General features: G+C 43.1%; 1 protein-coding gene across 1 annotated transcript; it reads left to right on the top strand.

Annotated features, from left to right (window-relative positions):
* Positions 1-23,210: 23,210 nt before the first annotated feature.
* Positions 23,211-62,090, top strand: SH3BGRL2 (SH3 domain binding glutamate rich protein like 2). The gene is made up of 3 exons (XM_079716414.1): positions 23,211-23,395; positions 60,132-60,317; positions 62,035-62,090. Exons 1-3 carry the CDS (start codon positions 23,351-23,353, stop codon positions 62,080-62,082), a joined length of 279 nt encoding a protein of 92 aa, XP_079572540.1. The 5' UTR covers positions 23,211-23,350; the 3' UTR covers positions 62,083-62,090.
* The last annotated feature ends 9,999 nt before the right edge of the window (positions 62,091-72,089 follow it).

Here is a 72,089-nt window from a genome sequence, read left to right as displayed (position 1 = left end):
TAAGAGTTCGCATGCCGCAACTAAAGATCCCGCAGGGTGCAACAAAGATTCCATGTACCACAACGAGGACCCGGTGCAGACAAATAGTAAATAAATAAATATTTTTTAAAAGGTTATAGAAAAAAACGAATATTTCTTGCGTAAATGCATTTGTGGACAGAATCATTTCAGCAAGCATAGATAGTGCTATGGTCTAATGTTTGTTTTCCCTGCCCCAAATCCACAGGTTGAAACCCTAATCCTCACTGATGATGGTATTAGAAGGTAGGGCCTCTGGGAGGTAATTAGGTCATGAGGATAAAACTCTCATACACAGGATTAATTCTTCTATAAAAAAGACGCCACAGAACTCCCTAGCCCCTTCCACCATGTGAGGACACAGTGAGAAGTCTGTGACCCAGACGTGGGTCCTCACCTGACCCTGCTGGCACCTGATCTCAGACTCCCAGCCTCCAGAACTGTGAGAAATCAATTTCTGTTGTTTATAAGCTACCCAGTCTATGATATTTTGTTATAGCAGTCCAAACAGACTAAGACAAGTGGATTTCTATTCTCAAACCATCCTGAATTTTAATTTTGATTTACACTGATCAGAAGTAATAATAAATGGGATTCTACTCTATCCTTTGTATTTTACCAAAAAAATGTCACATTCATCTGGAGCCAGTACTCTTGGCACCAGAATAAGTGCTTTTCTGCTTTTTGTTCTGCCTTTTTTTGTACGGGGGACTCTCACTGCTGTGGCCTCGTCCCGTTGCGGAGCGCAGGCTCCGGACGCGCAGGCTCATCAGCCATGGCTCACGGGCCCAGCCTCTCCACGGCATGTGGGATCTTCCCGGACTGGGGCACGAACCCGCGTCCCCTGCATCGGCAGGCGGACTCTCAACCACTGCTCCACCAGGGAAGCCCTTGTTCTGCCTTTTAAAAGTCATACAAGGGACTTCCCCGGTGGTCCAGTAGGTAAGATTCTACTGCTCCCAATGCAGGGGGCCCAGGTTCAATCCCTGGTCAGGGAACTAGATCCCACATGCATGCCACAACTAAGAGTCTGCACACTGTAACTAAAAGATCTGCATGCCGCAGTGAAGATCCTGTGTGCTGCAACTAAGACCTGGCGCAGCCAGAATAAATAAATAAATATTAAAAAAATAAATTTAAAAAATACATATATATACAAGGTCGGGCAGTTTATTTAACCTCCCTAACCCTGTAGTTTTTCATCTGCAATATTGAGAAGGCACTTATTGAACTGACAAGAACCATGCACAAATGGGGTACTGATAGTCAGTTTCTGGCTGTTTCACTCCTGGTCTCTATGGCTGTGCCACCAGGAATTAGTTTCTTTACCCATGTTTAGTCAATGCTGAGTGAACAGTGGGTACTTGACAAACAAATGATGATGAAGAAACTTCTTATTGATAATAATGTCCTTGAGGACTTCCCTGGTGGCGCAGTGGTTGAGAGTCCGCCTGCTGATGCAGGGGACACGGGTTTGTGCCCTGGTCCGGGAAGATCCCACATGCCGTGGAGCGGCTGGGCCCGTGAGCCATGGCCGCTGAGCCTACGCGTCCGGAGCCTGTGCTCCGCAACGGGAGAGGCCACAACAGTGAGAGGCCCGCGTACCGCAAAAAAAAAAAAAAAAAAAAAAATGTCCTTGAACATTTGTCAAGTGTTCTGTTGTTCACAAGGCAGGTCCAAATATTTAATGTGGTTTGATACTTTTAGCAACGCTGTGAAGTAGGTATTGCTATGCACTCCTGTAATAGGGAAGAACAAATCTGACTCCTTATTAGACCTGTTTCTCTTTCTTTAAGCTTTGTGCTTTGCAGCCTGTGCTTAGTCATGCTGGCTCTGCACGGTGTGTAAAAGAACTTGCCTAGAGCCTGATATGTACAGAATAGCCTATTCTCAAGTCTCTGACCTTTAAGAGTATAACATTTTTCCGTTCCTATAAAGATAAAAAGTTGCAGAATGGAGAAAAACATTTCTTTTGTTGGAGGTTTATAGCAACATGGTGACCTGACCGTGGTGGACAGCTGCAACAACAAAGGATTCCGGCACCAAGAAGTCTGCAACAAGTAACCCCGCCCCTCCCTTACCTTGCCTTTAAAAGTGCTTTGCTGAAACCCTTTGGGAAGCTTGGGCGGTGATGCAGAGCTTGTTTTAGGTCCCATATTCATACTCTTGAGTTCTGATTTCTTCCTTGATGATAAAGCCACCTCTTTTAACCAGAAATTGGAAATTGAAATGTTGTAAATGTTGTTTTCCTCATTTTGCTTCGTAATAAACACTACAGAATGTATCTGGTTCTTCTAACTCTCTTATGAAGGCTCTTACAGAAAACACTAAAATAAAGAGTATTTGTCGTCAGTAGCCCCGGGGCTTCCTTCTCAGACCCTCCGTCCTGTCTTCCTACTTCCTTGTTCCCTTGTGCTGCTTGGTTTCTTTTCTTGCCTGAGGAACAGGTTGTTGCCGGCGGGGACAGTGGAGTCACGTTGCCTGGTTCACGGCTCTGCTACTTACTGGCTCCATGACCTCAGCAAATTCCTCAACCTCAGACTTCTCGCCTTTAAGACGTGCAAATGTGGAGTCACTCACTTCCTAACGTGACTGCAATGAAACGGGCTCACATAAAGAACCTGGCATAGCGCCTGTCCATTAGAAACTGTGCTGTACATGTCAGGTGCTGTGGTCTCTCAGGAAAGGCCCCTGATCAGCTCATCTGGACTAAAGTGCGTCAGACTATTTTTGTTACAGGCGCTTTTACATTTGGTTTAATGCTATGGTCCTCAAACTCTGGGACTCACCGAAACTGCCTGGGAAGCTGTCCACCAGGCTGGGTTCTGAGTCAGTAAGCGTGGGTAGGGCCAGGGCTGCCCCGCTCCAAGCAAGCCCGAGGGGACCGGTGTTCAAAAACCACAAGTATAACAGGAAGAGCAAAGGCTTTGGAGGCAGAGGCCAGAGTCGGTTTCAAGTCATGTGACCTGGGACCTGACACTTAACTCTCCACACCACATCCAAAAACTAGGCATAAAAATACCTCTGTCATGGGGTTATTATTCGAAAAATGTAGAAAGCGTATAAAGGCCCTGGCACCATGGGGTCTCAGTGCATGAGGGCAGTGTATACAGAAGGAACCTCAGAGAAGTTCTAATTAAGTCTCTTTGCATTAGAGAAGGAAAAACAGACTTACATGGTTAAATTAATAGATGCTCAAAAGACACTCACTGAAAGGTGACCAGATCTTGAACATCAGGGCTGGGACTTGAGTTTGTCTTTCCTGTGAGAGTCAAACTCAGAACCTTAACAAAACTCCAGGCTCCAGCACTTCACGATAAAGCTCACTCTCATATGTGATGTTATTAGCGTGTAACCCTCTCAGGATCTTTAGAAGGAGGAGTGATCACCACACAGCACTAGATTGGTAATGGTGGAATTTTACGCAATCAAGGAGGGAAGTATTACCTACTGTACTGTGTGATTTGAGGGCAGGACGTATTAACTTCCTTCCTCTTCACACTCCTCTTCCTGCCCTCCTCCTCCCTCATCCTTTGGCAGATGCTCTGTGTTCAGTATGGAACTGCAGCCAGAGGGCAGCCAGAGGGCTTCCTCCTAATCTCTCAGCATGACGTTCTGAGCTAAATACTATGCTACCCTAGAAATCTGGTACTGTACCTGCCATCGCACTATTGTGAACAATTTCTTGAATTGAAGAAGTGGAGGCTAACTGCCTTGTCAGCACAACCTGAAGTGGCTGGCGATTGTCATGAGTAACTCTTCCTTAAAAATGAAATGTTTCTGTTCATTTCCATCCTCCAAGTTGCACAGAAAATTTGGAAATACTCTACACATTTTGAATTTTAAAGCTGAGAGGGATCTAAAGAATTGTGCTTGGGCTTCCCTGGTGGCGCAGTGGTTGAGAGTCCGCCTGCCGATGCAGGGGACACGGGTTCGTGCCCCGGTCAGGGAGGATCCCACATGCCGTGGAGCGGCTGGGCCCGTGAGCCATGGCCGCTGAGCCTGCGCATCCAGAGCCTGTGCTCCGCAACGGGAGAGGCCACAGCAGTGAGAGGCCCGCGTACCGCGAAAAAAAAAAAAAAAAAAAGAATTGTGCTTACAATCTTTTTGGACCACAGTGCATAGTAAGAAATACATTTACATATGACCTGGGTCTCACACACACACACACACACACACACACACACAAATACATATTCTATTCTATTTCACATTATTATTTGTATTTATTCTATTTCACATTTTCATACCTGTTAGACCTATTAAATTGGTTTCTTGATCCATTAATGGGTCATGACCTGAAGTTTTAAAAATACTGCTATAGAGATGACAGTTCGACCTCTCCATGTTATACGGAGAAAAAAAAAGAAAGCCCAGAAAAATGAAGTAACTTATCCAAGGTCGCATAGCAAAGAGATAGAGAGAACAGCAAATTCAAAGGCAAAGAGGGCTGAGAGAGGATGCAGGGGAGGTCAGTAAGGATGAGGGAGTGGGGGTGGGGGGGTAGAGGTGGGTAAGCCAGTGCGCCAACATGAAGCTCTGTGTGTGCTCACACGCACGTGTGCTCACACAAACTCCACAGGCTGTGGGAGTCCAAGAAGCATTTCAAATAGGCAGCTAACAAACAAAGTCTACGCTTTCAACTTCTGGTGGCCAGGGCACTGCGGATGCAGTGGGGCTGGAGAGCAGGGGAGAGGCAACCTCTCCTCTTAACGTCATACCTTCTCTCCTCCCTTGTCACAGCATCTTTCCAACCCTCGCCACATTCCCATCGGAAGCAAGCATCCCATCCCCGGGCTTCCTGTCTTCCTAGAACATCCTTGCACTTCCTGATAGCAGCCCTGGTGATGAGAAAACCCATTTGGATGATCCCTCTAATATCAGGATTCACAGTTCTATGCTCCCTTGACTCTGATGACCCCCATTCTAACTGCATCACCTGAAACAAGGTCATGCCTTAGACCATACCAGCACTAGACCCTGTTCCCAGGTCTTATCCTATGGAATTGCCCAGATTCATCTCATTTCTCCACTCACCCATCTCCAATTCCAGCAAGAATTCATTAAATACTACTAATGTGCAAGGAAATTCATGAGGAGTGGAAGATACCAAGGTATGTAATACACAATCCTGTGCTCAAGAGGATCCTCATCTTGGGACAGACCGACAAATAAAGAATTAAAATCCAGGGTGGGGCTTCCCTGATGGCGCAGTGGTTGGGAGTCCGCCTGCCGATGCAGGGGACACAGGTTCGTGTCCCAGTCCGGGAGGATCCCACATGCCGCGGAGCGGCTGGGCCCGTGAGCTATGGCCGCTGAGCCTGCGCGTCCAGAGCCTGTGCTCCACAACGGGAGAGGCCACAACAATGAGAGGCCCGCGTTCCGCAAAAAAAAAAAAAAAATCCAGGGTGATATATGCCATGCTGCTGGTGGTGGCATAATAATAGTTAACATCTGTTTGGTGCTTCTTATGACCAGGCACTATTCTACGTACTATGTGGGTACGAACTCAGTCCTCTTAAACAGGTAAAGGCAACTTAGCTAAGTGTCAGAGCCAGGAATCACAGCCAGATACCTTGGCTCCAGAAGGCATGCTAATAACCATCAATGATAAAGAGAGACATATGCTGCTGTGGGAGTCTCTTAGGGGGGACCTCATGGAGAACATTCTGGAAACGATGACCCCTGACACGAGTCTTGAAACGTGATTAGATTTAGCCAGTTGGAGACTGTGGATGGGAAGGAGGTGATCCAGGTAGAAAGAGCAAAGAGTTGGAGGTGCAAATGGATAGACAACATTATGGGTAAAGCAAACAGTTTAGCCTGGCTGGAATATAGGATGCATGCATGAGTAAGGCAAGAGATAAGGTGGGCGAGATACGAATTTTATTTGTTTTTGTTCCCCGGCACACCATGTTTGGGGCTCCAAAATGCTGTGAAATGCTATGGCCTCCTTGAAATCTTTCTTCATCCCTGACAGCCAGAGTTTTATCGGCCTCTATTGTTTTCCAACTCTTGTTCCTACAGCATTTGCACTGGGCCTCACGCTATCGTGCTCTCTGCCTTGTCTCACCCTCTGCTGGGTGGTAAGCATCCCCCCCTCTGACCTGAACCTACCGCAGAGCTTTGCACATAGTAGATACTTAGCTTCCTCACCCAACTAGTTCCAGGAAGGATTCAGGGGAGCTTCTGAGTACCTAATTGGCACACTGTATAGAAAAAGCTCTGATTGAAACTGAGATAAGCCCTGAGTCAGGTCTGTTGACGGAAATGAAGTATGCGTTTCCTGGGTCATGGAGGTCGGTGGCCACAGGACATGGAAAGGGCAGTTTTTAGGAAGGGCTGGGACTGTAACCCAGAAGAGATAGCAGGCAGGTCCACCGAGCAGAGGAGGACTAAAACCACTTTCTGATTTGGTGGGGCTCTGGCAGCAGAAACACAAAGAGCCACAGAAGTGACCCAAGGTGGCCTGGACATTTATTCCCTGGGAGGGTGTTCCAGTCCAAGAAAGCCGCTCCTGGTCCCCTGTCAGGGCTCAGCCTAAAGATTGCTTGTACAAGGGACTGACTCGGGCTCTGGCAGAGGCAGCCTGGAGGCCTCGTTATGAATGTCCACAGGGGATGGTGGCCTCGGCACCGGCACTCAGACATTCTTGGGTTGCTTGGGTGCCACCCCACTGCTCGGGAGGCCATGAGGCCCGTGGATGCTTTAACTTCGGGACCGCCACAGAGGGGATCACGTCCTCCTGGGGTAAGGGCAAAGGGCTCAAATGAGGCTTGGGTTTCAGACAATGAGCAAGAAGGCCTAGACTAACTAGGTCATGAGTTCACACCTGGACTGTCTGCCCTGGCTGGTGTGCTTAGAAAAAATAAAGGTTAGACTCCAGCTGAGTGGACCGTATCGCCATGGTGACCTCCATGAGGCCACTTCTGGGCAGGATAACTCTGCAGCTGGTGGAGTTTATTGGTTAATAAAAGTGCAGGCTTTGGCCTGGGGCCCAGATGCAAATAAGCCTCTGCAGCTTACTGGACAAATCACTTCATCTCTCTGAGCTTCCATGTCCTCATCTGTAAAAGGGGAATAATATCTCTCTTAAAAGAGTTGCTATGAGGATTAAGTGTCATCACACCTGCAAAATGCCCAGTGCAGTAACTGATACTTATTAAACACTGCACAAGTTGTGGTTATTTATTTTTACTTCAAGAACCATTGTCTCAATTTTAAAAAAACAACAAACTTAGGGGTTGGGTGATTGTATCATGTGGCAGGTAACTTTACTTTGTCTGCAAAGTAAAGTCTGTTGTTTTGTTTTTGTCTTGAGGGGAAGAATTAAGACCCCGGTGGTAGCACAGTTTAGCTTCAGTGATAATAGCCTTCCTCTTGCGTGGATTCAATTGCTGATACTTCCAAGTATGGTAGTTATCTTGCTAAATAAGAAACAGGAGTGTTACATTCATGTTTCTTCATACACTTACAGGGATGTGCACATGCAAAACATTTCTTAGGATTGATATGGATGTAAATATCATAAGATATCGTTAAGTCAATGTCATAATCATTTCAAAAAGTTTGGCAAGCGCTAGCATTATATTTATACATCTATTAAGAGAGATATCAATTTTAATTTTGATTGTATATATATGTATGTTCTCTTACACAGAGAACTGAATGCTCTATGCTCTGTGTCCTGCTCTTTGGGAGAATTGTGAATGATATAGGAAAAATAGTATCTTTGTTAAAACATATCTGAAAATAAATTAATGAAGATCAAGATATTAAAAAAAAAAAAAGAGCCACTGTCTCCCCCTGTTTGTGAGCTACAGCACACAACAAACTGTACCTGTCAAAGGATTTCTGGATTTATATTTTTCTTCACATTTTATATTTCTTTTTACAAAATCTGTTTTAAGCCACCCCTGATTTCTTCACGGTTTTATTTTATAAGAAGGTGGGCTGAAGCCACCTTCTTTGGCCGTGCTGGTGAGCAGGAGGCCCAAAGAGCTGTTAAGGACGTTTCCTTGGCACAATGTCACCGTGCAGCTCAGGACAGATGGCAAGGCACATACAGCCACAGAGAGACGCAGGAGCCCGCTGGAACTGTGATGCTGCACCCAGCCTTGCCCTTGAAAGCCCAGGTGAGACGGATGCTGAAGGGCGACCGTAGCAAAAGGCAGGCGAAGGAGAGACACGGAGGGTGCTGAGGAGTGGGAGGCAGGAATAAGAACCAGCATTTCCTGGGATTCTCAGCTCTGTGGCAGTTCCACCCAAGGTTCTTCGTACACATTTTTCTCACTCCATCCTCGTGATGACTATGTGAGACTAGACCATTATCCTGTTAGGAGGATGTGGGCAGAAGATACACCTCAGGGATGTCAAGTGACTTGCCTGAGATCACACAGGGGCTTGGCATCCACGCCTTCCTGGTTCCAGAGCTCATTCTTTTCCTGGGAAGAATGACAAAGCTTCAAGGAGGTGGTCCTAAATCTTCACCAGCCACTGCCCTCAGGGACCAGATCTCGTCTTCCTGATGGTCACATTAGGGGGTTGGACAGGTGATCTCCACGATCCCTTCCACCTCTCACATGCTGCCTTTGTCACTTTGGGAAGCTCTGTTCAGTGATCCAGGGAAGCAAAAAGAAAATGCATGGAGTATCTATTTACTAAGGGCCAGATATTGTCTCTTACTCTATTCAATTCAAATATGAATTTTCACCCAACTTTTGATTATGAAAAATATCAAAACCTTGATTCAACAATTATTAAAATTTTGACATATTTGGTTCTTCCATACCTATCTATCTCTCTACCAAGCTATCTATCTATCTATCATCTATATGAATTTTTGAAATGAAGTAATGGACATCTCAAGATTTCACCCCTAAATATTTCATCCTGCAACTCCTTAAGAATAACAATATTTTCTTACATAAGCATAAACCATTATCACACCTAAGAAAATTAACAATAGTTCCATATATATATCCAAGTTTAATAGCCAGTCCAGATTAAAATTTCCTTGTCCCCAACTGCGTTTGTAGCTTTTGCCTGTGTTTTTGAACCCAGATCCAATCAAGTTTCACTCACTGTATTTGATTAAGCAAGTTAAACAAGAACAGCCCCTCAAACTTTGCTATGTTTGTTTTGTTTTATGACATTGACTTTTCTTAGAAGAGTCCAGGCCAAAGTCTGGTAGAATAACCCATATTCTGGATTTCTCTGTTTCCTTGTGGTGTTACATAACTTTCCCCCCTGATTTTTCCTGTAAACTGGAAGCTGGGTCTAAAGACTGGATTGGAATTATGTTAAACACCTTTGGATACTTCATAGGTGATTTGTACTTCACATCACTTCAATCAGGAGACTCAATGCCAGGTTGAATATGACGCTAAATATGATCTCTTGGCTAAAGCGATAGCCCACAGGTTCTCCCATTGTAAGGATAGGATTCTCTTGAAAATCTGTTTGGCAGGGTGTGGATCATCTGTTCTGTACTTGATAATATATACATCCATTGATATTTAATTGTATATATTGTTTAATTGATAGCTGCAAATTGGTGATTTTCTAAGTTTTCTTTTCTCCTTCATTTCTTTGCAGGCATACCTCTATAAACAAGAGCTTTTCCTTACCTATTGGAGATGAATTACATTTCCTTTTAAAAAGGAAGGGTAAATGCCTCCTTCTCTTTGCTAACTTTCAGAATAAGGAGTTGCTACAGTCACTTTTGATGGTGGCAAATTGGTTTTTTTCTGTCTTTCTTTGAACAGTGGTACAGACTTGTGGCTTTTTATTAATTCAATTTTTATGATCAATTGCACTCATTTTTGGTGCTCAAATTGCCCCAAATCTGGCCAGAGGGAGCTTCTTCAAGCTGGCTGGCTCCTGTGTCCTTTGAGATGTCCCCATCATTCTTTGAGCACTTCCCTGCTTTTTGGCACAAGAAAAGGTCCTGGGCTCACCATGTACTTTCCCGCCCCAGATCCAGAATTAGCCATTTCTCCAAGGAACGCTGGGATCTTTTATTGAAAAACAGTATTTGAAATCCAAGATCTCTGTACTCAGGGAGCTATTGTACTCACTGCCATTGTAATATCATTGCCTGTAAGCTCTTTCAGTGGCTAAAGCTAAGAAATGTATTTAAATCATGAGTTCATACTGATACTCTCAATTCAAATGTAATATTACATGGCTTTTCTTAACTTATAAAATTTTACATTGTACCTCTTTTCTCTTACATAGAAAAATATCCGTTTCTAATAACATTTACATATTTACTAATTTGCTACAGTTTACAATAGACATAAAGTAGATTTAAAATGCAAATAGCAGAAAATTACTTGGTGAATTTTAGATGTTTTTTTTTGAATGGGTATTTCTTTTTGTCCTTAGAATATATTCAATTAAAGATGGGCAATAAGAATATTGTGTTCCAATGTCACTCCAAAGAACTATTTTTCTGTATATATTATGTCATCCATATGATATATAGTTAGAGTAACGTGTTTTGGTTTGATTTCAAATTTGGTTTTCTTTTATTTTCTTTGTGAGTAAATTTTAGTTTTGGACAGGTAAAACATGTTTGCGCATTTATGTAGCTCAACTTACAAAATTACATAAAAATATAGTTAAAGAATTCAACTAGACTCATGCACATCCCCTTCCAGCTGCCCTCTTCTTCTCCATCTCTAGGTAACCAACGATTTTATCAATCTGTTGGTTTGCTACTTTCTAATTGTACATGTGATTTCCTCTCCCTTTTGACACTAAAGAAAGCACTCTATGTTGACTGCTCTGTGCCTTGTTTTCTTCCTCCCTAATGATACTTATCCTGAGAATCCATTTGGTTCCTAAATACCTTCCCCATTCTTTTTCTTACTGCATCCTTTATTCAGCAGTCCTACATTTTTGTTGCTATTTAGTCTCAAAACAAGCGGTTTTGCTCGTATTATTTTATTGGGGCTCTTTTTGCCTTTGTTCATGGCCTTCTGGTCCTCGGAGGCATTTGAGGTCCTGACGTCTGCTAAGGTTTTCCAGTGCGGCGGAGGCCGGGAACCCAGGTGCGGTTGATTCCCAAAAGAGTCATTACATCAACCCACTTCCCTTTGGTGGAGATGAGGATAATGAGGAACCGAACTCAGCTGTTTTCCCTCAGATCCAGCCCCAGGCACCCTGGGCTTTTTCCTGTTTGGATGGAGAGCTGACGTGTAATGAACAAGGGGAGGGTGCAGCTTTAACACAGCTTGGTTTTAACTTCTGGTTTATTCCCTTCCCTTCTCTAGTAGGTACAAATGGGAATCGTTTCCCTCTTGTGCTAACTTAAAGGCAATTAAAAAAAGAAAAACGAAACACAAGATTTTACTAATATTCCAAAGACATACCATTTGGTTGAAGAAAGATTTTACTGCACACTGAAGCTGGAGCTTCCATTTTCAAATTTAATGTTTCAGATTTCTCAGAAGAGCTTTAACTATTTAGTACGTGAGTTTTCTTTAGGCTGACTTTTTTCCGTGCTCATCTCCAAAATTCTTTTTTTTTTTTTTTTTTTTTTTTTTTGCGGTTCGCGGGCCTCTCACTATCGTGGCCTCTCCCGTTGCGGAGCACAGGCTCCGGATGCGCAGGCTCAGCGGCCATGGCTCACGGGCCCAGCCGCTCCGCGGCACGTGGGATCTTCGCAGATCGGGGCACGAACCCGTGTCCCCTACATCGGCAGGCGGACTCTCAACCACTGCGCCACCAGGGAAGCCCTCCAAAACTCTTAACACACACATTCTCTCCTTTTCTTTTTCTGCTGTGTTCCATTCATCAGTCTCACAGGAGCCAGGTTCTGCCTTTTTTTTTTTTTTTTTTTTTTTTTTGAGATAAACAAATGTTCTTTCTTGCTGGGTAATTCTTTTGCAAATATATTCTTTCAAAGTTCATTTCTTAAGTTATCTTTCCTACTTCTGCCCTATTCATTAAAAAAAAAGGTGGATAAACCATTTTGGTTAAATTAAAAGTTTTTTGCCTTTCCCTACAACAATTTTATTCTGACCTTTGAGAGCAATATGGCAAAAAGAAACTAATGCAATGACGTGTGTTCATCATCTAATCCACGCATGCTAGGTGCAGGACTGTCGCCTGGCTTGTGAATTACTTAAGCTTCAGCACACGCAGAATAAATTAACCGAGCTCTGAATAGATCACTTATTAGTCCTTGGAGGATAACTGTCTCATAGGAATCTGGAGCCCTGTGTGAGGGTCCGCATCCTTTTCAGCCTTGGAGTCAGGAGCAGTGGCAAAGCAATGATGATTTCCTGGCCTGAAAGGAAGGGAAGGGGCTCATGAGAGAGAAAAGGAGCATGTGTGGGCCAAGAAGATAGAAGAGTACAAGTGAGAGCAAGTAAGGAAGAGAAGCAAGAAAAGAATGGGGAGCAAGGAGAGGAATGGAAGATACTGCAGGAAACGAGCAGAAAGGGTCTAAACTGTGTTACAGACATGTCTGGTGGAAAGAACTCTCCTCTCAGGGTGGGAAACCATGTTTCCCACTTGCGTATCTTCTGCACATGGTGCTATCCAAGGAATCTGAGGTGGGTTGTAAATCAAGAACTTTGGGAAATACAGTGGCTCTTTTTATTAGTAGCTATTATTTACAAATGCTTACCATGTACCAGGCCCTTATTCAAGCACTTAGCATGGGTTATGCCATTTAATTTTTACCCCAAGCCTAGGAATTGGATTTTATAATTATCTCAGTTTTCCTGCTGTGGAAACTGAGGCAAGGATGCTAAATTAACTTACCCAAGGTCACACTGAGTAAATGACAGTTACTGTTTTTGGCCACTCACTGTGTCTTCCTTGCTGGCAGAACCCCAGTAGTTTGGGTTGGCTATATGCCCACCCTCCACCCCAATACTTGGGGATAAAGACCTAAACCCATCTTGCCTCTGGCACTCTCCTTCCTGATATGTACTTTCCTAGGCTCCCTTGGCCATGTGACCCAGTTCTGATCAAAGAGGTTTAGGGAGAAACCCACTGGGGGGCTTCTGGGAAAGCTTTTCCTCTGTGATAAGAGGAAAGCATATTTTCTGACTGCCCTCTTCTTTCTTCCTACTTGGGATGATGGTATGACAATGCCATCCTTGTGGTTGAGGCAGCCACCTTGCAACCATGAGGCAACGAGCCCAAGGAAGAACATCACTAGGCTGAGGATGGCACACTGGAAAGTGGAAAGTGTCCTGGGCTTTGAGGACATTGCTGAATTGCGGTGATCAACCTGGATTCAGCTCCCTATCCTCTTCTTGTTATGTAATATTTCACATCAAATGTCACGATTGCTGCCGGAAATTTGTTAGATCTAGCCAAACTTACAGCTGCATGTATGTCAACTGTTATGCGAACAGAAGTGGATTTTGGACACAGGAAGCCTGTTTCTGTTTTGGGCTGATAGGCCGCTATTCAGTACCACAGAATTCTGTCTGCTTCAGCACCTCCCACCCTCAACCTTGACTCCACGTACGCAGTTGTTACGCTTGATTGAGGAACAAAGGCAAAATGTAGCAAACTGTAGGAAAATAGACACTGATGAGATTTTTAACTACCCAAAGTATTACTTATTCTACTAAAACTGGAACAAACATGATACATATTGCAAGTAAACTTTATTTTTTATTTTATTTATTTTTCTTTTTTTGCGGTATGCGGGCCTCTCACTGTTGCGGCCTCTCCCATTGCGGAGCACAGGCTCCGGACGCGCAGACTCAGCGGCCATGGCTCACGGGCCTAGCCGCTCCGCGGCATATGGGATCTTCCCGGACCGGGGCACGAACCCATGTCCCCTGCATCAGCAGGCGGACTCTCAACCACTGCGCCACCAGGAAAGCCCAGCAAGTAAACTTTAGATCATACTACAGAGATTCCTTTCCAAGGGCCCATACTCCATGTCTCTGCACTGTTTGCACATAACCACTCACTCACTGGCCTTTGTGCTTCTATCCAGGACTTCAGTTTGTGCTAAAACTGTTTTATTCCACCTCTAATGCACACACTCTGTTTTATGAATCTTCATATACCCAACATCTAGTAGAGTGCCTGGTACCTAGTAGGAATTTGATATATACCAGCGGTATGGAATTAAAATTGCATAATATCCCCTCTATTGAACAGCTATCCAATTTACATGCATCTCAGGAACTACAAAGACATATTCATATTTTTATGGTCCTGAGAGATAATTTCTTAATAATTACTAAACATTTAAAGAAATGCACATTGCTTAAGAGAGGAAGTTTGATAAGTTGCTAATAGAGAGCAGGTGCTCAACAAATAAACCGAACTGAATAGATTGGCTTTTAAAAAGCTACACGTTCGGGGCTTCCCTGGTGGCACAGTGGTTAAGAATCTGCCTGCCAATGCAAGGGACATGGGTTCGAGCCCTGGCCTGGGAAGATCCCACATGCTGCGGAGCAATTAAGCCCGTGCACCACAACTACGGAGCCTGAGCTCTAGAGCCCACGAGCCACAACTACTGAGCCCACGTGCCACAACTACTGAAGCCTGCACACCTAGCGCCTGTGCTACTCAACAAAAGAAACCACGACAATGAGAAGCCCACGCACTACAATGAAGAGTGGCCCCCACTCACCGCAACTAGAGAAAGCCTGCGCACAGCAACAAAGACCCAACTCAGCCAAAAATTAAAAATAAATAAATTAGGGGCTTCCCTGGTGGCGCAGTGGTTGAGAGTCTGCCTGCCGATGCAGGGGACACGGGTTCGTGCCCCGGTCTGGGAAGATCCCACATGCCGCGGAGCAACTGGGCCCGTGAGCCAAAATTACTGAGCCTGCGCGTCTGGAGCCTGTGCTCCGCAACAAGAGAGGCCGCGATAGTGAGAGGCCCACGCACCGCGATGAAGAGTGGCCCCCGCTCTCCACAACTAGAGAAAGCCCTCGCACAGAAACGAAGACCCAACACAGCCAAAAATAAATAAATAAATAAAGCAAACTGTCAACAAGTAAAAATAAACACTAAAAAAAATAATAATAATAAATAAATAAATAAAAGATTTTAAAAGCTACACGTTCACCATATGATCCAGCAATCCCACTCCTGGGCATATATCCAGAGAAAACCAAAATTAGAAAAGATACAGGCGCCCCAATGTTCACTGCAGCACTATTTACAATAGCCAAGACATGGAAGCAACCTAAATGTCCATTGACAGAAGAATGGATAAAGAAGATGAGGTACATATATACAATGGAATATTACTCAGCCATAAAAAAGAATGGAATAATGTCATTTGCAGCAACATGGATGGACCTAGAGATTATCATACTATGTGAAGTAAGTCAGACAAAGACAAATATCATATGATTCACTTATATGTGGAATCTAATTTTAAAAAATGATACAAATTAACTTATCTACAAAACAGAAACAGACTCACAGATACTGAAAACAAACTTATGGTCACCAAAGGGGAAATGTGGAAGAGGGATAAATCAGGAATTTGGGATGAACATACACACACTACAATATATAAAATAGATAAACAACAAGGCCTACTGTATAGCACAGGGAACTGTACTCAATGTCTTGTAATAACCTATAATGGAAAAGAATCTGAAAAAGAACGAATATATGTATAACTGAATCACTCTGCTGTACATCTGAAACTAACACAACATTGTAAATCAACTATACTCCAATAAAATCTTTAAAAAAATAAAAAGCTACATGTTCTGGGAAATGTAAATTGTGGTTCAAGTAAAATAAGGCATTCCCACTGCATTGTTTTCAGGGCAAGAAGAATTTAATGGGTTTTTCAAATATGTCTGGTTTATAACCAGAAAGCAATTAACACTAGAAGGACTAGAGCTTCATTATTTTTTTTAAATTAATTTATTTATTTTGGGCTGTGTTGGGTCTTCGTTTCTGTGCGAGGGATTTCTCTAGTTGTTGGCAAGCGGGGGCCACTCTTCATCGCAGTGCACAGGCTTCTCACTATCGCGGCCTCTCGTTGTGGAGCACAGGCTCCGGACGCGCAGGCTCAGTAGTTGTGGCTCACGGACTTAGTTGCTCCGCGGCATGTGGGATCCTCCCAGACCAGGGCTCGAACCCGTGTCCCCTGCATTAGCAGGCAGATTCTCAACCACTGCGCCACCAGGGAAGCCCCTAGAGCTTCATTATTAAGTGCTTCATTTTGTCATAAACTTAGTGATACCTGGGCCAGATCATAGCTTCCCAGTACAGTGAGCGCATTCACAGAGAAGTCTCATTCCCTGACCTTGGTGTTAAATGGGATTCCACTTAATGCAAAAATGCCTTCCCTCTAAAAAGATGCTATTTAGACCCGACAGCTCTCACTGCAGTGGAGACCAACGTAGAGTGACGGCTGCAAGTTAAGTTGCTCTGAATAAACAGGCTAGAGATGGATGCAAAACTGAGGAAAAGAAGTGCTAACCTAATAAAGCGCTCTATACTTTTTCTCGCCCTTTGATTTTACTTTTTAGGAAAGAGTTGAGAAATTTAAAGGTAAAGAGCTCATTGTTTTTTTCAAAATCATTATAGCTCAAGGTATTGAGAAGTACTAAAAGCAAACGTTCATCATTTCCATTGAGTAGGCCCTTCAAAATCATAGGAAAAGCGATAATAAAAAGTAATAACTGCTACCACAACATCACTTTATATTTGCTTAATCTGACTTTTCCATCTACTCTAATTGAAGCTATATATAAACTTTTTCTTATACTTGCTCTGTTGCAATTATTCGAAATGGCTTTATGCCTAGCATAATGAGAAATTATAATGAACTGAAAACTCATTAGCAACGTATTCATGAGGAATCAAAATAATTTCAAAATTCAACAACCTAAATGTAAATTTTTGTTTATTATAATATGGCATTCATTTATTAAGTAGTGAACTAATAATCAAAATATTGTAGAGTATTGGGAGTTCCTCTAATTTGCCGAGAACTATTTAAGCAATATCAACTTTTAACCTTTATCTTGTTATGGTGACGTCATCTCTTGATCTGGAATGTAATCTTGGAGGGGGTAGGGGGAGATGTGTACACACACACACACACACACACACACGTGTGTGTGTGTGTGTGTGTGTGTGTATATATGTATCTCCAAAAAAATTGATTAGGAGAGTCCTACAAGATTAAAAAACAAAATAAAACAATAAAAATAGTCCTTTCCTTCAAGCACCTAGCATACTCTTGTTCAGTTTTCATCTTCCTGAGAAGCCATAATCTCCATGAGGGTGAGGTAGGAGATAGATGGGCCCCTGGGCCAGACAGCTGGTGTTTGTCAAACAGAGTAAAACTGAAGTTTGTTCTCACCCAGACACTCCAAGGACAAAGCTGGATGCAAGAGCTGAGCTCTACTGAAGTAAAGAGATAAGATGACCACTCCCGAGGTCAAGTAACACTTCCCTGTCTGCACATGCACAGGAAGGTTCCTTGGGGGTCAAAAAGGGAGGGGGCACTGCCCCATAATAAGTGTGGACATGCACCCACAGGCCTCTGCGGTGGGGTCCATCTTGACAAAAAGTTGCTCACCCCTCTTAGGGGAGGAGGGTTCTAGGACTGGTCAGGTGTGAAAAAAGAAACAAGATAATTGGCCAAAGGTAAACAAAGACTCAGAAGGACTGCCCTATGTAAGTGATTCAAATCACCACTTTACTGGGCTCCTCCTCCTTAGAGAGGATGCCTAGCTTCTGACTTAAATAAACTTATATAAAGAAACTGCTTTTCTGTATGCTCTCCCACTTATTGCGCTGTCTCTAATAATAAACTTTGTACCTGTTTTTACAGTTTTTGCCTCCTTGAAACATTCTTGCTTTCAATGGGGGTAAGAGCCAGGGGAACTTTGCTTCTAGCCTCTAACCCCTGATGGTCTAGTGGCTAGGATTCCTGGTTTTCATCCAGGCTACCCAGGTTCAGCTCCTGGGCAGGGAACTGAGATCTCTCTTCAGGACCGCTGACCGCTGTCTCTCCGAGATCAACGGTAGGGACTATGTTTGATTCAGTGCTGAGTCCTCAGCATCTAGCATAGCACGTGACACACACTGAATGACTACAGCTGCAAGAAGTTAACTGCATGCAAGGTTTTTAGCCTTGATTCGTAACAGCTAATACTTTGTGAGTCCTGCGTCCCAGGCACTGTGTGAAAAGCACTTTACTTACATCTTCTCCACTAAGCCCCCAACAACTCGGAAGGGGAGGTATTGGAAAGTTACCTAAACTGCCTGAGGAAGCTCCTACAGCTGGGACATCAATCCAGGTCTGACTCAGGGGCCCGTTCCTTAATCACTCTGACCTATCCCTACCCTACTCCTGCCCTTTGGCTTATAACCTCCACTCCCACACATCTGTCGCCTACTAACAGCCAAATGTGCTCACTCAGCTTTCAGGGGAGCTACTGTCTGGGGTAGGGCAGGGATCGTCACGCGCACGGTGTGGTGACCGACGTTCTTTAAAAAGTGAAATTCCTGGGACTTCCCTGGTGGTCCAATGGGTAGGACTCCGCACTCCCAACGCAGGGGACGCAGGTTCAATCCCTGGTCAGGGAACTAGATCCCGCATGCATACCGCAACTAAAGATCTGGCGCAGCCAAAATAAATAAATAAATGTGTGGGTTTTTTTTTTAAGTGAAATCCTTGGGGAGCTAGACAGTCTTGGATTAAGTGCTGTTAAGGACAAAACAGAATTATCAATCAGATTCAATGCCACTCTAAAAATAAAATCTGGACAGTTGGGGGACTCCAGACTGTTTCAAAGAGCTCTTCATTTAATCTGTAGAGAAACCTGCAAGAAGACTGTTTCTGTTCCCTGACTCCCTGCAAGTTCTGTCCTTGTTCATTCTCTTATTACTCCTCAGCTTGCAATTAGAAAAGACTAGATCGTTCCCTCTGCTGCCTCATTAGCGATCGTCCCCTTAGGCTGCTGCGCTGCCCTCCTGCTGGAAGTGCTCTCGTAAAGGTGAGCAATGATAACAAACCATTATTATAACAACACCAGGTGCTTCTTGGGGCTTTACTGGGAGCCAAACACCAGGCTCAGAGCTTTATTTACGTTGGAGGGAGAAACCTGGAGAACCCTAGGGCTGTATGGGACTTACGAGTCAATACTGAAAGATCAGAATATTTTAGACAAAAATCTGTATTCTTCAGCAGTGTTGTCCAGTTTGCTACAGTCCTCCCGGTGAATACATGTGCACTTAGACGTACCCCACCTCTCTCATTTATGTCACCTGCCTGACCCCTATAGGAAGAGGATTCACTATCTGTGCTTTACATAGATATTCTGGCCGGGATTGTGTAGCTGCCAGGAAAAGAGACGTTATACACCTTAAATTTACACAATGTTATATATCAATTACATGTCAATAAAACTAAGGAAAAAACCCACTCTCGCCAGATGTTCTATCACGACTTGTAAAAGGGATCGATTTCTAGGCAACGCAGGAGCAGCTTCCATGATGCCTAATGACCAACTCCATTTTCTGAGTTCTGTCTTAAGTTTCAGCCACCTGCTCTATCTGCAGACTTGACTTGTCAGATCAGCACGGAATCCTCTCTGTGCTATGATACCCTGGTGGTGATCTTGGACTCTTAGCTTATGTTCCAGATTGCTTTCTACTCTCTGTCACTCTCTGGGTCCCAACTCTGTACTGGCTATTGTGGGTTCCTGCACTGCTAACACTTTGTCCTGAATACAAGCTTTAAGGATAAACCTCTTCACCGAGGGTCTAAAAAACAGAGCTAATCTGTTTTTATTAAGAATAGACAGAATGGGCCCAACGAAGCCACATAAAAGCAGCAAATGAATTCTTTTACAAAATTCAAGACACCTTACTTGACTTTATTGCTGCTTCATTTCACTAATACTCCTTTTCTCCAGAGTAATCTTCTCAAAGTACAGTTCTTTTTTTTTTTTAAGACTTGGTTTTAACAAATTTGTTCTAAAAAAATTTTTTTGTGGCTGTGTTGGGTCTTTCTGGCGGTGCACGGGCCTCTCATTGCGGTGGCTTCTCTTGTTGCCAAGCACAGGCTCTAGGTGCGCGGGCTTCAGTAGTTGTGGCATGAGGGCTTTAGGAGTTGTGGCTCGCAGGCTCTAGAGCACAGGCTCAGTAGTTGTGGTGCACAGGCTTAGTTGCTCCGCGGCGTGTGGGATCTTCCTGGACCAGGGCTCGAACCGGTGTCCCCTGCATTGGCAGGCAGATTCCTAACCACTGCAGCACCAGGGAAGTCTTCAAAGTATAGTCCTGATCATATCCTTTTCTTCCCCAGAATGCTTACAAATTAAGTACAACCTTCTTAAGGCACTTTGGGTTGCACAAAATGGAAACCTATTTGGGGTGACTTAGGTTAAGATGAGGAATTTATAATATGAATACAGGACTATGACACAGGCCTCCAGAGCAGGGATACAGGAACAGGCTGAGCCATAAACAGGGACTGGCAAACTTCTGTAAAAGGGCTACAGAGTAAATGTACTAGGCTTTGCAGGCCATATGGTTTCTGGCATTCTGCCAGAGACAAAAGGAAAACTACTGTGTTCTAATAAAACTTTATTTACAAAACAGACAACCAACTGGATTTGACACACAGGCCAGAGTTTTAGGGCCCCTGGGCTAAGGCATTATCAGGACTCTCTGAAACATCTCCATCGCCCTCCACGCGCCTGCTTTGTTGTTCTCTTCCTGTTGACTACCTTCCTCAGCTTCTCTGGTTCTCACGTTGGAACAGGGCTTCTGAAAGCACTGAGCTTCCATGTCACAAGATGAAGTTCAAGCGTTCTCTCTCTCTCTTAGTCCTAATTTTATTATATTTTTTTTCAAATTTTTATTTATTTATTTATTTTTGGCTGTGTTGGGTCTTCGTTTCTGTGCGAGGGCTTTCTCTAGTTGCGGCGAGCAAGGGCCACACTTCATCGCAGTGCGCGGGCCTCTCACTGTTGTGGCCTCTCTTGTTGCAGAGCACAAGCTCCAGATGCGCAGGCTCAGTAGTTGTGGCGCATGGGCCCAGTTGCTCCGCGGCATGTGGGATCTTCCCAGACCAGGGCTCAAACCCCTGTCCCCTGCATTGGCAGGCAGATTCTCAACCACTGTGCCACCAGGGAGCCCTAGTCCTAATTTTAAATCCTTAGGGAAGAGATGTTGCCTGGCCTTACTTGGCTCAGACGCTCACCCCTCAACCCATCAGCTGTGGCCAGGGCTCTGGGTCTTGCTCTATGAACCAGGGGTGTGTTGGGAAACCACCCCTACAAGCTCTTGGATCAAAGCCAAGGAAGAGATTCCAGAAAAAGGAAGGGAGTTAGGCAGACAACCCAGTGAGAGCCTCTTGCTGCATTCAACCAAAGCTGTATTTTCAGCATTGCCCCCCGTTAGGACCCCGATTTTCCTTCCTGAAGCAAAACGGACCCCTTGCTGTTCCTATAGACCCTGCATATTCCATCCTGCATCCCTTCTATCTGCCAGCAGAAATTCTACACACCTTTAAAGTCTCTTCTACAAGGCCACCCTTTCCCTCGCTTTCCTTTATATCCATACAACACTCTGCTGGTACAGTGTATCTCGTTCTGTCGCTATTTCTGTACCTGACTTTTTGTTTTGCAGACAACAGGTGCTCTGCTGACTGAGGAAATGACTTATTCAGCTTTTCACCCACTCTGGTACCTGTTAGAGCACAGGCTCTGAGTTCTCATTTGTTGAGTTTAACCATATCCTCAAAGCTGAATAATTCCAAACCGAAGAAACTGCGACTTTTATAAAGTTGCATTTATACAGGAAATACGGTATCTACCTTTAAGAAAATTATTGTAAAAGTAATAAACATTCATTTCCGCGTTTACGGTGGCCAAATTAAAGTAAATCTGCAGAGAGAGATTATCTACAGCCAGCAAAATTTATAGTTAAAATTGTTGAATAGTAAGAAGAAATAAAGTCCCATTAGCATTGTATCTTCTGTCACTGTACTAAATAAAAAATGGAATATACAGACATGACTTCTGATAAATAGGGACGGTTATACACTTGAAATATTCAAAATCGCTCTAAACAACAAATGCTCCAAAACGATTATTGTTTGTGCAAGAATTTTACCAAAGAGCCAGAGACCTCATCATCTAATTTCTTTCTTCCTAGAACTATTAATTAACATTGCTCCCAGAACTCTGCTAAAACTCCCCTGCTGAAAGGAAGAAAGTAAGTACAGTACTGCAGGGAAAACGGGTTCATTTTCACGGAGCTGCGAGAGGCTTGCGCTTTCGTGAAACAGAAAACACTTGCTGAAGAACTACTCCTAAACTCTTAGCAACTACATAGAAGCTTTTTATTTTAACAGCATCCTCCTGGGAGACTGCGCTGGAATGTGCAGCAGGTCTGAAAAAGGCACAGATTTGGCTCAACTGTAAATATCAGGTGCACAGAGGCGAAGCCATTGTGTAGGGGAGGGGGTGGGGCGGGCGGGGTCCTGATTCCCGATGCTGATAGTAGGATTCTAATTTCGCTTGGTATTTATTTTTTCTGCTACAATTACAGTTTTGCTAGAAAAATAAAATATCGGCTGTGCTCTCACCTGGGTTTCTAATTTTCAGCGTCTACCGAAAAAGAAAACCTCTCATTTACCCCGCAAAGAACCACCTTTCCGCAACTCCAGAACCGCTGGGAAAAGCGAGGAGCGCGCGTCCCCACCGCCCTTACCGTCCCCACTTCCCCGAGCGCCCGGCCCGCCCCATCCCGCCGGCCGCGGGTCGCTGGGGCTTGCTGGGCGGGCAGGAGACCCGGAGACGATGGGTCTCCGCGGCACCACTAAGTCTGTGGACGTTTCTGGGAGGGGATGCTCCACACCAGTAAACCACAACACTGAAACCCCAGCTCGGACTCTGAACCAAGCTCTTCTTGCCTAGTTTTCTTTTTCCCCCTTCGTCTCGCCAGGATCCTCGCCACCCCCGTCATAGCTTCTTCCCGGCCTCGGGTGGCCTTCCAGCCACCTGCGCGCGTCCGGCATCGACGCGCAGCAAGCAGGCGGTTGGTAGGAGCTCGGTCCACCGCCATCCCAGGGAGCTGCGGGGACTACAATTCCCATCACGCCCCGCAGCCGGCTCCTTCCCCTCCCCTCTGCCCCTCCTCTCTACCTTGGCCGGCGGTCGGGAAGCTCTCAGCTTTTATCTGCAGACCGGGCGGGAGGGATCCGGATCCCTGCGGTCTTCCCAGACCGGAGCGCTGTGCCCGGCTGTGGCGGTGGCGGTGGCGGCGGCTCTCAGCCGAGTTCTGCCTTTGCGTCCGCGCCATCCCGGAGCCTCCGGGGGCCGACGGTCAGTCCCGGCGCGACGAGAGGATGGTCATCCGCGTGTTCATCGCCTCCTCCTCGGGCTTCGTGGCGGTGAGCACGTAGGGGACCGGCCGCGGGCCGGGTCTGCGTGGTAGGGGCAGCGGGGCGCCGATCCTGCGGGAGGCGCGTGGCGCTCGCCCCGGTGCGTCTCGGCGCGCTGCGCGTCCCGCGGCGGGAGCCGGCGCCCGGCAGGTGATCATCATCCTCGGACAATGAATAGGGCGGGGAGCCAAGGTTGGTGGGGGACCCCGGACTCACCCACGTGCCCACCCTGCACGGCCTGAGAGGGAGACAGGAAAATGGAGTCGGCGGGAAGCCCCCAGCTCCAGTTGAGTGGCTCGGGGATTTGGGGATGGGTGGTCCGAGAGCTTTGGGGGTCCCGCTTCCCTTGGTGTCAGTTCTTGCCGATTTGGGACACTCAGCCCGGTTCTGTGTTGTACGGGAGCTTGTCAGGCTGCTTGGTTTGCTAACCTAGCTCCTGAATGGAACAAGTTTAAGTGGAACTTGCTCTCCACCCTCTGTGCCCCTCCACCAAGCACGTTTCTTCAGTTTTATACCTGCGCAGAGAGAACAGTAAACCAGGTTTTTCCTGTCGTGCCAGGGGTTTTTGTTTTGTCTTTTTTTTTTTTTTTTTGGCCTCTGGTACTATAAATATTTTTACATCTATATGTAAAATGTGGTGCGTTTGGTTTCTTTCCTCCAGTAATGCTGTGCTCAGTTTCATCTTGGGGATATATAAATTGTGGTCTCTTTAATTATTTTAAGCTGTTTTGTTTGGTCGATATTCTTGAATTTTCTTTTAGGAAGAAGTTACATAGCTAGATGTCAGACTTTAGGGAAAAATTCAGTAATATACTTGATAGCCCACTGAATGAGACAGGTGGCAATATGTTCTACACGATTAGATTATTAAGATTTGGTTACTTTAGCTAAGAGTAAAACTCTAGATTTAAGAGGCTCTTTGGTGAGATACAGAATCAAATACATCAAAAAGTGCAATGCTGATAGCCTAAAATTTGGTCTGGTCAGTTGGCTGCAGGCCCAGCAACTCAACCATATTTCCCCAAAATTTGTTTCTGAAGCAGGTGAGATGGAGGATGGAAGAAAATGTTGTTTGCAGCACAACACTGAGGTTTCTTATTTAAAAAGGAATTAGCTTACAATAGAAAAAAAGGCCCCCTTTTGCATTAGTTACAATAGATGGGAAATTCCAACTTATCTTTGTATGCAGGCATGCCCTGGTCTCCCACATTCCTGATAGTTTTGGTGTTTCTTGTTATTTGGGGCTGCTTAGTCATACCTGCCTTTTATAGATGTCTGCACTGAAGCTGCACTTCATGTGTTTGGAAACCCATACTGTTTCATGGATAGATTTTTTTTCCAATTCACTTCTTCATAAGAGTGCTACAAGGCTTTTGGTTTCACCATCAACTTGCGTGCTCCGATAATTGTTGCAATAGCATTTTATTGATTGAAAAAGAGATGCTTTATGTATTAAGAAGCCTACGCTGTCTATGTTGGACAAGTCAAACTTATGGTAATGACTTGGCTTATCCTGTAAGAAGGTCATATATCAAGAGAGTTCTGGAACCCCCACATCTCTGTTTCCTCAATTCCATTAACAAATATTTATTGCCTGCCTGCTATGTGCCTTTTTAACTTTTAAATTTAATGTTGGGTGTTTTTCATATGAAGCTAGACCTAAGAGACCCCAGTTTTGAGGAAGGCTCTGACGAGTGGTGTGAGTTTGGTTGAAGTACCTCATCTGTGCTGGAGTTTCTTGTCCATAGAATGAAGGGTTGTGATGAATAACTCAGCATTGCACTCTAGCTTTAAAGTGCTTTGAATTAATTAGTTGGGTAAATGTGGATAAACCCTCATAATGACTTCTTTCACATTGACAATATACATGTTAGTATCAAAGTGAATTTATTCTTTTCCTCTGGTGTTCTACTGGGATGGCTCAGGTCCCTTCACTAACACACCCGGTAGTCTGTGTTCCAACAAGATACGGTTTCAGCTGGAAGACATACTCTGTTATCACATACCATATGTACAGCCCATAAATGCTAATTATGTATTTTAAAGTACCTGATCTTTTCGGGTCTCAGACAATCCTCAGTCATTGAGTCTCTCCAATTGTAAATTTAGCTCCTATATCAGTACAGAGTTTTTCTGTAATTATGTAACATCAGTACTTTGGGTGAGGGTAAGTTTATGCTTCTGTGCAAGAATGGTGATTTCTAAGAGATAATGAAGTTGTTTAGGTCAGCTGTTGAGCAGAAGAGGCTCACTAGGGCTTATGGCATTATGCTGTATTGAGCTGTGAGGGCACAGCTGTGTTTTTCCTCCAGCGGTGTTGCATTGACCACTGGTTCTGTCTCATTCGGTGACCAACCATGACCAGCAAGTGCACGGGAGAATGAATAATGTGATTCCCAAGTCAGTTTGGTTTTAGCTGGAGTGGATTAAACCACAAGGAAGGAATGTGACTAGAAGTAGACGTGGCCAAGTAAATCCCAGGAATTTCCAAAAAACATGCTCTGCCCAGTCAACAATAGATTTAAACAGTCTGTCTGGGGAAAACTCTCATATCTTGTTCTGATTTGCCTGAACTCTCCAGCTTCCGCACCTAACAGTGGTAGTTAGAATAATTAACACAAGGGGTGATGGCCCTTTTCTCTTCCCCAGCTCCAAGTAAAATCTGCTTTTATAGGAAATAAAAGCAATGCCACATTATTATGCTATGGCTACTTGAAAATCAGATTTCTTATGCGACTGATCACGCTGCTGTCATTCATATCATAGAGAAGGGCACTTTATTTCAGTCCTAAGAAAATAGTGTAGTCAAAGCAGTGCCATTTTAAAATCTAATTTATTCTGGTTGTATACCCAGAAGGGGAGGTCTTGGTAACTTTATCCAGGAAATACATTAATATGACTTTTTAATGTAAAAACATTGTAATCAGTCGATTATTTCATTGGTTCATTGTTTTACTCACTCAACAAGCATTTTCTAAGGGTCTCCTGCTTGCCTACCTCTGTCCTTGGTCTTGTGGGAATTGGAGGAGAGCAGAGGGTGTGGTTTCTGTCCTCAAGGAATTCAGGTGGGGATCAGGTGGGGAGATAAGATAGGAAAGGTGAAACCACCAGTAATAAAGTACAACCCAAGGACACATGCCTCTGTCAGGAACATTCTTTACCAGAGACAGAAATAATATAGGCGCTGGAGGGATGCATTGCAGGATGTCAGATAAGGAGGAAATGTGCCAGAAATCATAAAATATGCATGTGGGAGCCTCAGGCAGATGGCAGAGAGAGGGATTGAGTTGGATTTGGAGCCCGGGAGAGAGTGCCTGAGCCCATCTTGTTCAGGCTGGAAGGGGAGGACCCTTCGGTGGGAGGGGACAGGCAGCAGGGGTCCCTGTGGACCTTTTGAGTACGGAGTGGACTCTGAGTCCTTGAAAGCAGCCCGTGATAACAAACTCCAGAGTACTCACCATCTCGGAGATGTCTTCAGGATCTGCAGCTGGCATGCTGTCTGGAGCCTTTTGTCCCCAGGGAACAAGGTGCTGTCTGACAGGGAGAGACCCCTGGTATGTGATTTCAGAAGAATCTTTACCCTCCTGCTTGCCTTGACTAAAATTTCTCAAAAAGGAAGTAAAGTTTGTCACTCTTTCTGAAAAGTTCTTGGGCTCAGTTGTGAGAGCTGGAAGAACACCAAAAGAGATTTTCTAGTGAAGTCCAACCACCTCATTTCACAGAAGGAAATTTGGGCCTGGAGATTCAATGACTTCCCCTGAGGTCATTAGTGGCAGTCAGTGCTGAGCTGAGGGTTAAATGGAGGCCAGGTCTCCTGAGTCCGGAATGTATTCCTTTGTACATTCATTCAGCCCTACATTCATGCATGCCTTGATTGACTCATGCTCTTAGCAATCATTGAAAACCTACTAAGTACCAGGCTCTCTGTTAGGTGCTGTTAGGTGTATGAGGGTCAGAACAGAACAGGCACACACTCTGCCTTCATGGCATAAATCAGTGCGGACACTCCACAGCCCAGAGACTTGGGTTGCAAACCATTTCATCAAGGAGAACGAAGGGCTGATGCTGGCTTGGGGGATGTTTCCATGGGACAAGGGGACATGAGTTAGACAGAAGTAGTATATCCCTGGCTGTTGGAGGGGACCGTCACTGGGAGGGAAAGGTACAAAGAAAGCAGAGTTGGAAGCAGAGTTGGAAGACATGGACCTTTGTCCACGGCTGCAGCTGTGTTTTCAGGTGGGTGTGGGAATGGAGGGGAAACATGTAGAAACTATGCGCAGAGTTCTCACACTCGTTTTTAGCTGTAGAAAGGCGTGCCCATGCCTTGCCTTGTGTGACTTATGACTGTTTTAAACATGCAATGATCAGATCCATGATAATGATCAAAATGCATTGTGAAGCTTCATTTGTGTAAGGGAGCTTCTGAAAGGAGCTCCAAGGTGGTTAAAGTCAGGATGTGACCATATAAAACAGAGTGAGCATTAATTCGTCAGTGATTCTAATGCCAAAGAAAGCTAGTGAGGGTAAGCCTGGGCTTGCTAGGATCTTCAACTCAATCCTGAGTCACATGGCAAGGTTTATTCCCATTTTACAGATGGAGAGACTGAAGTTCACTGACCTGATTGAGATGATACACAGTAGATGGTGAGACCCTGAGTCAAAGTCTGGCAGGCAGGTGGCTCCAAAGCTTCTAGAGCAAAATTTCTCCACCCTGGGCCCTTGGCGGAATGAAAGTACCAGGGGTGCTCCACATCCTGCAGTGTACTGGACAGTCCCCTGTAAGAGCTGCCCGATGCAAAATGCCAGTGGTACCCCTGACAAGAAACAGTGCCGAAGGGCATTGGCAGGGGAGGGGAGAGAGTGAGTTTAGGGAAGTGGCAGGAGCATTATAAGAAATAATTAGGAGAGACAGGAGTAAGTCGGGAGTGCAAGGACAAAGTTGTAAGGGAATGTCAGGCTGGGAAGGCTTGTGTATCGGTTTCCTAGGGCTGCCATTAACACAGAACCGAGAACTGTGGGGCTTAAACAACAGAAATTAGTCTCACAGTTCTGAAAGCTAGAAGGCGAGATCAGGGTGTTGGCAGGCTTTCTTCCTTCTGACGGCTGTGAGGGAGACTCTGTTCTGTGCCTCTCTCCTAACTTCTGACGGTTTGCTGGTAATCTTTGGCACTCCCCCTTGGCGTGTAGATTATGACCCTGGTATCTGTCTTCATGTCCACATGGCATTCGCCTTGTGTGTGTGTGTCTCCTCTGTGTCTACATTCCACCCCCCCGTTTTTTTTTTTTTGCAGTACGCGGGCCTCTCTCTGTTGTGGCTTCTCCCGTTGCGGAGCACAGGCTCCGGATGCGCAGGCTCAGCGGCCATGGCTCACGGGCCCAGCCGCTCCGCGGCGTGTGGGATCTTCCCGGACCGGGGCACGAACCCGTGTGCCCTGCATCAGCAGGTGGACCCTCAACCACTGCGCCACCAGGGAAGCCCTACATTTCCCCTTTTTATATTGAACTTCCACCTACCCTGTTGGCCTCATCTTAACCTGATCATTTGCAAGGATCCTATTTCCAAATAAGGTCACATTCACAGGTACCGGGGGTTAGGACATCAGCATCTTTTAGGGGGACACAGTTCATTTCCCATAACAGCATGCAAGTTGACAGTTGAAATAGAAGGACTGATTGATGGCATTTCCCCCCTTTAATTGGAAAGACTATGGGCGAATTTCCTGAATCTTAAAGTCAGCAGCTGGATATGGAATTATAGTCAATATATACTAAGGTCCATTGCTAGAAAGGGAGATTTATCGATATCCCAAGTGAAGACCTGACCTCACTTTTTCTAGTTCATCTTAATATTTCCCAAATTTGATATTTTTTCCATTCTCTGATACTTTAAACTTGTAAATATAATCAAGGGCATGGACTCCTTTACGAAATTAGGGACTTTTTAAAATCCATGTGCATTAGGACATTTTAAATAAATATTTCATTCGATTTGAGGGAACTAAATTTTGACATCTGTTTATAAAAGTATGAGGTGGTTTCCACATCGCAGGAGTGTAAGCCTAATTGAGCCTTGTTTATTTCTGTATTTTTCAATGTTTTGATCAAAAGCAGAAAACAGCTATTGTGAAAAAACCCAACAATTCTACAGGAAGCAGTGTGAGATACTAACTCTAAAGAATATTTCTTCTTCAGATTTTTCATGTTTAATTTATAAAAAGTTCTGAAATGAATTGGTTTTTTTTTCAGTAAAGTTAGAAATGGGTGACAAAATAGAAAAATTCTAGATTCTTAGTGAATGTTTCACTTTTAACATAAAAGTTAGTATGACTTAGCGATCATTATATATGAAAGTTTGAAACACTGCATTTTGAAATGCAGATTTGAAAAAAACGGGATCAAGAAATTATTAGTTTAGCTGCCCAGGGTTAATCTTTTTAAAATTTGCCCTCCAAACTCTAAACTCAGAAGGAGACCCTTTTAGGTTTCATCAGTTTTTCAGTAGGGACGGCTTTCAGGGGTGTTAGTTTAGCTGCAGAGTTCGTTAGAAACTTAAGTTCTCATTTAAATCACATTCCTGTATTCATTATTTTTCTGTGATCAATTTTATATTACTCTGTTTATCCATTTTGCAGAAAAGGAGCTTAGCTTTCCAGATGAGAAATGTAGTGAAAGGTTATTTTTTCTCAGGAATGGCCTATGCTTTTTTTTTTTTTTTTTTTTTTTTAAACCGGTACGCAGGCGTCTCCCTTTGCGGAGCACAGGCTCCGGACGCGCAGGCTCAGCGGCTATGGCTCACGGGCCCAGCCGCTCCGCGGCACGTGGGATCTTCCCGGACCGGGGCACGAACCCGTGTCCCCTGCATCGGCAGGCGGACTCTCAACCACTGCGCCACCAGGGAAGCCCGGAAATGGCCAATGCTTTTTAACATGTGAGGGAAATTACTCCTGATCATGTACAATTCTCTTTTGGGGCCCTCTTTCTCGTTGTAGCTTAACAAGTCGCTGAAACCTTCTGTTTGGTGTTTTTTAGACCAATAGGGATCAGTACTTACCGTTGCCAGAGTTTTGATTGGCAGTTGGTGTGGCTGGGAGAGTGGGACGGGGGAGTCAGAGGTTGGAAATGGACACCAGCTGCAACTGAGCATCTAGTTTAAGGCAGTGGTTTCCCTCTGCCCTCTGAAAAGGCTTATCTGAGTTTATCTGCCAGCACAGGCTAGTCCCCCAGGAACTGGGCTGTGGTAATTTAAGGTTAGAGTTTTTATTTCTTTTATGTTTGATTGTTTTGTTCCCAAATGCTAAAAAAGAAATCGACTGAGGAAAGGTACCTAATGGAATGTTTCCCTTCTGGACTCACGACAACTCTGCTGTAGGACTGAAAGCTGAGCTAGATGCTGGCAGAGGGGTCCCCGACCTACAATCCCAGGGACTTTTAGGCTGGTATGGCCCCTGGGAGACTCTGGAACGGTTTGATTGGTCTCCTAGATCTGATGCCTTGGTTTACCATTGACAGCTTATGTACTCCTGAGGGGACCTGACCCTTTTGGGCTGGCTTCGTAACTGGCAAAACCCCAAAGGGGGTTTCCTGGAACTGACCCCTGAGAGTGGAGTGGCGTGCATCAGGGTGTGTCTGCCTTGTTGTGGCACCTTTGCGTGCTCCCTGCCAGTATGACCTCAGAGCTCCCAAAGCCGGAAAGGGAACACTGGCTGTGACTGCGGGCAGAGAGTTCTACTACTTCAGGATGCATTTTCCATTTCCTACTGGTGATGGATAGCCCAGATCTGGAAATGGCTTTTTGTCACCTTGGCTCTAGTGGCTTGGGAGTGGAGGGCTAAGAGTAAGAGGTGACTTGCTTGACAGGTCAGTTCAGTGGTATTTGGTAAATGCAAATATATGTAGTTAAAGTCAGCAGCTATTGCTACACACCAATCCAATATTAAAACCAAAACAACGAACAAGGACCTACTGTACAGTACAGGGAACTATACTCAATATCTTGTAATAACCTATAAGGGAAAAGAATCTGCAAAAGAATAGATATAGATATATGTATATCTGAATCACTTTGCTGTACACCTGAAGCTAACACAACACTGTAAATCAATTATACTTCAATATTAAAAAAGGTAAATAAAAAAATACACCACCTGTATGCAACTTAAGTTGGGAAAAGAGTTTGTGACTATAATATCTGACTTAAATCAGTTTATGACCACCATCCGATTTCAAATAAGTTCAAGTGAAAACAAAACAAAATAAAACAAAGCAAGACAAAAAAACCTAAAGCAACGCAGCCAACATAGCTTTTGCGTTAGTTTTCCTTCTGTGGGTTGCACAAGGAGTGGGAGTATGGTCTCCATTCATGACATTCCCATGTGGATTGAAGCTTCCAGGTTCTCTGCTTTAGTTATCATGTTCATCAGGATAGTCCCTTTGACTGGAAATTGGCCATTTCCATAAGCCTGGATCTCCAGTTGACAGGAGGTTTGGGTTACGCTGTCATTTTATGATAAACTACATACTAGCCAAAGTAGGTCTTTGGATTGAATACCTACTGGTTTATTTAATTCTGGAGTCAGTTTACATTCAACCCGTGCACCTACTTATGCCTCATCTTTGGATTATGTACCATTGGAGAGATGTCACCCAGTGCAGCACATTGGCTACATTGGTGTAGCCTCATGGTTAAGGCGGGGCTCGGTCCAAATCCTAGTCTGCCATTGGTGAGCGACATGACCTTAGGCAAGGAGCCTCAGCCCCTTTATTTGTAAAAGTGGGACAGCAGTGGTACCTTCTGTGTAGGATTGCTGTGAGCATTGAAGGCCTGAAGTATTCCACATACAGTGCCAGGTACATAGAAAGTATTCGGTGCATTTTATCTATTAGTTCTATTATATCATTATTAACAGCAGCAGCAGTAGTAATAGCAGTAATAAAAGCATGAAAAAAATTATAACCCTGAATTGTGCAAGATCTTTAATCATCAAAATATTACATACAGTACATAATGCTTACTAAGCCAAGGATGCATGCTGATATAATTTTTGGAGAATTTTTAGTAAATTTAAGTGTAAAGAGTTTTCAACTGAAATTTGAATAAGAACATTACAATTTGAGGTCGTTCCCCAACAAACCACCTAATTAGAGTTCTTCTGTAATTTTTGAACACTTTGTAGGGACACAGCATGCTGTGCACAAGTCACTAAACCATATTTATTCACAGCCTACAAAGTGCTTACTATGATGCAAATGGGCACTATTCCTTTCCTGTACACAGTACATGATTTTAGAGTCCTCATCTGATTTAAGGTTTCCTAAACTTGGCAAGTAGATTTCATCCCAAATGGCAGCTCTGTCTGATGAATGGTGGCTGCCTGCAGAGCTGGGAGAGGGGTTTTGGAGCCTTGTCTGGGATCAGCTGGAAAACACCCAATGTGGTTTTTTTGTTTGTTTGTTTGTTGTTGTTTTTGACTGCATTGGGTCTTCATTGCTGCGTGCGGGCTTTCTCTAGTTGCGGCGAGCGGGGGCTACTCTTCATTGCGGTGCGCGGGCTTCTCATTGCGGTGGCTTCTCTTGTTGCAGAGCACGAGCTCTAGGCGCGCAGGCTTCAGTAGTTGTGGTGTGTGGGCTTAGCTGCTCCGTGGCCTGTGGGATCTTCCCGGACCAGGGCTTGAACCCATGTCCCCTGCACTGGCAGGTGGATTCTTAACCACTGCGCCACCAGGGAAGCCCCCACACAGTGTGATTGATTGTTGATGTCTGCTGTGGCCCCGGAGGAGGGAAGACCAGGGCTTATCCCCATACTTGCCAGCCCTGTCTTAGACTCTGTGTAGTTGGACTCTGTCTTTCAAATTCATGTAACTGAATGTAGAATATTTTCAGTCTGTAAGAGGGAAGAGAGATGTGAGACAGTGGGTTGAATTGGTGGATTATATCCTCTGCAAACATCTCACCTCGAATATGGGGTGAGGAGGTGGCAGCAGAGAAAGGGCAGGATTTCTGTGGTTAATGAAAATGAGTGATACTTCCCGGAAAAGACAGTGATTATCCTGACTGTGAAACTGAACACCGAACCTTGTTTGTTGTTGTGAAACGTAGGCAGGGTTCTTTCAAATCTGGCAGATGGGCAGGGGTGGTGGTAAAAGAGATAGGGGCTTTGTGGAAAAAGGTGGTAGAGACGGGAGAGGGAGAAAAGCACTGGCATAGGTAGATTCGAGGATCAGCCTGCCCACTGTGCCGAGCCTTGGACATTGAAACGTCAGGTGAACAATGAGTGTTTACCTGTGCCCAGCAATGTGGGAGGATTTTTTCTGCAGGTAATTAAACCTTACAATCATCCTACAGACTGCAGTCTATTATACCCATTTTACAGATGAGAATATTGAAGCACAGAGTTGTTAAGTAACATGCCCAGGATCATTCAGCTCAATGAAACCAGATTCAAGCCCCTGTCTTCTGACTTTGTGTGTGGTACTTGTTTCGTGACCTCACATTACCCACCAGAAGGGCCCCTGATCGGAGATCAGTGAGGACCTGGTCATGCAGACCCAGAAAGCTGGCTGGGATAACAGTGTGTGAACTCATGCTAAAGAAGGGGGAAGGGCCAGAACTCCACTCAGCAGGTAATTTTTAGGCACAGTGTCCTCAGAGCTTGTGAAAACAATAGCTTTGCTTCTTCAGAGACTCTGATAAAAGCTATAAGGAGTATGGGTTGAGATGGAAAGCTAATATTTCATAATAATAATAACAACTGCTGTTCACAGCATGTGCAGGAAGTACTTAGGGCTTTGCGTTTGTTATTTGTATTCCTTACAGTAACTTGGCGTGGTAGCCATTGGAAGTGGAGAGAATAGATTTTTCTGAGCAGAGAGACCTGGGTTCAAATTATGCCTCTGGTTCCCTAACTGGCAGGGTAGCTTAGCAAGCCTTTTTATTCCTCTGGATCTCAGCGTCCCCATTTGTAAAGTTGTTGGAGCTTCAAGAAATGGCAGCCATCAATAATATTATGAGTTTAAGTCAGCAGTAATTCTCTGGTCTTTGGTAAATTTTCAACTTTAAGTGAACTATTAAGATGTAATTAAGGGAAAAGAATTGTTCTTATAATCAGACAATAGGTCCTGCATTCGATGGAACATGTCCCTAGGAAGACCTGAAACTGTGAAACTGACATTGCTTATTGGGATTAGTGTGAGCTAAGAGGTCACGGTCTGGTTGCAGAGGCTGGAACCCCATTGTTTTTGATTTGACAGTGTTTAAAATTTTTTTTTGAGCAAAGATTTTAAATCCTGGGAGATGTCTTTCTCACCCCTACACATCATCTGGATTTCCCATTCTTCTTGAGACATCTGGAGACCTTTTGATCTCCATCCTGGCATGGATCCACTGAAGCTGACTAGTGGTGGCCCCTTCATGGGGGCATATACCCCGGGGGTCCCCACAGCCCCCCACCACTCCCACCATCTTCCCCACTCTGAGCCATTTGTTCCTGAGCTCGTGCTATTCTTTTTCTTATGTTAGAAAGTATTTCTTGGCATCCGTGTCTATCCAAAGTGGGTTAGATTGAGAGGATTATCTATGTTTCATGAAGAATGGGAGCCAGTGAGAGTTTTTTGGGGGAAGAAAAGACATAATAGTCCCAAATGGTTATTAGGTGTTTGTTGGCTGCATTCCTTTCTGTTAACTGCCGGACTCCTGTGGGCATTTGAATAGTCGACTCTCTGTGGAAGCTAATTATTCTGGGAGGTAAAAAGTGTCTATTTCCTGTCTCTGCTGTGCCAGCCTCCCAGTCAGTCTGTAATCTCAGAACTGTGGCTTGAGGTCATCATGCTCTGGAGCTTCTTTGGAAAGGTTGGAAATGAAGCTGATCATACCCTAAGCCCGGGTTCATCCGCAGCACCGCTGTCAGCATCTTGGGCTGCATAGTTCTCTGTCGTGGGAGGTTGCCCTGTGCGTTGCAGACAGAGAGCAGCGTGCCTAGTCTCTACCCACCCCGTCCCCCAGTTGCGGCAACCAGAAATGTCTCTAGACATTCTCCTGTGTCCCCTGAGGGGTAAACTCCCTGACTGAGGACCCCTGCTCCTGTCACCAGTAGCGGAGAGGAAATGCTCACAATGTGATATGACTTAGATCGCTAAAGCTGGAAGGAACAGAAGAGATCATTTAGTTCATCTTTCTCTTCTGCTGAGGTGTGAGCTAGTAAAGGACTAGCTGGCTCGCGTCTACACTACTTGTCCTGATCCTCCTGGAGCAGTGTGCTGGGCGTCGGGAGACTTGAAATCTGGTTCTGGAGATGCCGTTTAATCAGCTTTGTGTCTTTGGACAAGAAACTGCATTTCTGGGCCTCAGGCTTCTCATCACGTGACTGTTGTTTTCTAGTTGAGATAATTCACATACCATAACCCTTTAAATAGTTGTTTTAGTGGTTTTTCATGTAGTCACTGTGTTGTGCAACCATCACCACTAGTTCCTTTCATCAACCCCAGAAAGAAACCCGTGTCCATTAGCAGCCGCACTCCCTGGCAGCCACTAATCTACTTTCTGTCTCTGGATTTGCCTCTTCTGGGCATTTCATATAAATGGAATCATACAATACGTGACCTTTTGTGTCTGGCTTCTTTCACTTAGCACATGTTCTCCAAGTTCAGGCCTGTTGTAGAATGTCTCGGCGCTTTGTTTCTTGGTATGGCTGAATAATATTCTATGTATGAATATACCACATTTTGTTTATTCATTCATCGGTCGAGGGATATTTGGGTTGTTTCCATTTTTTGGCTACTAGGAACAATGCTGCTGTGAACATTTGTGTTGGAGTTTTTGTGTGAATGTGTTTTTAGTTCCCTTGGGTATATTCCTAGGCGAGGAATTGGTGGTTCATGTGGTGATAACTGTGTTAGCTTTGTGAGAACTGCCAGACTGTTTTCCAAAGCGGCTACTCTGTTTTACATTCCCACTAGTTATGTATGAGGGCTCCAGTTTCCTCACATCCTCACCAGCACTTGTTATTGTCTGTCTTTTTGATTCTGGCCATTTTACTGGGTATGTGGTAGAATCTCGCTATGGTTTTGATTTGCATTTCCCCAGTGCCTAGTACTGTTGCTGTTGTTTCTTAAGAACTGGTTTAGATCTTTTTTTATTTTTAAGAGCTAGCTTCAACTTTTTAATTTTTTTCTTTTATTCCACACTTAGACCAGTATGACAGAATTGAGTCTTTAGGGGATGTGTGTGTGTGTGTGTGTATAATTAATTGAGTTAATCAATTCCCATATGTTCATAAGTACCTTCTATTGCCCAGTGTTCAGCCATGTTTAGGACAGAATATATGGCATTATCCTTTTCCCCCAAGTAGCTAATCATCTGATTGAGAGAAGAGCACAGAAAATAGAGCCATAGGGAATATAGTGCTAGAATGAATGATCTGTCCTGTAGGTATGTCTCCAGGGCAGATATATTTATCTGGGTAAGGGCAAAGGAAGTCATATTCTGAGCGACACAGAAAGATAGCATCTCTTAAATGGGGAAGGTGGCTGTTTTTAAGATTCTAGAAAGTGTCACTTAAATAAAAGGCTCCAGTGGAAAATTGAGAGACTTTTTTTCCAAAATATTTTGTTTGAGCTTGGCTTGTGAACTAGAACAGATGTCATCTTTCCTGTTCTCTCTTTTATTTTTTTAATAAATTTATTTATTTATTTATTTTTGGCTGCATTGGGTCTTCGTTGCTGCGCACGGGCTTTCTCTAGTTGCAGCGATCAGGGGCTACTCTTCGTTGTGGTGCGCGGGCTTCTCACTGCGGTGGCTTCTCGTTGCAGAGTGTGGGCTTTAGGCGCGCGGACTTCAGTAGCTGTGGCACATGGGCTCAGTAGTTGCGGCCCGCAGGCTCTAGAGCACAGGCTCAATAGTTGTGTTGCACGGGCTTAGTTGCTCCATGGCATGTGGGATCTTCCCGGACCAGGGCTCAAACCCGTGTCCCCTGCATCGGCAGGTGGATGCGCCACCAGGGAAGCCTCCCTGTTCTCTTTTTGTCAAAGAAATGAATTTGATTTGTGTACCCATGCTGCCTTTTGTTGTAGACTGGATGATTCCTTTTCCACTGGCGTGCATTTCCTGTCGAGTGAGAGCGTGACACATGCATGCTCTATAGTGAGTTCCATAGTGATATTTTAATAGTGAGCTTGGTTTTAAGAGATAATTAACCGAGATGAGATGATTAATAATTCACCTTTTTAAATTCCTTTTCCATTAAAGGAGGGAAAACAGCATCATCCTTCTAACAAGATTAAGTCTGCATGTTAGGTTCAGAGAGTGTAGGAAAACCTCACTGGCTGCTGAGAGCTTCTACCTTCAGGGCCTCACCTTTTGGCCTTGCATCTTGGGCCCTCTGATCTGAATCTGACCTACCTTCACAGCATTTTCTTTCACTATTCTTTAGACCACTGTATACACATGCCAGGCTTTTTTTAAACCCCTGCCTTCTGTCGTTTTCTCATGCTGCTTTCTTGGCCTTGACTGTGCCAACCTTGCATTGAAACTGGTCAGAGTCCCCTCCCTTCTTTGAAGCCCATGCCAATAACATTTCCCAATGAAGGCATCCGTCCTTTGCCTTCCAAACTGGGAGGGTGCTGTTTCCACAGCCCTCCAGGGTGTGGAACTGCTCTCCTGGCACCCAACGCATTTCACCCTTGGTTACAATTATTTTGTACCCAGGTGGTTTGCATGCCAAGTTCTAAGCTCGTTGCGGTCAGGTCCTATTCATCTTCTTATCACACACTGCCCCATGTTTTCTGTTAGAGAGCTTGGCATGTTGTATTTATTGAACACGTGGAGAAGAAGTATTGTTTCTGTAGCTTCCACATCAAAAACAAAAGCTAATAAAAGTTGGTGACCATGCCAGGGCGGGACTGGAGTGGAGTATGTAGTAGACGAAAGTCTGATTGGAAAACAGAAAGGCTGCGAGGGCCATGATTTATTTCTCTGCTTTGTAAATAAGTGGCATGAATCTACGTTATTAGGGATTATTTTATTACAGTATTACGTCTCTTATCCAGATATCATAATTCTAGAACCTTCATTTGGGAGGAAGCAGGCAGACCTCTGAGAGGCAGTCAGCTGTTCTACCTTCAGTGGAGCAGGGGTCAGGGAGCTGACCTCAGGGCCTCACCCAGAAGACTGGGCATGCAGTAGGCCCCTGCGGCCTTGGGCCCCGCTGAGGGAGCGCCGGGGGAAGCTCTGAGAAGGGACAGCCACCTTCTGAAAGCAGAAATGGAGAATTCCAGAAGCGCAGCTTTGGGCTCTGCTTGACATAAAATAAAACAGCGGGCTCTGGTAAGTGGGCTCTGAGAATGTCAGTGCACCACATCAAAGGACAAAAATGGGCCAGAGGGATGATGTCTTGTCCAGAACAGATCAGATCAGCTTTGGCACATTTTGGTTTGATGCACCCTGCTGAACAATGCAGGAACACATGTGGTGCATTTCAGAAAGATTTCTAAAATAAAGGTAGCTTAAAACAAGATAATAATAAATTTGTGCTCAAAGGGCCAAGTTTCAGTTACACGGAAAACCTCACTTTCCGACTCCAGGAGAAAGTAACTCACTTGCTCTGAACTCTGTGCCCGTGTGGCCCGCCACTTTTCTTTCTCTCTACCTTTCAGTATTACAGCTGTAGACTCTTTTTCCTCATCATCTTAGGAGCCTTTTATTTTATATTCTTTCTATATTTCTCATGCTGTGCTTCTCTTCCTTGCTTCCACATCAGCTGCAGCGTTTATAGCCAATCCCGGGCACCTTCCCCACGGAGCACCTGCCTTTGGGCTGCCCTGGCCCCGCATCACACTGGAGCCCTTGATTTGTCACTTATGTTCCCCTAGTTACTACGGCAGCGTTTACAGCCTCGCGAGGTCTCCACAAGGTCTTGTAAAACCTGTTGAGTGAACCATGCCTCCTTGACCTTTTAGAGACTTCGGTTTTTCTTTGTGCTGCATCTCTTTGCTCTCTCTCTAATTCCTTTTTTTTTTTCAGTTTTAATATTTTTTTCATTGCAGTATAGTTGCTTTACAAGGTTGTGTTAATTTCTCATTCTTTGTTAACTTTTCCACTGACTCTTTGGTGTCAAGACGGAATGCAGAAATGACATGGCTGAAGATAATGAGGAATCTGAGGCGGAGACACCAGAATTTGGAGGAGCTCTTCAAGACAGACTATCTTATCTGGGCTGCAGGAATCAGGGTCGTCTGTGGGAAGGGTGAGAGCTTGCAGAGATTCGAGCTAGCTTTGAAAGCGCCTAGTGGCGGTTGTGTGGCATCTAAACAGAATGGAGTGTCCAGCTGAATGGGAATTTTCAGCAGACAAGGCGCACTGACCGGCCTGGCTCAGTAGCTCGAGGAGGGAAGAGAAAGCTGACGGGACCGGTCCGTGGGATGCGGGTGAAAAGGCCCAGACTTTGTCTGAGGCATCAGTGTGCACCCACTGTGGAAATACTAATTCATTATATGATCCCCCTAAAAATGTAATTGTGAGAACAATCAGCTGTCCCCATATTATTTGTCAAATGTAAATAGATATAGTTTCTAGATCACCTCTTAGGATCTCTTTTTGCACATCTGAGAATGGACTGGCGTAGAATTGGGAAGAACATATTCCAAACACACTGTTGCAGGGTAGCATCTCCGGCCATTGATAAAAGCATGGCTTTTGGCTGCAGTCCTGTCGTTCTTGGTGGAAAATACCATCCTCAGCAGGATTTCCTCATTACTGCAGAGGGTTTGGACTATTACAGCAAGTTTTGCTGGAGCAGGTTTTTCTACAAACTATCCTCTAATTAACAGGAAGCATGTGTGTGAACAGTAGTATGTAATTTTCATAGATAGTCTTGCAAAAGAGTGGCATTTTAAGTTCACATTTTATACTTGGCTGACTTTTTCCTTTAAGGAAGTAAACATGTAATCTTGACAGGGAATGTAAAAACAGAAACATCAAACCACCCACATCTTTCATTCCAGGTTTTTGCTATGCTAATGTTTTTTATGGCTTCGCACTGCTAAGTAATACAAGTTGTTTTGTTTTCATTTTTTCAAAATGCAGAGTAAAAGCAATTTATTGCATGAGTTGATAGAGAAATTAGTTAAAGCCGTTCATATTGCATCAAGCAGGTGGGAAAGGAGACAAATCAACTAACAGGTATGTGACGAGCAGCTCTTTGGAGCTACCCTGCTGAGTCCTGGGGGAACACAGATGTGATACACACATGGTCTTCCTCCGCCAGAGGAATTTACAGTTAAGTTGGGGAAAGAGGCACAGGTACACGCAACTGTTATCAACAGCGCCAGGCTGTATATCATTAAATGGTGGTGACCGTGGGTATAATGGGAGTTTGATGAAAAGAGGATCTGGGAGGGCTGTGGTTGGTATAAGTCAGGGTTTCTCAGCACCAGCACTGTTGACATTCTGGGGGGCTGTCCTTTACATCACGGGGTGTTTAGCAGCATCCCTGGCCTCTGCCCACTAGATGCCCGTTGTACCTGCCAACTGTGACAACCAAAAATGTCTGCAGACATTGACAGCTGTTTCCTGGGGGGGAACAAAATTGCCCCAACTGAGAACCACTGGGTAGGCATAGTTGATCGCAGTGTGGGCTTTGGGGCTGAACCTTGAAGAATAAATAGAACTTGGACAGGAGGTGTGGACCATATGGAGATGATTTAGTTAACAGAAACCATTATCTAAAGACCCAATTTCTTTTTTTCTTTATTTACTTGTTTATTTATTTATTTATTTGTATATTGGAGTACAGTTAATTTATAATATTGTGTATGTGTCAAGTGTACAGCAAAATGATTCAGTTATACATATATATATATATTCTTTTTCAGATTCTTTTCCATTATAAGTTATTACAAGGTATTGAGTATAGTTCCCTGTGCTATACAGCAGGTGTTTGTTAAGGATCCAGTGGATATTTTTGAGGTGGGAGTGACATTTAGGAGGGTATTTGTCATTTGGCCTGTCTCTGGATTTAGGCTTCAGTCATCTGATTATTCCCACTTAGAAACCTTTTCTAGTTGCTTGCCCTTGGACCATGATTTTGAACTGGTCATTGTCCATTTGAGACGTTCATTTGTACGTTTTACACCATGTGTTCACGTTATGTGTGTCCTTCTCTCTTGGGATTTTTAAACAGTTTAATGTCTTTGGCACAGGGTAACTTTTGTGATTATTTGGCCATGCTTAAAGCTGTTCCCTAAAGAAAGAAAGGAGAATGCGTTTTGGTTCATTTGCATCTTCTGTGAATGGAAAAAGATCTGTGCCTTTGGCACTGTTTTTATAGTGGTGTTGGTAGGTCTGTGTCTCTCTACTCATAATTTGGATTCCTGTTTGGACCCCTGGATGGCACTGGTGTCAGGTTATGGAGGCTGATTGCTTAGCCTGTGGTCATGGTCCTTTGCTCATGTCTTCTCTAGAAGCTTTGAAGAACTTTAGTTTGCTGAAATTCCACCTCCCACTTGAACTTTTTAAAAAAAATTTATTGAAGTGTAGTTGGCTTACAATATTGTGGTAATTCTGCTGTGCAGAGAAGTGATTCAGTTATACATATATGTATTCTTTTCCATTATGGTTTATCACAGGATATTGAATATAGTTCCCTGTGCTATTCAGTACGACCTTGTTGTTTATCCATTCTGTGTATAATGGTTTGCATCTGCTAACTCCAAACTCCCAATCCATCCTTCCCCCACCCCACCCCCTTCTGCCACTTACTTTTTGTTTTAATTAATTAATTAATTAATTTTATTTTTATTTATTTTTGGCTGCATCGGGTCTTCGTTGACTGCGCGGGCTTCTCATTGTGGTGGCTTCTCTTGTGGAGCACGGGCTCTAGGCGCACGGGCTTCAGTAGTTGTGGCACGTGGGCTCAGTAGTTGTGGCTCGTGGGCTCAATAATTGTGGCTCACGGGCTCTAGAGAGCAGGCTCAGTAGTTGTGGCACGCGGGCTTAGTTGCTCCACCTGCCACTTGCTTTTTAATTACCCCTTTTTTCTTTCTTTGAACATATTGCACATACTTATTGTATGTTCCATATCTGATCATTTTAATATCTGAAGTGTTTGTGAGTTTTTTTCTTCCCTTCTGTTTTTGCATCTCTGACTCATGGTGCATTGTATGTTTCTGGAATGCTTAGTTTTTAAATATTAACTGCTTCCTTGCTAATATCTTGAAACTAGTTGCTTGAAATAATGCATGGAACTTAAGGCTTTTTATTTTCGTTTGGGATGATATTCTGGGACTAGAATTCTTGGTTTCCCAATTCCTAGACATAAATCGCTTGGCAGAGTGGGGAAGCAGATGTGGGGCTGCTTGTTAGGAGATGTGGATTCCAGTCCTAACTGCTGGGTAAGTTCCTTAACTAACCTCTCGGTGTCTTAGTTCTATCATTTTGCCAAAAGAGTAGGTTGACAGGTCATTGAAGAGTTGTAGAATAGATGGCTCATTTCAGGATCACGGTCTAGGCACTGGCAATTTCATGTCCATTGTTTCTGCAAGTTTATCATTTTCCAAGGCAGGGTATAGGGTACTTTAAAGTCAAAGAGGTATAGCATAAGTTCCCTGCCCTCCAGAATTGAAATTACTTGACTTGACAGGAGCCAGTAGCTCTTAGACACACAATGAATATGGGTCATGTTCTCTGGAAGTTCAGAAGAAGTAAGTGGAGAATATTCTGGACAGGGGTGGTACTGTGTGAGAGGTGGGCTCAAAGCTGGGCGTTGAAGGAGGTAGGACTTCACTGTTGAGAAGTCAAGAGGGCATTCAGGCATGGGAAGCAAGGGTTAGTCACTGTGGTGAGGAACTAGGTGTAGGGAGAGGAGAGGTGCGGGGTTACATGGAGAAGTTGGGACCTCAAAGGCCAGTCCCACACCCCTTAGCCATAACTGCAGCATCCCCATCCTCCTCACCCTAGCCCTCGACAACCACTAACCTACTTTCTGTCTATAGATTAGTCTATTCTCTGGACATTTTATATAAATGGGATTATACAATGTATGGTCCTTTATGACTAGTTCTTTTCACTTTAGCAAAATGTTTTCAAGGTTCGTCCTTACCGTGCCCTGTATCAGTACCTCGTTCGTTTTTACGGCCACATAATATTCCATTGGATGGATATGAAATGCAAATTCTTGAACGCCGTCCAAGTCTTACCAAATCAGAAACTTTGGAGTCAACCTCCTTTCCGCAGTCTGTGTTTTGACAAGCCCTCCAGGTGACCCAGGTGCACTTATGGGTGGAGAGCCACGGCTGCAGGGTGGGTGGGAGAGGGACCTGAGCTGCAGAGGTGGGCCTCGTGGGCCTGGGCACGGATTTCTGCCTTCATTTCAAGGATAGTGGGAAGTTTCTGGAAGGTTTTTAAGAGATCTGAAACTGTTATGTTTATGCTTATTAAAAAATTCATTTTAAAAAGGATATATTGTACAACACAGGGAATATAGCCAATATTTTGTAATAACTGTAAATGGAAAGTAACCTTTTAAAATTGTATAAACATTAAAAAAATTTTTTTAATAAATAAAACTAAAAAAAAAATTCATTTTAGCTTCTCTGTGAAAAGTGGCTTTGGGGGAAAGCTGGCCAGAAGAAAATACAGGAGGATACAGGTTGACCAGAGATGATAGCTTGGCATGGGCTAGTGGGAGTGAAACTGAAGAAGCATGGATGGGTTCAAGAAAAAATTTGAAAGCAGAAACTTGATGATTAATGACTCGATGATTAATTGTATCATCAGGGAGAGTCAAAGATCGAATCCCAGTTTCTGGGTTGGGCAGGTGAGTGGGTGGTGGTACCATCACTAGATCTTCTGAATTTTCTGGTTTTCCAATATGTGGGTAAATGTTAATCACCTGTTCCTCCCCCTGGAAACTACTCTTTCAAGCAACCCTCGGGGACAACCTATCAGATGACATTTGAGTACATACTACATGGAAAATACTCTCGGGAGACACGCCATACACATCTAGAACCATAATGCTAATATTAATGTGTCTAACTATATAAAAATAAAAAATGTCTGAGAAGGTGAAAAATAAAGATGTAACCAAGGTGTTTGGGCTCAGGTGTGTGTCTTTCCAGGCACACAGGTGAATTTCCATAGTTTAGAGAAAAGAGATGGAGTGTTTGATGAGAGGAGAGAAGAGATCTGAGGTTCGTGGCCAATTCTGAAAGGACCGCCGGCATGAGGTGAGGTGCTTGGCTGTAGGGGTGTGATCCAGGGTTCTGAAGGTGAGATGGAGACAGGACACCACTGGTGAGAGGCCTGAGAATCTAGGAGCAGCAGACTGTAGAGCTGTCTTAAATTTTTTATTTTTTTAAATCGAGAGCCAATGAAGAATTGTAAAGATCTGAAAAAGGTAGTGGTATGTGCTTGAGAAGAACATTCTCGCCTGCCTTGAGAGGGGAGTGGGTAGGACAGTAAGATCCCTGGAGGCGTGGCTGGCAGCAGCATAAGAGTTGTAAAAAAGGGGTGAAATCAGCAAGATAAGGGGAGTGGTAGAATTTTCAGGGCTTGGCAGCTGAAGGAAAGAGAGAAGAACAAAGAAGAGGAGATGACTTCATGGTTTCTAGGAAACTGGAAGACCCTATGCCTGCTGTAGCTCGTGATGCAGGACTTGTAGAGAGAGGAAGGCTGTGAAAGACACTGACTGTAGTTTTTGGGTTTTTTTTTACATCTTTATTGGAGTATAATTGCTTTCCAATGGTGTGTTAGTTTCTGCTTTATAACAAAGTGAATCAGTTATACATATACATCTGTTCCCACATCCCTTCCCTCTTGCGTCTACCTCCCTCCCATCCTCCCTATCCCACCCCTCTAGGTGATCACAAAGCACTGAGCTGATCTCCCTGTGCTATGCGGCTGCTTCCCACTATCTATCTACCTTACATTTGGTAGTGTATATATGTCCATGCCTCTCTCTCGCTTTGTCACAGCTTACCCTTCCCCCTTCCCATATCCTCAAGTCCATTCTCTAGTAGGTCTGTGTCTTTATTCCTGTTTTACCCCTCGGTTCTTCATGACATTTTTTTTCTTAAATTCCATATATATGTGTTAGCATACAGTATTTGTCTTTCTCTTTCTGACTTCACTCTGTATGACAGACTCTAGGTCTATCCACCTCATTACAAATACCTCAATTTCGTTTCTTTTTATGGCTGAGTAATATTCCATTGTATATATGTGCCACATCTTCTTTATCCATTCATCTGATGATGGACACTTAGGTTGTTTCCATCTCCTGGCTATTGTAAATAGAGCTGCAATGAACATTTTGGTACATGACTCTTTTTGAATTATGGTTTTCTCAGGGTATATGCCCAGTAGTGGGATTTCTGGGTCATATGGTAGTTCTATTTGTAGTTTTTTAAGGAGCCTCCATACTGTTCTCCATAGTGGCTGTACCAATTCACACTCCCGCCAGCAGTGCAAGAGTATTCCCTTTTCTCCACACCCTCTCCAGCATTTATTGTTTCTAGATTTTTTGATGATGGCCATTCTGACTGGTGTGAGATGATATCTCATTGTAGTTTTGATTTGCATTTCTCTAATGATTAATGATGTTGAGCATTCTTTCATGTGTTTGTTGACACTAACTGTAGTTTTTTAACATGAACGAGTGATCACTTGGGATTAAATATTTAATTGTAGTTTTGAAGAATAAAGTTATTAAATTTGAGGTAGCAGATTTTATTGACTCCTTTATCTTTTTCATTTTAATTCAATTCTTATACTGTCTTACTAGGCTGTCTTTTAAAGTTATACCAAGAATTAGAAGCAAATATTGTTTCAGTAACCTATGATCTGGAGTGTGAAGGGACTTGCCTACGTTATTCTGAAAATACCAGTTCACAATCAGAAAATAACAGGTAGGACTTCCCTGGTGGTGCAGTGGTTGAGAATCCGCCTGCCAATGCAGGGGACACGGGTTCGAGCCCTGGTCTGGGAAGATCCCACATGCTGCGCAGCAGCTAAGCCCATGCGCCACAACTACTGACCCTGCGCTCTAGAGCCCGCGAGCCACGACTACTAAGCCTGTGTGCCGCAACTACTGAGCCCGCGTGCCTGGAGCCCGTACTCCACAACAAGAGAAACCACCGCAGTGAGAAGCCCGCGCACCTCAACAAAGAGGAGCCCCCACTCGCCGCAACTAGAGAAAACCCGCGTGCAGCAATGAAGACCCAACGCAGCCAAAAATAAATAAAATAAAATAAATTTAAAAAAGAAAAGAAAATAACAGGTAACATTTTTGTTAGTGGCAGATTAGATTCGAGTTCACTGGAAGAATCATTCTGCCAGCAGCAGGACAGCTGGAGCCTCTCTTTGATCAGTTCTAAAACATTTCTTTAAACCCAAGAACCATAGACCATGAACTCTGCTGACACCTGGCTAAGTTTCGGTTAGGGAACTGAATGAAGTGATTGGATTTAATTACATCTTCTTGATCTTAATCTGTGATTCCACAACTGTGACTCCAAATAAACAGGTGCTTAAATTCATGTTGGTTATCAGCTTAAAAAATTGATGTTGGTTATCAGTTTAAAAATACACCGGACGGACTTTTAGTCCTAGAGGACAGCCATGGGGACATTTGTTAATTCCTCTTTACTTGTCTGACATTTGTGGTTCTCCCTGTTCCACTTTCTAGTTTTTTGTGTTTTTTTTTAATTGAAGTATAGTTGATTTACAGTGTTGTGTTAATTTCTGCTGTACAGCAAAGTGATTCAGTTATACACATATATATACATTCTTTTTCATATTCTTTTCCATTATGGCTCTTCACGGGTTACTGAATAGAGTTCCCTGTGCTACAGTAAGACCTTGTTGTTTATCCATTCCATATATAATAGTTTGCATCTGCTAATCCCACACTCCCAATCCATCCCTCCCCCGCACCCGTACTCTCTAGTTTTAACTCTAGTATTCTTTTTCTCAGTCCCTGTATGCAGCAGAGACGGGAAAGTCAAAAAGGTTACTCTTGTGAACACACAGCAAGGGACAGCGCCTGTCTGTTCCTGGGTTTGGTGAGTTTGGCCTGGGCAGTTGAGGCGCATTCTGCTGTGACGAGCTCTGTGCAGCGTGTGCCTGAGGAGACCCGTCCTGCCCTCATCACTTGTTGGCATGAGGATACAGCCTCGCAGAATATGTGCTAGCATGATGGCAGTCATGCTCATCTGTAAAGGGAAGCCCATTCTTACCAAAGGGTATGTTCCCAGAGAGTGGATCCTGTCAGTGGAAATAATCAATAAACAATCAATCGTAAGAATAGAAAAGAGTTTTATTTGAGCCAAACTGAGGACTAGCCAGAAGCCCGCTTCCCAGGTGACTCTGAGAAACTGCTGTGCAGAAGCAGGGTTTCCAGCACAGTTTTATATCTTGTCAGAAAAAGAACATGAAACTAGTCAGGGTTACATTTCTTCAAGGTTTCAGAAAAAGAACATTCCAGCCAGTACCCAGCAAGTCAGCATGGCCTTGGCCCCTGGGAAGGGAGTCTTAGCCTCAGAGGAGGACCAGCATTGGCATCCCAGGAAGAGAGGCATTTAATCTCTATTTTTAACACGGACATCCTTTACTTTTAATCAATGTGTCCTCTTCTCTAATAATTAAAACAGATGTCCAATGTATGTTTGATAGGCCACAGTCTATTTTAGTCAGCATAAAATTCAATGTAACTCATGGGAAAGCCAGAATGACTTCCCCATATCTCAGTCTGTGAACATTTCTTTTTATCAATCCTCTCTGCGTTACCTAGTTTTATAGTTTGGGCACTGTCAGTACTTTGACTCCCTGTAACTCCCAGCTTTCTTGGGCGCAAGCTGAAGGAAGGCAGAGGCAGGTGTGTACCCACTAAGCCTAGCACAGTGCCTGGCACCTGCTCGACCCTCAGAATATCCTTCTGGAGTGAACAAATGTGTGACTCACTGAAGGAATGGCGTTGTACTGGGCCCAGGTGTCCTCAGTGATTGGCAGGAGAGTAAGCTTGCCAAAGAACAGAAGAGCCGATGAGGTCTGTGGCCTTAGAATTAAAAGTGTGATAATAATAGTGACTAGAGTATGTTGAGATCTTTCCCTATGTGCCGGGCACTAGGAACATTATGTCATTTAATTTTCGTCACCACCGTCTGCCCTAAATTCTCATCTGCCTTTCACCGATGAGGAAACTGAGGCTTTGATAGAAGAAGTAACTTGCCCGAGGTGACAGATCCATCCCTTGCTGGTTGTCCAGAACTAGAACACAAATCAAAATGAAGTGGCCCCTATGGGGATCAGGCCACTGCCCTTGACATCATCATCAGATGTTCTAACTGTCATGGAAAAAGTCACAGATGAACCAGGGCCCCTCGAGGACATCAGAGTCACAATTCCAGTACCTACCAAACTGAGATAGGAGAGGCTCTTCATCTAAAACGGGGAGAGAGAGAGAGAGAGAGAGTGTGTGTATGTATGTGTGTGTGTGTGTGTGTGTGTGTGTGTGTGTGTGTGTGTGTGTGTGTGAAGGCTTTCCTTAGGTAGGTTATTTTTGGAACAGTGTTAAGTGTTGGACTCACAGGCAGGTCTGTGGTCATGCTGAGCCATCAACACAGTGATGTATTGTTAACAGAAACAGGGAAGTTAGGAGAAGGAGGTAGATTGGTAGGTTGATCTTATGACAACAAAACCTTGTCAAAACCTCGTTGTGTTGTTTTGTTTTAGCAGTGAAGTTTGAGGTGATGGTGGGACGTTTAAGCATACATTTCCAGAAAGGCTTTGGCACTATGGATTGGCCCTGGTGAAAGAGGCCAATTTTGAAATGCAAATTTTAGATATGTCTCCATAGAGGTGACAGTTGAAGATGTGGAAGTATGTGATGTCTTCAAAGTATTAGTATCAAGAGAAAGCAGATTATAAAGGATATGCAAATGGAGGATAAGCATCATTAGAATTAAAGGACAGTGATAATCATTTTTCTGGTCCCATTCATCAATAACGCAAAAGTGGTAAAAATTTTGTAGTTAAAATCCTACTCTCTTCCCTGATGTCAATTAGTTGTTCCTGAAAATGAATTGAAAGATGTTAGATTTTTACATTAAAAAAACTCACTGAAATTTTTCATTTGAAAGATTTTTTAGTAGATTAGAAAATTATGTTTCTAGGTTTTCGTAATGAAAACTTTTATAGACAACAAGCATTGTTTTCAGTAACAAAATAATAATATCAATACATTTCCTAAAATCCATTTTGTGAAATAGTTACCTGATAAAGTATCATCTTTACTTTGAAGGGACAAATCAAGAAAGAAGAGGGTGTGTGTGTGTGTGTGTGTATATGTGAGCGTCTCTGTGTGTTTTAATATCTGTTAGGTAGCTTACTATTGATATAATTTGTCATCATGAAAAATGTCAGCCCGTTTGAAACAGCTCTCTTTTCTTATAAAAGAAAAATATATCTAGAATATACTTAAATTTCCAATGGTTGGATAATGTTCTAAACATTAGAGTTAAATACTTAATAGAATCCATGCATGCAATAAGATAACTATGAAGATTATAAAAGCAGAAAATATTTGTAATACAACCGAAACATTCTACCCAAAATGTGTATGTTATTATGGCAACCATATAAAGTCTGTTTCTGAATGTTGAATCCTTGGAAGGTAATCTAAAAAATAATTACTTCAGGATGATATTATTTTTTTAATTGAAAAGACGACTTAACATTATAAACATGGAAAAAAGAAGCCAATGCAAGTTGGTTAAGAAAACAGGATCCAAAGTATTTACTGGTTAAAAAGAAAATATGTTAAAATTATTTATTCAAGCTCAATAATATTTATTTGTTTAATACAAACATATGGAGTGCCTAGTAAGTACCAGGGGCTGTGCTAATGATACACAGACAAAAAAGCACAATCTTTTCCATCATTGAAATTGTATTGCTTTAATTTATGACATATAATAATGATTCTTTCAAAAATTGCCCTGTAGTTCACAGTTCCTCTTTCTGACACTGATTCCCTAAAACTCAAGTTTCAATCTCTTGCAGACAGCCTCTCTCATTGTTATCTTCGGCTTGGTAGCCTGGTATTTGCTTTCTAGTAAGACAGACTGAAATAGACACCAGAGACACAGCACTTTACGTGTAATCTCATGTTGAGTTAAACAGCATTTGAATGTTGCCAGTGAGCCAGTGGCTTGTTGGGGTTTCTTCTACACCCTGTCCTGCTTCCCAGAAAGGAAACATATCCGTGGGTGTTTTAAGGGAGGAGTGTGTCCGTTTGCAGGTAAGAGAGAACCTGAGTAACGTGAACTTAAATGAACAGAGGTGTTTTGGTCTCTCCAGGTTAAGTCTGGAGACTGATTTGTTCAGGGCCTGTATTTCTGGGATCTCTTGGCCTTTTCCTGATGCTTGTTGTCTCATAGTGGAAAGGCGGCCCCTGCACCTCCAGCCCTCACACCAAGGTTCCAAGCAAGAAGAGGGAGGAAAGGCAGGGACAAAGGGCCCTGGTATTGATCCATTAGCTTTAGCGGGAGAGCAGAGCCTCGTGCAGAAGTTCCACCCATTGGACTTTGACCCCCAGCTTAGCAGTGGGCTCTGGGTCAGTGACTTCCCAGCTGCAAGGGTGTCTGGGAACACAGGGCTTTCACTTTCTAGTCTTCACAGGAGAGGTAGTGCATAGCTTGGGGTAACTAGTCCATCGCCTGCCACTTACATCCTCTTTATGAGAATATAATGCCTAGTGAGTCCAACAGTGTGGTATTAGTTAAAGAACTTGCCATGGAATGATAGATCTTCGAGGTACCCTACGCCATTGCTTGGAAGTTCCTGTGTCTTTGACCCAGAAAAGATCATCAGACCTTTCTTCCCTTTTTATTTGGAAGGAGGAGTTGTCTTGGGGCCCCCTACCCACCCCCAAGTCTAGTCCAGCCCCTCCTCTGTAAGTCTCATCAAGTTATTAGAAAACCTGTCCTCTTTCCTCTGCCTGCCTTTGATTTTTTCCTTGTGACAGACATAAAAGGCCCTAATCAGCCTTACATCTGCCTCAGGTCAGAAGAAAGAAAACTGTGTATTTGAAGTGTGAAAGGAGGTGAAATGAAGAACTGTTACATCCAATGCCTAAAGTCTTTGAAAGTTCTATGAAGTTACTTTATATTTTTTGCAGAAGACCACATCTAGGGCAAAGAAAGAAAAGTTAACACGCTTGAATGAATGAAACAACTGAGCAGTGCCTATTACTGTTTAGCTCTTTTCTTATTTAATCCTCTCAATAAACCTGTGAAAAAAGATTCTGGGTCCATTTTACAGATTTGGAAACTAAGGCCAAAAGAGAAGCTTAGTAATATCTCCAAGGCTACTCGACTGACAGGGCCAGGGTTAAAACCAGGACAGTCTAACTCTAAAATACATACTTTTCTTTTTTTCCAGTTTTTCTTGTTGTCTGCCATCTGTGCTTTGTCTTTTTTTTTTTTTTAATTGAAGTATAGCTGATTTACAATGTTGTGTTAGTTTCAGGTGTACAGCAAAGTGACTCAAGATATACATATGTGTGTGTGTGTGTGTGTGTGTATATGTATTATATATATAATATATATGTATTCTTTTTCAGATTCTTTTCGCATATAGGTTATTACAAAATATTGAGTAGAGTTCCCTGTGCTATACAGTAGGTGCTTGCTGTTTATGTATTTTATATATAGATGTATGTATGTTACTTCATAATTTATCCCTCCCCGCCACCTTTCCCTTTCCCCTTTGGTAGAAAACCATAAGTTTTCTATGTCTGGGCCTCTTTCTGTTTTGTACATAAGTTCATTTGTATCATTTTTTTTTAGATTCCACATAAAAGTGATATCATAAGATATTTGTCTCTGTTTGACTTACTTCACTTAGTATGATAATCTCTAGATCCATCCATGTTGCTGCAAATGGCATTATTTCATTCTTTTTTTGTGCTTTGTCTTTACACTTGGTTTCCCCCAATTGCTCACATTAAATCTCAGTTAGAAAAAAAAAAAACAAGCCCTATCTTATTCAAATTGTTAACGTCTTTATTTACTAGGGACTCCCAAGGTCCCAGGGTACAGCCTCCGCTGTGTTCACCCTGGAATTCAAACGTGATTAGACACGTCTGGAAGCGTCTGGAAGAATCTGGCAGGGCCTGCTTAATTACATAAGTTAACTGGCAGCCTTCTGGGAAAGAACTAATCCTACGCGAAGAGAGAGTGGAGAAGTGCAAGTTTACTTGCACTCAGTGCCTGAGAATAGGGGGTAAGTGTAAGTCAAGTGCAGTATAATTTAGTTAGCCTGGCCGCTGATCCAGTCCCTAGGGATTCCTGGAGTCAGGAGGTTGCCAGTGAAAGCTACCAGTGTCATTGCATGGGTCATTGAGTGTTCATGCTACATCAGCAGATTGAGCAGGACCAGCCCAGACAGCTTATCACCGGGGCCGGTTCGTCAGGGCTTGGGTCTTCAGCAGATCTGGGTCCTGCAGGGCCCCGGCGTTGAAAGGGTAAAGGTTTTTTGTCTTAGTCCATTAGGGCTGCTATAAGAAAATACCACAGACTGGGTGGCTCAAAAACAACAGGAATTTCTCACAGTTCTGGAGGCTGGAAGTCCAAGATCAGGGTGCCAGCATGGTTGGGTGCTGGGGAAACCCCAATTCTGGGTAGCAGACCGCAGTCTTCTGGCTGTGTCCTCGCATTGTGGATGGGAGCAAGACAGCTCCTGGGCCTCTTCCATAAGATCACTCCACCCTCATCACTTAATTACCTCTCATTAACCTCACCTGATGCCATCACCTTGGGGGGTAGGTTTCAACATAGGGGTTTTGGGGTGACACATTCAGGCCATAGCACTTAGCAACACAGTGGCCAAGAAGGATGCTTCGGAGCACATGTGAGAAGCTCACTTCAGAGCTCCTGGAAAGATTGGGGGGAAAGTGGTAGGGGGTGATAGAATTCTATGGTAGCAGCTGGAAGCAGGGTCGGGGAAGTACCAACATATTTGCTTGATTTTCAGTTATCATCAATTTGCAGATATATCAACAATCTCATAAAAAAACATTTGGGCAAAACAAAATACTACATTATGCACTTGCAGGTTTTAAAATTAACTGACAATAGCATTTGTTTAAACATAGAATCACATCCAACTTCCTACTTCAATGTCAGTGTCAGTTTTATAAGGGAAGTCTTTTTCGCATTTGGGGTCCAAAGATTCTTCTGAATTATTTAGGGTGTTTACTGTTTCACGTAACATCATAGACACACTCCTTTTTAAATTTATACAGCTTTAGTATTCACTGAGAAATATTGGTGTTTGATCTACATTCCTGTTTGGCTAAGCTTCAGTTACATTTGTTCCTAAATTAAATTATCAATTTAGTTTGACCTCTTGAATATCACCTGGAAAATTTTGATGTTCAGCAGTGGAGTAATAATTCCTTTTTTTTTTTTTTTTTTTTTGCGGTACGCGGGCCTCTCACTGTTGTGGCTTCTCCCGTTGCAGAGCACAGGCTCCGGACGCGCAGGCTCAGCGGCCATGGCTCACGGGCCCAGCCGCTCCGCAGCATGTGGGATCTTCCCGGACCGGGGCACGAACCCACGTCCCCTGCATCGGCAGGCGGACTCTCAACCACTGCGCCACCAGGGAAGCCCCTGGGGTAATAATTCTTTAATCATCCACTCAGTTAATATTTTCTGAGAGTCTCCTGTACGCCAGGCCCCGTGCTTACAGAGCTGATACTCTAGAGCAAGAGGTGAGCATAAAAATAAGTAAACAGATAAATAAAATTGTAATAAATTTAACTAATAAAACTTCAGCTTAGGTGGCAAGAGAGGGCTCTCCAAGGAGGTGGCACTTGAGGTATCTCATCCTCATGATGAAAGAATCAGCACTGCTGTTACACTAGTCCTTGTACTTGTGAAAATCCTGGCTGTTCATTAACAGCCGTTTACTGAGTGTCTGAACTGTGCCAGATACCATTCTAGACCCCAGGGATCCAGCAGTGAGCAGAACAGCAGACAAAAATCCCCTGCCCCAGGGGCTTCGGCCTGTGCCGAATTTGTGTTCTAGTAGGACGAGGTGGACAAACAAATGTGTAAAACGACAGTATGTCAGATGCTACGTGCTATGGTAAAATCAAGCCTGAAAGGGAATAGGGAGTTTTGGGGGAGGGAGGCTGGTAAAAGTGTAAAATCGCATAGTCAGGGAAGGCCTCACTGAGAAAGTGAGCTTTGAGCCGGAAATGAAGATCTGTGATCTAGCGTAGAGTTGGCAAACTTCTTCTGAAAAGGGCAGTTGTTAAATACTTTAGGCTTTGGGAACGGTACAGCCTCTGTTACAATGGCTCAATTATGCTAATTTCTCTAGGAGAAAGCGTCCAGGGAGAACATGTAAACGAGCGGATGTAATTGTCTTCCAGTGCAACTTTACTTATGGACACTGAAATTTGTATCTCATAGAATTTTTATATGTCATGAAATACTATCATTCTTTTGATTTTTTTCCCCCAACCATTTAGAAAGATAAAGATTATATTTGGCTGTGGGCCATAAAAACACAGTTAATGGGGCTAGAACTGGCCCGTGGGCCTCCCTGAGATAGAGCCCAAGAGATTTAACAGTGTCCGTTCCCCTTAATTGCTTTGGATGACTGTAATGGTGTACGTTTGAAAGATAAGGTGGAATGCAACTCATGCTTTTGCAGGTATCTGCCTGTTTTAGGTGCAACAGCTTTGCTGTTGCTTCACAAAGAAAAGAATGAAAATTCGTCTGTTTATCCAGCTTTTTTTTTTTTTTGTCTTACAGCTTTTATTTCTAGGCTCTGCTGTGCAATAATAGCTTTTATTTTCAATCCATCATACTACAGTATTGCCGAAGACATTTTATGTAGCAGTTAAGAGTTTTCCAGGTAGCATTGCATTGGGATGCAAGCCGTAGAAAAGTTGCTAAAAAGTGGCTTAACTAATTAGGGGTTTTATTTGTCTAATAAGGTTTAGAGTGGGCTGCACAAGACTCGTGTGGCAGCTGTAAGATGTCATCAAGAACCCAGGTTCCTGTCATTCTGCTTGACCACCGCCATTCTTGCATATGGTGTTGGTTTTCACAATTGCCAAGTGCTTTCTGCACCTCCGGGCACCACGGGTGCATTTCTGCAAGAGAGAAGGGAGAAGGGTCACCAAGTGCAAAATGGGCTTTGTCTTTTCATTCATTCGGTGGAGGCTTCCCAAGGAGCACACGCCCCACATCTCACTGGCCAGCACTGTGTTCTGTGATCACCCGTAGCTGCAGAGGAGTTGGGTCAACAAGTTTTTGTAGCTGAGCACATTGCTTTCTAAAACAAAATCAGGCTTCGGTCATTAAGAAAGAAAGGGAGATGGGCTACTGGATAAATAGCGTTATCTGCCATGGCTTCTAAGTGTGTGTGAAGAAAAACAGTCACGTGAGTTACAGGTACCGTCACCCATGGCTAAATTGACATGGGTGAAGGCCTTGACTGTCGCCCCGCAATTTACTTCTCTTCCACAAATTTCTCTCCCTTTTGATATTGATTGCAAGGTGCGTTTTGTTTCAGAACGGTTGAAACGTAAATAAAACTCTTTGTGTCAAGGAAGTGACGGTATATGTTCTTGTTATCTGAACCCTGGGTTTATGCCGGCCGTGCAGTGCCCTTGACGGCTTCCTCTTGTCACGAGGGAAGCCCTTCCCGTGACCTATGACCCCGGCTTCTCCCAGGCCCCACCTCCTGCACTGCCCTGTCCCTGCCGCTCATCCCTGGGCTTCCACAGTTCCAGCCGCGTTCACCTGGGAGATCTCAAAACAGCCCTGCTGCCGTGACTCATCTTCCTTCCTGAGGCTAATGTCACAAACATCCCCTTGAAACTTCCTTCTCTGGAGTACAATTTCTCCCCTTTGTTTATTTGGGTGACCTGCTATCGTATTAATTTTCTGTGGCCTTAGCTCTTTTTTTTTTTAATTTTTAAAAATTTTGAACGTGCTAAAATTATTTCTAAACTTCAACAAAAGCAAAGCAAAATATGATAATTTGTTTCACCTTGTCTCAAAAAAGTGAACTTTTCCCTGACACTGCATTCTGAAAGATTTTTTTTAATGTGATGTCAAATAACAAATTCAACAATAATAATTAAGACGTTTTACAGCACTGTTATGTGCCAGGCAATAAATATTGTAAGCTACAAATAATTTATCTATAACCCTTATAATAATCCAATGAAGCAGGTAATACTATTATTCCCATTTTAAAGATGGAAAAACTGACACATAGAGAGATTAAGTAGCTTGCTCAAACTCACCCAGTAAATAAGTGGGGGAACAAGGATTTGTAGCTCTTTTTTTTTTTTCTTTTCTTTTTAATCATCTGGCCTTTCTTCTAAGCGTAAGGAGTCAGGGAGGCCAGCAAGTAACGAAACGCTCCAAGTCCAGCTTCATGTCCTGCTGATTTATACGAAATGCCCCTGGTCACTATGGCCATGGACTACTGCCCCCCTCCAGGTTGTTTTCTATGGGAGGCTTTCTTTCTCTCTTAAATTTCTTCCCTTTAATCTTTTGAATGTTCACACATTCACACTTTTCCAAAAGGTTTACACACATAGAGTGAAAACTCTTGCTCTCACTTTGTCCCCATCCTCCAGTTCCCACCCACCCCCCAGGCAACCGTTTTTGTTAGTTTCTTATATAAACCTTCAAGCATTTTTCTAAAAAATGAAAATACAAGTAAATACAAAAGTGTTCCTATTTTTCTCCTTTTTTTTTTTTTTAATGTGCCTAGTTTACACACAGTTCTCTTTTTTTTTTTTCCACGTATACATCTTAGGGACCTTTTCATAGCAGTGTTAACAGTACTTACAGAATTTCTCCTTTTTTCTTTTTAAGCTGCATAGTATTAAAGTGATCTCTTGGAAACACAAAGCTGGTCGTGCCTCTCCTGCTTTCCTCTTAAAATACAGATATAATTACTTACATTTCACACCTCATGCTACCATCAGCCATAACCAGTGTTGGTGAGGAACTGTGCTTTGGTTCCTGAGCATTGATAGGGTATAATGATGCATTTGAATTTTTTTCTTAAAACAGCGACCCTTTTTCCCAGTTTTATTAAGATATAATTGACATACAACACTTGTATAAGTTTAAGGTGTACAGCATAATGATTTGATGTATGTATTTATTGTGAATTGATTACCACAATTAGTTAACATCCATCACCTCACGTCATTTGAATTTTAATATTCTACAATGTAACTTTCAAATATTGGCTCTAAGGAGGAGGGGTGTTGAGACATGGACACTCTTAGACTAAAGGTAATGTAAATTGAGGTGGCCTTGGTGAAAGACAGTTTTACCCTGAGTCCTTCAGGAGTCTGAGAAATATCTCTGCCCTTTCACCTGGGTTTCATTCACAGGGCTTTGTCCTAAAGTAGTCTTGAGCGATACCATCAAAGATATATAAAGATGATATTATTTCTAGTGGTGAAACCTACAAGCATGCTAAGTATTCAACAATAGAGTAATAGTTAACTGTATATCTACATGATGGAATTGCCAGGAAGATATTAAAATTCATACTTCTGAAAAATTTTCAATGACAGAGGGCAGCGCTCATGATACATTTATTGTTCAGTGAAAGGGGCAAGGTGCAGTTTTTTACCAGGTGTGATTGTGTGAAAGGAAAGACCAGGTGAGCGGTAGGGGATTATAGTCCAGCAATAAATACCCTGTTTGTGTGTGTGTGTGTGTGTGTGTGTCCCTATGTGTTTATGGCCAGGAGGTGGGGGGAGTAAAGAAGCTGTGTACATGTCTTGATTTATCCTCATATTGAGCCTTTAAGTACCCGCATTTTGGAGTCGTGGTGGATGTTATATGTCTGTACATTATATATGGAAAACCAAGGTTTGACTATGGATACGTTTCATTTTTGATCATGCTCAGGAACAATTGAAATGTGCTGGGTGTGTAGAGCTCCAAATATGGATATTAAATCCAGACCCTTTCCTCTATTTAAATTTTGGCAGTGGCTGTCTGGAGAGTAGGGTTGTAGGTAACTTTTTGTTTGCTTTACAAAGGCCAGTGGGGACCCACTAAAGAAGGATTTTAGGACAGTGACATGATTGTCTTGATAAGAACGCACACTAGGACTTGGATCAAAATAGGTGAACGCCTTCAGCCTCAGGGTCGATAAACTCTACCTGGTAGAGTTGTAAGGGGAGATTAAGTAGGATGGATGATACTTTTTTGCACACCGAAGTTACAAAATAATATATATTCTGAAATTCTATGAGTGAGGAGAAAAAGTTAACTTTTTCAGACATGAGAAATAGCTTAATTCAAGAAATGGAGATAATATCATTTTCAACTTGGATTTACAACCATACAGTAATTCTCTCCTTTTATAATATTATTGTGCTTAAAAGATGTCTTTTTTTTTTTTTGCGTTACGTGGGCCTCTCACTGCTGTGGCCTCTCCCGTTGCGGAGCACAGGCTCCGGACGCGCAGGCTCAGCGACCATGGCTCACGGGCCCAGCCGCTCCGCGGCACGTGGGATCCTCCCGGACCGGGGCACGAACCCGTGTCCCCTGCATCGGCAGGCGGACTCTCAACCACTGCGCCACCAGGGAAGCCCGATGTCCTTTCTTGCCAGCCTTTTATTTCTGTCCATACTAACTATGCCGTCTGGTCGTTAGTCATTCACAGACTTGAACCCAGTGATCAGAGACACATGTCCCTGAGGCTTTTGGGGAGCCGTCGGATTGAGGTGGGTTAGAGGGGATTGGCTGGGACAATCTGTCTGTGAAGGTTTGTTCTTCAGCATTTTATTTTCTTTGTCCAGAGGTCTTTCTCGCTGCTTCACTTCTCAAAATGATTCTTTTCTTTGGCCATTATAACATTTACTTCACCGCTTAAGTTTGTTTTTTTTTGCAGATTTCCCAAGATCGTTTAGAAAAAGCACACTTGTTTTCTCATGTTTTACATGCCGTGGTTAAGATACCTGAATACTGTCACCGCATCTCAATGAGTTAATCCGTACCTTCCATTAAGAAGGTTGGTAACATCTGGAAAACTCGCAGATGTGTTTGCAGCTCTTCAAGAGCGTACCTGACCCCTAGTGACTGGAGAAGGAAACGTGCACCATGAGGGGAACAAGAAGGGTTAAGACAGAGAGTTCACAGTAGGATGGTGCTTGTTGTTTACTCTCACCTTGGAAGTGGAGAACACTTTACTCCTGTGAATTGATGAAAGGATGCTTTCCTGACAGTGGCTACAGCTGTGGAATATCTGAACGAGGCTGCTGAGGGGAACAAAAATGTTGCCGCTCCCAGGAATCAATGAAGTGTCGACATCTCAGATGGGCGCTCTGTGGTTTTCGATTGGTTGGGGACAGAGAGGGCTTTCGTGACTGTACATGTCAACTTCTGGGGCTGGGAGTGGGTAGTGATGGCCCCCTGAGAACTAAGTGAATCTCCCACTTCAGACCTCGTCTGTCCCTCCCAGACCAGCAGAGTTGTGCCCCAGAATTCTTGGAGAAATCACTGTGTCAGCACTTGCTGAGGCGTCTGCTGGAGGATCACCAGGGAGTGGACAGCGTGTGCCGTCTGCAAAAATCACCTCTTTTTTTGGCTCAGTGGCCTCTGACGATGAGCACTCACATCGAGTTCAAATCGGAAATATTTCCACTGGGTTTTGGAGGAGCATTTCTCCTTATGTGTTTGTCTTCTGTCTGCAGATAAAGAAGCAGCAGCAGGATGTGGTTAGATTTCTGGAAGCCAACAAGATAGAGTTTGAGGAGGTGGACATCACGATGTCGGAAGAGCAGAGGCAGTGGATGTACACGAACGTCCCCCCGGAGAAGAAGCCCGCCCAGGGCAACCCTCTGCCACCACAGATATTTAATGGGAACCGATACTGTGGAGTAAGTAGCAAGTGATTGTTATCACATCATTTCTTTGCCTGATTCAAAACACAGTCGTCTGGAGAGCAGTTGGGTGTTTTTCAACGCAGACTGACCTCCTTACCTAGTACCTAGTCAGTTCCACCAGTCCAACAGAGGGTGAATTCGAGAGGGTGTATGAGTCCAAGGTCACAGACTATGCCTTCCTGTTTGCTGTGGGAAAATGGGGTGGGAAGGGAAGCCGCGTATGTGTGTGTTTACTGTGTTCTATATATATATTTTTTTTGCGGTACGCGGGCCTCTCACTGTTGTGGCCTCTCCCGCTGCGGAGCACAGGCTCCGGACGCGCAGGCTCAGCGGCCATGGCTCACGGGCCCAGCCGCTCCGCGGCATGTGGGATCTTCCCGGACCGGGGCACGAACCCGCGTCCCCTGCATCGGCAGGCGGACTCTCAACCACTGCGCCACCAGGGAAGCCCTGTGTTCTACATTTTAAAGCGTATTTTTTTATTAATACATTTTGGGGGACAGAGGGGAAGAGGTCATTATTCTTGAATCTTTCTCTCTCTATAGTGTAAAAAAACTGCTAATGGCTGATTATAAACCAGAGTTTCACTTTTTTATGATCATGAGCCAGATGGATCACGATGAACAACTAAAATACATCAGATGCCTTCCTGCTGCATGTGACATTGAGAAGATGAAGGCACTTTCGACTAATTATTTTCCTTCTCACCTCCTCGGTTTAGAAAAAAAAGTGAGAAATGTCTCCCTAATGAGTAGTTAGGATTTGCTTTCTGCCATAGCTTTAAGTATGTAAGTCAGTGTTTATTTTGAGACCTGAACTGCAGTTCTTTAAGGGTGGCCGGGAGAAGGGGAAGGAGCTACAGTGCACAGGTGCTCAAGGTGAAATAAATAACCTGGTGCTCGTTAGGGTGGAGAAAAGGGATAACCGTGCTTTTGGTGGCTGGAAAGGAAACAGTTCTCCAAGAACATGAGGGAGAATGAAATGCTGGAACATAAAGCCATAAAGATTGTGCCCAGCGTTTTTACATGTCATGAAGAGAAAACCGAACCTGGCACTAGACACAGATTTGAGTTCTAGTACTACTTTATGTTGGCTTGACACCTTTGGAAAGTCACTTATCTCTTTATATCTCAATTTTCACATCTTTAGCAAAGGATGATAATATCTATCTCACTTCCCAGGATATTTGTCACTGTTTCTAAAGTACTCCTAAAACTCTATACCCACCCAAACTACCATTCAACTGTAAGACCAGAATAAAGGCATTTTCACAGCCGCAAAGTCTGAGGAACAGAGAACCAATGGATTTTTGTTTTAAGTTTTCTAACACTGTTTGACTAATAGCTTTATTTTGAACTGTACAGCTCACACATATTTTCATCTATTATCTTATTTTGGTCTGCAGGCACAAAAGTACATTTTCTAGACGCTGTAATCATGAATGGGATACACTCTTGGTAACCATATACGTTCCCTAATATGAGATCATGATGTAAAAAAATTCCACAAAAATAATAACCTTTATTCTTATATAATAATGCAGCTTATTTCTTGTTGATGCTGCCTCTGCAGCCCATCCTCTGCTCTTGACTTCCCTCTCCATTTCTCTACCCACTTCCTGCATACATGGTTCAGGGCTGTTGACATCTCCCAAGTTTATTTTAAAATTGGAGTTGTTGCTGTTTTTTTTTTAATCCTTGTTGTTTCATAGACCTCTCAAGAAGAAGGAGGCAGAGACATCTTTGCTCTATCACCATAAAAGCCGAAGTCTTCAGAGCCCTTTGAGTAGAGGAATGTATTCAATGAATAAAAAAGAACGTGATGTGAAATAAAGTTAATTCCTTCCCTTTATTTCCACCTCTTTATGACTTTCTAAATCTCTATGTATCTTTGCCCTATAGAGTCTATGGAAGTTTTTTCAGGTAGACTGGGAGCTGGCTAGAGGCTTCCATATTGATTAAACTGTGCCAGATAAATGGCTACTTGAGCAGTGTCAGTCCCATGGCAGTGTGACAGCAGTGCTGTTGTATTCATTCTGTCTTTATAGTCTGTTCTGGCAGGAGTTTTGAAGACAGTGTCTGCTCTTATCAAGGTCAAATAAATTCGACTTTGACAAAAGCAAAAACATTTGAGGGCAATGAACCATGGCCTCGTGCATCCCACCTGCTTCTGTGCACCTTGCATTGCCCGGTAATAGTTTATGAGTGGTCGTATCTGGTCGGATAACCTGTGGAAACCTGCCATATTGCAAGTGACAGGATCCAGTAAGCATGAAGATTCTCCTGTTTCCTGGAATTGGCTGGAAACTTATTACTTTGTTTTAAACTGGATGAGCTAGGCATGTGAGACATACACAGCTGCTAAGCTGCTTGCTAACCAGTGTGGACAACTGCCCTCTCTCTCTCCTTTAGCACATGAAAATCCTGCCTATTGGGAGGAATTCCCCACCGAATGGAAGCTCCCTGGCATGTCCAATCAGTTCTTCCCACCCCAGATTTGGACACTGAGGAAATGATGCCAAAACACAGCATCAGTTGGAGGTGGCTCAGTGAGTGTCCAGGGGTGATGGGGCCAGGCAGAGCCTGGTGGCTGGACACCACACGGCTGGTGTCCTAAAGAGGCTGATCCTGGGGTGTGGCCTAGGTGTGTTCTTGGTTCCCCAGACATGGAAGTTCCTCCTGTTTTCTAAACTGGTCCTCCAGGCTTAATGTGGATTCTGTGAGCTCCCCGCTATACCTTCATACGTTCTTTTCCTTTTAAGTTGCCAGTGTCTGTTTCAGTTGTCTGTAGGCAAGAACCCTTATTGGGGCAGAGTGGTTGTCCTTGCTGTTTCCCTGAAGTGTCCTACTATAAGCACGATTCTTCTCTGGAAATGGGTTCCTAAAGGTCAACATCCCAATGCCTATAGGCTTTTCTCATTTTAGAAAGCTCAGATCCTCCACGTTCAAGGTTTAAACTCTGTTCTCTCTCTCTGTGGAGCTGGCATGTGTGGAATGCACTAGAAATAAAAACACACATATCTACACAAAAGGAAAACATTTCCTCCCATTTCTTTTCTACCTCCCCATTCAGAAGAAAAAAAAAATTGGATTTCTTTATATTTTTTCTTATTTTTTATTGGAATTTTCTTATTGTGATAAAAACATACATCATAAAATTTATCATCTTAACCACAATTAAGTGTACAGTTGAGTAACGTTAAGTGTATTCACATTGCTGTAAAACAGGTTCCCAGAGCTTTTTCATCTTGCAGAACTGAGGCTCTATACCCATTAAATAGCTCCTGTTAGTTCCCTCCCCCATCCCCCGATAACCATCCTTCTACTTTCTATATCTATGAATTTGACTACTTTAGACACCTCATAAAAGTGAAATCATGTAGTATTTGTCCTTTGTTTTCTTTGTTTTGTTTTTGTTTTTTTGGCCACGCCACGAGGCGTTCGGGATCTTAGTTCCCCAACTAGGGATCGAACCCGTGCCCCCTGCAGTGAAAGCGCAGAGTCTTAACCACTGGACCACCAGGGAAGTCCCAGTATTTGTCCTTTGTGACTATCTTACTTCACTTGGCATCATGCCCTCAAGGTTCATCCATCTTGTATGTCTTAGTCCATTAAGGCTGCTATAACGAAATACCACAGACTGGGTAATTTACAAACAATAGAAATTTATTTCTCAGAGTTAAGTCCAAGATCAGGGTTATACTAGAGTTGGGTTCTGGTGAAGGCCCTCTTCTAGGTTGCAGATTGCCAACTTCCTGTAGTATCCTCACGTCGTGAAGGGGGCAAGGGAGCTCTCTCAGACCTCTTTTTTTTTGGCCGCGTTGGGTCTTCATTGCTGTGCGCAGGATTTCTCTATTTGCAGCGAGCAGGGGCTACTCTTCATTGTGGTGCACGGGCTTCTCCTTGCGGGGGCTTCTCTTGTTGCAGAGCATGGGCTCTAGGCACATGGGCTTCAGTAGTTGTGGCTCATGGGCTCAGGAGTTGTGGCTTGCGGGCCCTAGAGCACAGGCTCAGTAGTTGTGGCGCACTGGCTTAGTTGCTCCACAGCATGTGGGATCTTCCTGGACCAGGGATCGAACCCGTGTCCCCTGCATTGGCAGGTGGTTTCTTAATCACTGCGCCACCAGAGAAGCCCCCAGACCTCTTTTATACAAGGCATTAATCTCCTCCGCGAGGGCTCTGCTGTCGTGACCTGCTCCCCTCCCAAAGGTCTTTGGGCATCAGCATTTCAGTGTATGAATTTGGGGGGATACAAACATCTAGCCTATAGCATTGAAGCATGTGACAAGATTTCCTTCCTTTTTAAGATCTCCATTGTATGTATGTATCACATTTTGTTTTTCCACTCATCCATTGATGGACTCTGGGTTGCTTCTCCCCCTTGGCTATTGTGAATAGTGCTGCTGTGAACATGAGTTTGCAAATATCTCTTCAAGATCCTGTTTTCAATTCTTGGGGATATGTACATATTAGTGGGATTGCTGCATCATATGGTAGTTCTACTGTTAATTTTTTGAGGAACTGCTGTACTGTTTTCCATAGTGGTTACACCATTTTATAAACCCATCAATAATGTACAAGAGTTCTAACTTCTCCACATCCCTGCCAACACTTGTTATTTTCTGTTTTTGTTTTGTTTTGAGAGTAGCTATGCTAATGGGCATGAGGTGATATCTCACTGTGGCTTTGATTTGCATTTCTTTGATGATTAGTGTTGTTGAGCTTGTATATAATCTTTGAGAAATGTCTGTTCAAGTCCTTTGCCCAGTTTTCAATTGGGTTATTTGGCTTTTTGCTGTTGAGTTGTAAGAGTTCTTTGTATACTCTGAATACTAACCTCTTATCACATATGTATTTTGCAGGTATTTTCTCCCATTCTTAGGTTGCCTTTCACTCTGTTGATTATATCTTTTGATGAACAAGAGTTTTTAAGTTTAATGTAGTCCCATTTGTCTGTCTTTGTTTTTGTTGCCTGTGCCTTTGAAGTCATATCCAGGAAATCATTACTTGCCAAATACAGTGTCATGAAGCTTTTCCCCCAGGTTTTCTTATAGCAATTTTGTAGTTTGGGGTCTTAAGTTTAGGTCTTTAATTCAGTTTTAGTTAATTTTTGTGTATGGTATAAGATAAGGGTCCAACTTCATTCTTTTGAGTGTGGATATCTAGGTTTCCTATTACCATTTGTTGATGAGACGGTGCTTTCCCCATTGAGTGGTCTTGGCACCTTTGTTCGTGATCATTTGACCATATATGTGAGGGTTTATATTTTTTTGGACTCTATTCTGTTACACTGGTCTGTGCCAGTACCACAGTTTGTATTACTGTCGCTTTGTAATATGTTTTGAAATCAGGAAGTATGATTTCTGTAACTTGTCCTTCTTCAAACTTGTTTTGGCTATTCTGTATGAATTTTAGGAGGTTTTTCTTTTCTATTTCTGCAAAAAATGCCATTAGGATTTTGATAGGGAATATGTTGGATCTTTAGATTGCTTTGGGTAGCGTTGACATCATAACAATATTAAGTCTTCCAGTCTATGAACATGGGTGTCTTTTCATTTTTTGTGTCTCCGTTCATTTCTTTCAGCAATGTTCTGTAGTTTTTAGTGTACAAGCCTTTTACCTCCTTGGTTAGGTTTATTCCTAAGTTTTGTGGGCGTTTTTGGTGCTATTGTAAATAGAATTATTTTCCTAATTTCCTTTTCCAATCATGTATTATTAGTGTATAGAGACACAAGTGATTTTTATGTGTTGTTTTTTTGTCCTGCAACTTTGCTGGATGAATTTATTAATTCTTTCATTTTATTAAAAAAAAAAACAACTTGTAGTTAGAAATGGGAATGCCGCCAAATTTTATTTGACTGGGGTCACATTAACCAGTTTGTGGATTTGCCATCAAGGGGGAAGAACACAATGACCATCCAGATAATCAAGATGAGCTGGTGCATGTTTGGCCAAGGATGCCAGTACTTAGAACTGGGCTCTGGGTGAAGGTGGGGAGAGAGGTGAAGTGAGGTAGGATGTGTGGCTGGAGATACTCATGTAAAGTCCTGTCTAATGAAGAGAGGACAGTTCAGCTGAGAGACAGAGGGCAGACTTTTATAGAAAAGTAACCATTTGATTATTTTCCAGGAGGCAACTTATAAAATTATTTATATTTTAAAACTATTGAATTACTTTTTTTTGCACTTTTAGATGATACTTGTAGAATGTTAAATTTGTACCCAAGTATTGGGTATATTGCTAGCCAAATCAGATTACATTAAAGCTACTGACTAGTTTTGTTTAAGTAATGATTTGGGGGCCAGCTATGGCAGCCTTTCCCCATATTACCTAGGTTAATGGAGCCTGAAAGTAGACGACAGACAGGTTAAGACTAATCTTCACGAGGCACAGAAAAGCTAAATGACCAGCAGTGGTTCTTTGTAGAGTATCCTCTCCTTTTCTTTCTTAGGTATGAAAGGAAACAAGGAGATGTGTCAGCATTTTCTAACCACTGGTAGAGGTTCAGAAGCACACCACAAGAATACCTAAATGTATGCAGTTGTATTGTTCCCAAGTGCAGTGTTTATGTAAGACTCTTGAGAAGATTGTCTCTGGATAATATATTTTAAGTGTGTTTGGGGATCTTTTGTGAAGCTGAAGAACCAACTCCCTTAATTATTAGTTTTGCAAATCCCTGCCTCATACGTATAATTTCATTTTTAACAAGATTACACACAGGGCTTCCCTGGTGGCGCAGTGGTTGAGAGTCTGCCTGCCAATGCAGGGGACGCGGGTTCATGCCCCGGTCCGGGAAGATCCCACATGCTGCGGAGCGGCTGGGCCCGTGAGCCATGGCCGCTGAGCCTGCGCGTCCGGAGCCTGTGCTCTGCAGCGGGAGAGGCCACAACAGTGAGAGGCCTGCGTACCGCAAAAAAAAACCAAACAAACAAACAAAGATTACACACACAACACACACACATGCATACACATACCCTTGGTATCTGCAGGGGATTGGTTCCAGGACTCTCCACGACTACCAAAATTCACAAATGATCATAGTGTATGTACCATTTTGTGCCCTGTTTTGTTCTCACAACAAAAATAGCTTCCATGTCATTGTAAACTAAGTTTTTAGAGGTTGCCTCTTATTTCCCTGGGTGGATTATTAGAACTAGCTTAATCATCACCCACCTATGTTGAAGTCCAACTGTCTGCAGTAATTAACAGAACTTTGTTTAGAGTCCATAAGAAAAACAAAAAGGAAAGTTAAAGTCAAAAGTTTTCATTATCCACAGGAGATGTGGTCTGTCTCTAAAGTAGGGATGTTACTTATGTAGGTTCAAGACAAAGCCCTGAAAGTCACCCGACACCCATTTTCCTCATCTCCATACTCCCTTGGTCGCCAAATCCTGTAATTTTTACCTCCTACATAATTCTGTCCTGTTTCTCTTTCAAAGCCCAATTCAAATGAGCCTTGCTATTGACTCTCTCTAATTAACTAGGACTCTGGTTCCCCCCCGACCATGCCCAGCAAACCTGCGTGTCATTACTCCTATTATGACCTTTAGTTCACAGAATCTTTTTCCATGTCTTTGTCTTCAGCTGGTCTCTGAGTTCCCTGTGCTCACCCTCAGCAGGCTACGTGGCAGATTTGTCTTAGTATCTGGTACCTATCAGAAAGCTGGGAACACAGAACATACTTAACGAAAATTGGTTCTAGAAGTGGCTGAATAGCTCCACACATTTTCAGCCAAGCAGGTAGCTAACCCATTCTGTTGGGTCTCGCCTTGTCAAGGTTCTGAGCATTTCCATTCCTGTTTATTAATAAAACTCAAAGCAAGATCTCTCAAAAGCAAGCTTATTGAAACTTCTTCTAAATTTTACAATGAAATCTCTTTGGTAAATCACCTCTATTAGAAGCTTGCCTACCCACAGGTAGAACTTTCTCAGGAAACTCTTGATATGAATTTGAAAATCTGTATTCCAAGGTTTTCTGTCTAAAAGATCAGTTATCTAATCAAGGAGAATCTTCTCCTTCAGATGTTTTACTATACGCGATCTCATGCAGCATCCTCACAGATACTAGGAAAGGGTGGTGGGGAAGGGAGATATCAGTTCTCTTTATCGCTGATTGCTGGATGCCCAGAAGCATAGCAATTTAATTAGATATTCTTTGCAGTCTTATCTCTTCTATATAACCCTAGTTTTTATTCTTCTGTCTATAAATGTTTAATCTCCCATTTTCACCTTACTGAGATGTTTGTTTCAGTATTCCACAGTGATGAATCCCTAGGACATGTCTTTCATGAAAACTATGGTTTGTGCTCTGAATATTGAAATACTCAATATTTCAGTATTCGTCCAGACAATTTCAGGGCACCCCAGTTGCATGTTTAGCCGTGTATCTTAACTAATATCCAAACGGGCGGTTTCCCCTTTGTTAAAATTTTCCTCTTTTCTGAGCCTTACACAGTTTAAGTTAATGAAAAGAAAACAAAACTGTTAAAACACTAAGGCCATGTTAATATCAATGTTAACACAATAAAGTCTGTTGACGGGAGGGTACAAAGTGAAAAGTCAGTCTCCCCCAGATTCCCAAGATGTAGCCTCTTTTATGAGTTTCTGCTTTGTGGTTTTAAGTTACCACCACTGTGTTTCATAGACTAATATCTATATTCCTTGATTTTTTTTTTTTTTTTGCGGTACGCGGGCCTCTCACTGCTGTGGCCTCTCCCTTTGCGGAGCACAGGCTCCGGACGCGCAGGCTCAGCGGCCATGGCTCACGGGCCCAGCCGCTCCGCGGCATGTGGGATCTTCCCGGACCGGGGCACGAACCCGTGTCCCCTGTATCGGCAGGCGGACTCTCAACCACTGCGCCACCAGGGAAGCCCTATATTCCTTGATTTTAAATTAGACAGTATTTACTTTTTTCTTTGGAAGATGGGAAACTTGCATTCTTATAGCTTCTCTCATTTCTCCCCCGTTTTGACTTACACACATGTGCACGCACACACTGCATTGCTAAAGTTTATAACAATCACATACTCATTTGTAGTTATAATAACTATTGTATACTATGGAAATATACCACATTTATATTGTTACAAACATATAAATATTCTCTACAGAACTGTTCAGTTGTGTGAGTGGTCACAGAGGAAGGTGTATAATCCTATTTTACTAAATTCCTATGGCTTGAAGAACGACACAAATATTTATGAGATTTTCTTAATTGATTTTAGCCTTTTCACTTACTCCTCTGAGTATTTCTTAAACTTTTATTGCTGGTTGCTTTTCCTGTGTTTAGCACAAAATTGTTTCCCATCCGATTTCAATGGGTGCTTGGGTAGATGTATTTGCTTGCTCCGCCATCTTGTATCAGAATGGTCAGAAGTGTTAAATGTATTAGGAATTTTAAATCTTCAGCTTTGGACTTATTCGTATTTTTGGTATTTGGTCTAAAAATTGCTGAATGAAGCTGTTTTAGACAGCTACATCTTATATATCCTACCAGGATTGGAGCTGTCAAATATTTTTTCCTTCTCTATTAAGATTTCACAAAATGGAATATAGCATTAATGGTCCTTAACCACTGAATCAAAAAATTCTGCTCAGAGGCTACCCTCAGGCTTGAAAGAAATTTCAGGAAGAAGGAGTCTCTGCCCATTTGCAGCAGCAGCAGTAGCTCTTGTAGTCTTAGGAAGAATGTTTTTTTTTTTTAATTTCTCCTTTGGGGTAAACCAACTTTGCTTTGGCTCATTTAGAAGTGCTTGCTACCACCATTTCCTTGTGGGCCACGGGTTGTTTTTGTTCCCTGCAACCTTCTGTTTGGAAAGGCCCTTGGCATGTAGAAATAATTTGGGTCTGTCACTTGTTATCGACTTAGCGTGGGAAGCGATACAGCTTTTCAGAGTGGCTACTGTGGGTTTTCCTCGCTGTTCTCTGAGGGAACGCTAAAAGGGCAAATAACTTTAAGGCCTTTGTCTCAAATGCTTGTCCAGTCCATAATAGTCTAACCGTAGTGAACGGGTGATGTCCTTAAGTAAGCTCTGTGGAAGAATGAGACTGCCGTGAGCTCTACCTGTTGTAGATTTTATCATGAGCTTATATGTCTCTAACATTGGTTTTCACTTAAACACAAACAGAAGTATAGGTAATGGAAGCTTTTTTTTTATTTTTCTTTTTAACAGCTGTTTAGCTTGCTTTATTCTTCTTAAAATTGTAGCATTTAGATAAATATTCCATTAGTAACAGTGCTCAGTTATGCTGATATCTTTATAACCCAGAATGTTTTCTTTTCATTTGGCACTAGAAACAAAGTGAATTTTTCAGCCTTTGTTTTAAATATAGTTAAAAATGTTCCAGCTTCTGAAACTGAATGATTTTTTTTCTTGAATATGCTTTATATATTTGTACTCTCCTCCAAAGGTGATTTTAACTGATCGTTATATTTTATAGTCACAGGAGGTTGATTGTCTTACAATGTGCAATTTGCAGACATGTATTTGCAAATACTTCAGAGAGAGTGTCTTTGACTATAAGGAATTCAGCAAGCCCATTTAGAAACTTTATAATGAGTTTTAAAAATACAGTGCTTTTAACTTTTGCAGTATGAGTTCTAGTGTGGTTTGTTTCTTTTAAAATATAAGCCTGATAAGTGAAATGAATTTGATAAGAAAGCAGATCTTTCTCTTTTACTGGGGAATGTCTAAGGCCAGAATATAAGAGAACTTTCTATCTTAATAGAAAGTGATTTTAAGATTTCTAATACTATTTTACTCATATTATTTCACATCATAGTATTTCGTTTATTACCTCTAAAAGAGGGTATTCAGAACTTCTAGATTTTAAATTATCAATCATCTACTCTTTGCCTCAACATGACAAAGAAGATGATTTAACTTCTTACAATTTGAGATTCATCAGGCCATTCAAAAGCTTTTGTATGTCAGAAAGAAAATTTTTACATAATTCTTTAAATCAGTAAGTAATAGAGTAGAAATAGGATTTAATCAGATTACATTATTAGCATGAGATTACCTAAAACATGGCATGTCGGTCATTAATTAGCAGACACAACTCATCACCCAGTTTGCCTGGTGTGTGTCAGGTACTATTCTCACGTTGACTTTTAAAAATGATTTCCTTTAAATTATTCTGCTTTTACAGTTAATTACCAAATTTTATGTTTGTCACTTTGGGAGTTAATTACCTTGGGTGACAATTTCTAAACTGTTGGGAGCATCCAATTTAATATTCGGTAAGAAGTCCCCCAGCCGTGGTGATGTGGCACTGAGTTAAAGGTTCATAAACTAAAAATAGTGGTTATAACTTTTATGACAGAAATACAGTTCAAGAGAATTTTTTATATAAATAAGAAATGTTGCCATTCTGAGATTTCTTAATATCTGACATTTCTAAATACCTTTGTTGGTGACTAAAGCCCGGTGCCAATCTTCTGAGAGGTCCAGCTTGTGGGGTGGAAGGAAGAGCATGAATTGTGATTTAGACCCATTATGTTTAATAGTCTATTATGCACAGTTAGTTGCTTACCTGGAACCGGAATAGAGAGGAGAATCAGAGCTAGGGATCTGAGTTTAATTAGAGCCGTGGCTGTGATTGAGATTCCCTAGGGAAAGAATTTAGACCGAGTAGTGGCAGAATATGGTGTAGAGAGAAACAGGTACACCAGTTTTCATATGGTGGATATCTAAAAGGGTAACTGTAGCTTAGCTCTCTTCCTCTTGTTACCACATTGACTATAAGCAACAAACGATCAGATAGA

This window comes from Hyperoodon ampullatus (genome assembly GCF_949752795.1).
Source record: "Hyperoodon ampullatus genome assembly, chromosome: 12".
Taxonomy (NCBI): domain Eukaryota; kingdom Metazoa; phylum Chordata; class Mammalia; order Artiodactyla; family Ziphiidae; genus Hyperoodon; species Hyperoodon ampullatus.
This window is presented reverse-complemented; position numbering and strand designations above follow the sequence as displayed.

Excerpts from the sequence above, each read along its gene's own strand:
- SH3BGRL2 (XM_079716414.1), top strand. The coding sequence starts at position 23,351 with ATGGTCATCCGCGTGTTCATCGCCTCCTCCTCGGGCTTCGTGGCG. Across the intron at positions 23,396-60,131 it reads CCTCCTCGGGCTTCGTGGCG|ATAAAGAAGCAGCAGCAGGA; the intron begins GTGAGCACGTAG and ends TTCTGTCTGCAG. Across the intron at positions 60,318-62,034 it reads ATGGGAACCGATACTGTGGA|ACCTCTCAAGAAGAAGGAGG; the intron begins GTAAGTAGCAAG and ends GTTGTTTCATAG.